Source organism: Balearica regulorum, chromosome 9, assembly GCF_011004875.1.
Source record: "Balearica regulorum gibbericeps isolate bBalReg1 chromosome 9, bBalReg1.pri, whole genome shotgun sequence".
Classification (NCBI taxonomy): domain Eukaryota; kingdom Metazoa; phylum Chordata; class Aves; order Gruiformes; family Gruidae; genus Balearica; species Balearica regulorum.
The window spans coordinates 12,612,698-12,684,786 of NC_046192.1; the positions used below are offsets into that span (position 1 = coordinate 12,612,698).

General features: G+C 38.9%; 1 protein-coding gene across 1 annotated transcript; it reads left to right on the plus strand.

Moving 5' to 3' along the window:
* Positions 1 to 15,898: 15,898 nt before the first annotated feature.
* On the plus strand, positions 15,899 to 38,571 carry DIPK2A (divergent protein kinase domain 2A). Its single transcript, XM_075761152.1, has 3 exons — positions 15,899 to 16,801; positions 32,783 to 33,086; positions 35,750 to 38,571. Exons 1-3 carry the CDS (start codon positions 16,148 to 16,150, stop codon positions 36,079 to 36,081), a joined length of 1,290 nt encoding a protein of 429 aa, XP_075617267.1. The 5' UTR covers positions 15,899 to 16,147; the 3' UTR covers positions 36,082 to 38,571.
* The last annotated feature ends 33,518 nt before the right edge of the window (positions 38,572 to 72,089 follow it).

Sequence of the window (72,089 nt, forward strand, 5' to 3'; positions counted from 1 at the left end):
TTATTGCTGCTTTGTTCTCAGACTTGCTGTCAAGTGTTCTTTATTCACCTTGTTGTCCACTCTCTTCCCAGCCGTCTTCCATCTCCACTGGATGCAGGCCAGGAGAAACAGTTGTTCATTATAAGGCAGCTTTAGCAAAAAGAAAGAAAAAGGGTGTTGAACTTAGATTTGCATGTTGTTATTGCTTGACTTTTCTCCTCTGGAGCACAGCTTGAATTCTTCCATGAAGAATGATCTCTCCACCATGTCTGACAGTCTAAACCTGGCAACACTCTACCTGCTGAGTACAGCCCTCTATGTGTACAGAAGATAGCAGGATAGGTTCTCCCCTATCAGAACCAAGATTGTCCAAAATGAGAAGTGCCATAAATAAGGGATTATTGGATCAATATCTCACAACAGTCCTTTTTTTGTTGTTTGTTCTCGTAGCACCAAACCCCAGAACTTTTGTGCATCCACATATTCTGTCACTCCAAAGTAGAGTAAATTGAACTGATCTTGGAAAAAGAGGAAAACTTGGTAGCTTCCTGACGAGCCAGATATTACTGGATTTGAAGACATAACAGTCATAAAGATTCAGCACTCCTCTTGTTGCTTCCATCTTCTTCCCATCTTCTAAAAGTATAGACAAATAGCCTTTGAATGTAGTTCTTCATATATTCCGCAGTATTTGATGTGGAAAAGAACAAGGTCTTTTGGGGTGTTAAATGAGATATATTACATCATAAAACATGTTTGCCAGGTCGAGTTAATGTGCAGACTTAAAATTTCTCTTTGTGACTCTGGAAGACTCTGCCAGCAAAGCACAGGCTATTTTGTTCGAATATTTCTTAAGTCTCGTTTTGAACATGGCCTTTTGTTGAAAGACCACGTTATGGGTGAGCAAAAGGTCAGTTAGTGGCTCTGAAAGAAACTAGTATCTTGGGTTACATTTGCATCTTGCATACTAATTAATTTTTAGGAATTTTAAAAGAAGTAAACCTGAAAATACCATTATCTGGCTTCAAGTTGTTTCTTAACCCAGGAATTATGCATTTAAAAATATTTGGAATGTAGATATTGTAATGATTTACAATTGTACATATTTTTCATGTCTTAAGATGGTAGAAGAAAAGACATAGTATGTTGGTATTCTGGTAATAAAATGGCTTGGATTTTCCCAATGAAAATTCAGATTTCAAAGTCTCCTCCTAAATCCCCTACAGAAATCAGTTCCATGGAATTTAATGATTCACATCTCAAATAAGGGCTAGACTTTTTAGGAAAAAGAAGTCAGTAAAAAAATTTTAATATATTATTTAAAGTTACTGACTGGTATGTCATTCAGCATATCCCCAAAATGGAATGTCGTATATTGAGAAATACCTTTTACTGCACTGTTTTTTAAAAAAGTGAGTCACATAAGTTTTCATGTGATATTTCAAAACATATATAGCATTTAAAAAGTGATAAAAGCACATCTTAAACTGAATTGCGGTCATAGTAGGCAAATAGAGGAATATTTGCATACCAAATGGGAATGGGCAATTTTCTATGTCTTTCCTTAACATTTTTAGAATTTCTATTAAAATTATAATTTTGTAAAGGAAAATAGTATGATTTTCTTATATTGAAAAAACCCCTTTGAGACAACTCTTCTCAAATTTATCAGTCATTTGAAATGGATAGGAGGGACCATAAGAATAGCTTGCCAGATAAACAATGTATTTAAAACTGAACTTTTGGTCTGGAATCAAATCTAGGGTTAGCCCAATTAGTCATATGCCCAGCCATAAATTATTGTTATTCCACTTCAGTTTGGCTTTTTCTCTCTGTGCAATCTAAATCAAATGCAGACACATTTGTTTTGCAGTTCATAAAGGTGATATTGCCATGAAAACCAGCAATTCACTACTTGTTAGTTGTGTTCTGCCATTCCACCTGGATTCATTATAAAAATTAATACCATTTCAGATTTTTACAGATGAATTTAGACACTTCAGGCCTCTGTTTCTGAAAATACTAGCTAAAATGATTAGAGTTTACGCTTTGTCCTAAGGAAGCATTGAAATTACTTTAAATTGTCCAAACATCTTCATGTGAGAGAACACTTTCAAAAGTACTGCAAATAATGGATTATGTTTCCAAATTCATATCAGTAAGCGAAATTTGCTAGCAATACCATTCCTTGAGCTTCAGTTGCAAAGCAAATAGAAGCCAATACAGTGTTATTTAATGGGGAAAAAGAAATTTATTTCCTAAATAATACTAAAAAAGGTTGTTATTTGTAAACAGGATGTGCTATTGAAGAAAAGCTGCCAATAACTATACAGAAGAAACATTTTTTTTCTTTCAGCTCCACCCTCCATTTCAATCCCATTTGCAGAAAACTAATGTCTTTGTTCACTGTGCACTAAAGTATGGAGTGGAACTCATGGCCCTCTGTTTTTAAGTTACTTCCATATTGCACAGAGTTTTCCATGGGAGAATAGCATTTCTAAAACTGCAGAATCACAGCTAGCTGGGATCTTGCCAGTCATGCAGCTTAAACAGTAAAAAGTATTACAGTGACATACCAAAAAATATCTGCAAAAGTGACAAGTACCATATCTGAACAAAACTATGACATATGTTTGGAGTCTTCTGGGAAACTAGAAAATCCCATGCTACAATCGATGCTTTGGGTGATATTTTCATTTGTCCTGTAACTCTGCAGTAACAACTGCCTTTGCTTCAGTAAAAGACAGAGTAGGTAAACCAGAAACACATGAAATAGCTTTCTCTAATTTTTCAGTGGTGTTTTGTACTCCTACAGTTCAACTGTAGGAGTACAAAATTATGGTTGTTAAATGCAAGTATACACAATCTTTCCGTGTACCTCTCCAGTGTGAAATGTATATTGACTCCACTGAACAATATTATGTCATAAATAGGTTGAAGGAGAGAACCTTCTGTTAACTTGAATGCTGAATAGTGTACTGAGGAAGATGAAATCAACACCATTTAGTGCCATACATAAATAAGTGTGGAAGAAATATGATGGAATCTTTGCATTAGGAGGTGTTTTTCAGAACTGCAGACCTGGCTATTCAACATATCTGGATACATGGCGCTTTTACTATAAACTCTGCAGTCTCTTTTTCCTTGGAGCGCTAATGTCTAGGAAACAAGATTTTCATCATCAGTAACAGCAGCAATTAGTCTTTCAAAAATTTCATTGAAAGATAAAAACTGTCATGGTGAATTGGTTTACTGTCCTTTCCCTGCTGGAGACCTAAGGTTGAATTCTGAGTTTGGTCACAAATGAAAGAGTAATTTTATACCAGTCACCATCTGTCCAGCATTAGAACATTACCGCACATTTCTAGCATTATTCAGAATGCCCTGAAATCAAAGTTGCAAAGACACATATCCTTGCTTTAGAAGTGAGATGTACCGATAATGCTGCTTGGGAACACTTGAGCAGCGCTACTGCATGATGGTTCATTCTGTTACTGCTTCACTTATTAAAAGCAGATTTTCATCTCTCTTGCATCTGAGGAAATGAGATCACAATTTGGCCCCATAACAGTGAAATTTGCTATCTAATGTGTTACTCCATTAAGCACCAATATACCAACCAGTCACAGATATAATTCCCTGCTTCTTGTTTTAATCCTGCTACACTTTCAAATGTACTTCTAATGTTGGAGAATTTTTCTGCATGGAAATATAATTACATCTTTAAGTTGAGAGCATGAAACATTGCATCTGGCAACAGTGATTTTGATACCTACAGATAGATTGCATTAAGCTAACTTTGCTACTGAAAACTGACAGGGCTTACAATTATGCTGTCACTAGATCTGCAAAAGCAGAGCAGGGAAGCAGCATTTGTAAGACTGCTTTGTGCCAGATGGCGAACCATGTCAGAAAAATCTATTTGAGCCCTTGTGTTCTTGCATTATAACCACCAGATTGTCAGCTGGAGTAAAGTACAGAAAGTATGTAATTTAACTGACCTTGTCTTTGTAGGAATTGATTCAGAATCAGAGGATAAAACCATTGATGTTTTGACTTGGGAAGGCCATTTCCTTTTTTTCTCCCCTCTCTCATACAAGATGTATTGGTGATTGATAAGGACTGCTGCAAAGCTTGCTCTGAAATGTGAATGATTTGTGAACTTGGAAGACATGCCGTTTTACTAAAATAACACTCTATAATACTGCTTCTTGATTCTAAGACCTCAGATACCTACAAGTCAGTTTCTTTGTATTGCAAATTACAAAATACAGATCTATTCCTGTTCATGGTTGCATGCTAGAAACCATGTATTTTCAGATTGTGATCCTGAAGTCAAACTTCAGACACAAAATCAGGCTGCTCTGTAATTGATCTGCAGACTTGCAGTAAATAAACCACTTCAGTCTGAAGACCCAAAGCACGTTGTCTCCTAACACCATGTGGCCAGTAAGCACCAATGTTTCAGTCACCTTCGAGTTCTGTCATTAACTTTCAGTCAGTCACAAAACATCAGGTAGTGCACTCGCAGTGACGCTGTTTGAGAACCCTCACAAATGGATACATAGGGAATTAAAGCAGCTCGCTCTCTCCCCACCAACACAGCTTGCTTGGGCGCATGCTCTTTATCACTTTATCATGTAACAGGGAAACATGTTCAGGCTGTCCATTGCTATCATGGCTGCACCTCAGTAGAGTTCTGAGCGTGCCCTACCTTGGATTCAGCAAAAATTTGTTGAACCCAAGATATTTAAAATTAAATACTTTGGAATAAATGAACCAGTGTTTTCTAAATATGAAACTAGCAACATATGATGGTCTTTTGTGGAACCCAGTTAAAAAAATGTGAGGTCACCTCTCAAACCAGTCACTAATGTTTATTCCTGTGAACTACTCATTTTTTAACCAAAACCAGTGAAAATCAAATTTGAAATAAATGAAAATGAAATAAATAGCGCTACCTTAATTGTATCTCCTAATTTCTTCCAGTTCTTTAATTTTAAAAAATCAGGCAGACTGTTGCTTTCCAGGAAATATAGGGCACTTTTTTTTAAAATCTCACTGTTTGACTAGGACATTTTTAAGCTGCCTTTGAGCCTGGCAAATGTTCAAGACTAATGCAACTTATGAAAGCAAGCCAGAGGTATAGCCATTTCTTGAACAGGAGGCAGGTAAATAGAAAAAAAAATCCAGCCTTAAACATCTTTTTCAGTGTTCTACAGTACAACCAAGAAAAAGTATTTATTAGGATAGTCAGAAACTTCAAAATCCATATTATTGGCAATGCTGTCTTCATTGTTGTCCAAATGTTTCACCTTGTCAAGCAATTTGCATTTTTGTTTTAGTAAGCAGTTAAACAATAAGTGAGTAACAGCTTCTTAAAATATATTTGTTTGTCTTGGGCCGCTAGATCTTTTCCAGTTAAAGAAAGTCTACATCATGTAGTGAATTAATCAGTAGAAAAAAAGAAACCAACCTCCATCTCTGCACACTGTTATCCTGCAGGCAAAGCCGTACTGAAGGATATTCATTTCAACTAGCTTTGGGTCAAGTTTATACTCTCTAGTTGTAATATTTAAACTGTAGTAAGTAAAATTATTTTAATGGGAGTTCTGAACATGGTGCACTTGCATGCCAAACCTTTATTTGAACACAGGTAATCACATTTTGCTCACTACCATAGTGCTAAGGTGATTAATAAATACAATGCCAAAATTCTGTGTATCACTTTGCTTTGCCTTTCTTTACTATTGTATAATTTATGTTCCCAAACTCATATTTAAACAGTCGTTAACTCTTCTGTCTGTGACATCCCTAATACTTTAGTTCCCATTTACTATAAGTGAATTAAAATGAAATCTTTTTTTTCTTTTTCATTCTATCTGTGGGTATATTTTTATCTTTAGGTCTGTGATTAGTGAATCTAAGCTTACTCATTTCTCTTGTTCTTCCCACTGTGATAGATCTATAATTTGATCCATATGCTACTTTTTCCACTTTTAGACTACTATTTCTATTTCTAAAAGGGTACATCTTAACACTCTTGCTTATTTTGAATATGCTACTGTATCCATGTTATCCAGGAATAAACTATGCTTGTGTAGCACTTTTGAGGTCCACTTAAAAAATATTTCTAGCTATACAAGCAAAAACTGAGTATTGCGTCTGTAGACAAATGCATGTTGAAAGTCATAAAGGTACTGTGGGCCACCATACCACCACTTACAGAAGTAAAAGATTATTTCTAATGTCACTGAATTTCAAGCTTGGCTAAAATTGTGCATTGGGATTCTACACACCTTTTCAAGATGATAATCTTCCAAGTTTTTCCTGACCATTCCAGCTCTAACAACGGTTGTGAGTTTGCTCTCTATTTTTTAAAGATACGAATTCAATACTTTCCCCCTTTTTGGTATCTTTGCCTGTTAACTTTCTGTGATTAGAAAATTTTAATTAGCTGTCAGTTAACAGATGTATCAATGGACTTTTCTTTAATTACCAAGTAGTTAAACCCATTTCTCTCTTAATGAATTTTCTGATTATTTTTTATTATTTTTTTCTCTCATTTTTTTTTACTAGTCATTTTTCCCCCCCATTTTAATTCTCTGCTCCTTATTCATTAATTTTTACCTCACTTAGGTCTGTAGCCACCTTGCTAAGCACTGAAGCAATACTTTTTTTTACTTAGTTGTGTTTCTTATAATAAAGAAACATATTCTTCTGGATTACTTAAACTGAATTTGCTGTGGCTCCCATCTATATAAACTTCAGTTATGTGGACATAATGAACTTTGCTGAAAGTTTGGGGCATGATTAACCACGACGTTCCTTATTCTATTTGTCTTTATTATGAGGTCTGCAAACACGTAGGCCTTGTTACAGTGCTCATCTGCAAAGCAGGGTAAGCACTCTATGTTTGGTGGTATGGTGCTGTGGTACTTTACAGGTAGGTGGGAATGAGCTATGCTTCCTCCATGCTCAGAGCTGATGTCAGCTCTAAACGAACAGTCTTTAGCTACAGATAGTAGGAGCTGACTGTGACACAGTGTATTCCGCCTCTCGGCAAGATTTCTTCCAAACTTGTAAACCAGCAACGTTGAAAGAGAGTTCTGTTTCCAAGGTATTTTGGTCGTTTTATTGAATCTTTAGGAGTCCTCAGTGGTTGCTTGACCAAGAAAAAAGAAAAGAAAAAACTGCCTGCATAAGCAAAAGTAAAATTGTTCTGGAGAATTATTTCCTTGCTGGAGATGAGTAAGTTTCTCTTGTGTTAGAGAAATACTTTAGGAGAGATTTGTTCCTAGACTAAAATAATCACTGGACAACCTGGAACTTTTCATAGCTCCTATATGATCACAGTGCTGATTCTGGACTAAATAACACTTTTAACACTTATGAAAAAAACCCTACATTCTTTTTTTAATTGTGTTTTTTGGGGAAGAGGTGGGCTAAATTCTTATGTGGTCAGACTTGTCTTTGAAAACATGGTCCTTACAATTTTTTAAAAACCCATATCTCCTGGTGTGGTTTGTTATTCTCCAGGTTCTGTTTCTCTAAGTGTTCTCTTTCTTATAAGAGTAATGAAATTAGTTTTGGTTTTATCCACTGTTGTAAGCTGTAAAAGCCTCATTTCACCTTTTGGGGATTTCCTCCATTCCCTAAAAATCCAAGCTTTATGCAAAAGTGTTAAAGCAGAAGAAAATATCTCAACTCTCTTTAGTAGTCCTGTTCTCATTGAGTCAATGAACCTTCCACACCTTTATAAAAACCTCTACTGTTTGTTGCTTTAACATATACTTCCTTGATGCTCTCACTTATCAGATATAATTGTGTTTAAAATGAGTGGTTCATTTATCATTTACGCTTGAACCTGTAAGGAATTCATACTGGAGCATCTAGAACACTGTAGTAGTACTGACAAAACCGAGACATCTGTGACTTCAGTTCTGACCTAAGCAGGAGAAAACAAGGTGGGAAGAGTCCTTACAGGAAAAAAAAAGTATCCTTAGTTACGGAGGGGCATGTAGGCAATTAGTGGATCAGGGTAACACTTTCAGTATTTATTCCTTTACTTAGAAAGCCTAATCTTGACTGCAACATTTTTCTAATTAGAAGCCAATTTCATATCTTCACTTCCTTAGCAAAAATCTTAAAATGGTGCAGTCCCTTGATTATAATTATTAATTCAGTCCCTTGATTATAATTATTTACAATAGTTTGCAGTGTATTACAGAAACTCTGCTTAAAGACACAGTTATATTGGCAGCCCTATTAAAACCAGTTGAAGACAAGAAGGTATGTAAGTGGTACCTTTTTTAACCTTGTTCAAGACTTGCTTTTTTATTATTCTGATAAACTTCTTGAGATTTAAGAGATTCCTTTAGGTTAAATCTTCATTTAGGAAATGAAGAAAAACAAAAACAACCTGCTGGGCCAACTTCCCAGGCTTTTTAATTTGGCAGACACCGAAGAAAGAAGGTCTTTGGGTTGTTGTGGCTGTATTCACAAAGAGCACGCTACAGGGAATGCTGCATAACTGCTTTTCAGCTCTTGACCCTCAAAGTGTAATCCACTACGGCCTATACAATGCAAAGACAGGATGATAGGTAAGTAGCTTTGACTGATAGATGCAATACATCTGGTAGACATGTCCTTCATCCTATTGAATTAAGCCATTTAGGTGACACTGCCAAAGAAATAGAAAAAACTTCAACTGTTAAAAAAGTAGTGTCTTTTGTGGCAGCTACTTCTAATTCGAGATCTACACTTCATCACTGTGGTAAGTACTTTCCAAGTGAACAACTGTTTCTTTGTTTCTTCCAGTAGGACTTAATTTTAATGAACTTGGTGAATCCGTATTATGTTCCCTACTCTCGAAAGTTAGCAAAATGCAGTTAAGAGAACTTCTACATCCTTTAGAAGATTCATTCCAGTGGCACTAAACTTTCAGTTAGGTTTTAAAAAATGTCAATAAATGGACATGAAACCAAGTGTTCAAGCCTTTCAGCTTACACTGAAGATCAAATGTTTAAAAATGCAATGTTTTATAAACAGAATAATAATGGACCTACTGACAAACAGTTGATCTGCCAACAACTTTCAAATATTTGCATTTGTTTCATGTCTGAAAAACAAATATAGTGAGAGTAAATACCTTGTTGTTGTTGTTTCATATTTTGAAAGGCAACGCTGTTTACAGGGTATGGACATTTAAGGACAAGCCTACTGGGCCAAACCAAATATCCATGTAGACCAATCACCTGTCATTAACTGTATCCATGAAGTAGATACCTAGGAAGAAGTAGGAATAGGATGGACATATACTTTCACCTAATAATTCTGCAGACTTTTTTGCACCTGAGCAATCCTTTTCAGCTCAGGGACTTCCAAAGTCAGGTACAGTTTCTGTGTATTCAGTCTCAATCTGCTTCTCTGAACCTGCCCTGTCCTCCTCAGAACCAGCATTAGCTCTGAGTGTCTGCAATGCCCTATGGCAAGGAGTTCCAGAGCTCTATTACCCATTGCAGTACTTGTTTTATTGTTGTGAAATACAATCACACTAGCTTAATTTGTGAGGTTTTTAATTGGTGATGAACATCTGAGACATATCCAGCCTTTCCATTACACTCACCATCTTGTGCTTTTATCCTGTCTCTCCATGGTGTCTTTCTTAAACAGTCCTAGTTTACTTAATTGCTCCTAATAAGGACGTTCTATTTTTGATCACCCATCAGCTCTTCTCTGAACCCTTCTCAGTCCTAGTTTACATTTTTGATAATAGCAGATAACAGGACCAGCGTGGCGAACCATAACACAGGATTTTAATTCTTTTGACCCTTTTCTATGGCAAGTAATATTCTACAAGTAATACTAGAGATTTAAATCTGACTTATAAACTTTCTGTGTTATATGTTCCTCATCTTTAAAGCAGGGATAACATAAAATACTTCTCTTACAAGATTAAGAAGATTAATGGGATTATTTTACTCTTACTGACATAAGGAACACACTTCGTACTTCTGCTGCCTGCTGGACCAAGAGACACAGTTTCAGAAACATCTAAATGGGATAGTAGAAAGCATAGCTTAGATCTGAAGACATCTCTGAAAGTGTAAAATAGAGTACAGTGTAGAACTGGAGGATAACTGACGGGATTTTAGTTTTTGGAGTATGGGACAAAAAAAAAAGGGGGGGGCCTCCTGGAACAGAAGCCCCAATTATATATTCCTCCTGGAAAGGTTGGCAAGGGAGGAGATCTTCTTCATAACAATTGACTATAATTACTATAAAAATTGATAAGTATTGATAATAAAGACATTTACTATCTGAATAACTGGAAAATCTTCTCATCTTTTGAATTTGACAAAACAGTGTGGAAGGGACTTCGTTGTGTTACCTTTTGTGCAGTAATTTCTCATGGCACAGAATCACATTAAAGCTAAGGCTTTAGCTAATTGTCCTGGTTTCAGCTGGGAGAGTTAATTTTCTTCCTAGTAGCTGGTATAGTGCTGTGTTTTGGATTTAGTATGAGAAAATAATGTTGATAACACACTGGTGTTTTAGTTGTTGCTAAGTAGTGCTTATACTAAGTCAAGGACTTTTCAGCTTTTCCTGCCCTGCCAGTGAGAAAGCTGGAGGTGTACAAGAAGCTGGGAGGGGACACAGCCAGGACAGCTGACCAAACTGACATTCCATACCATATGACGTCATGCTCAGCATATAAACTGGGGGTAGTTGGCTGGGAGGGCAGTGATGGCTGCTCAGGGACTGGCTGGGCATCATTTGGCGGGTGGTGAGGAATTGTTTTTCATTTGCATCACTTGTTTTTCTTGGGTTTTGTTTCTTTCTCTTTTTGTTATTTTTCTTCCCATTACAATTTGTTATTATTATAATTATTATATTTCAACTCTTAAACTGCTCTTAACCCGCGAGTTTTCTCACTTTTACCCTTCTGATTCTCTCCCCCATCCCACTGGGGGAGGGAGGTGAGCGAGCAGCAGCATGGTGCTGAGTTGCCGGCTGGGGTTAAAACATGACACTAATTTTCGATAACTCTAAGACTGAAACTGAAAGACTAAATAAACCTAACTCATAGATTGGTTTCATTTGACATCAGAGTGTAGCTTTTGAAATGCTGATGTCTTTTTTTCAGGTTAAACACATTAAAATTGAAAGAAGAGACATTATTATCTTTAAGGTATATATGCAACAGCAATGAAAAGCAAGCAGCTGCTGTTGTGGATCATAGTTACCATAGCAATGCATTCCCACAGTTACTTAGAGATTCATTTATAGTAATAGGGGCTTTAGTAAAGAATAATGCAAAAGTTGCCAATAGCATTCATGAGGTTTCCTGTATTAAAGATTTTCACTATTCACAATAACATAACTTTATTAACAGGTGGACAATCACCACTGAAGGAACATGATGAAGCAAATTAGAGGGTTGGTCTTCAGTTCCTTTCTTCCAATCTGAGTAATTACTTGTAAATAATCCTTTGAACAGTAACATCAGACCCAGGACAACTCACTAAAAGTCCAAGCTAATGTCCAGTCAATAATTTTCTATTAAATTTGGTGCAGTCTTATCAGGCTCATACTTATATAAAATAATACAAAAAGAAGAATAACTTTCAGCAGCTCACAATTTCCATGCCATGAAAATTCTGATTACTATAAAATAAAACTTGCAGACTGATTATTGAGTGGTGTATATTGGAAGAAAAAACAAATACTTTTGCAAATTTTGATATTCAAGTTCAGGTGCTATAATCAGCAAATGTACATATCACAATGATAAAGCACGTTTGCTAGGATGTTGATTCAGCAAAATAACATAACATTATTCAGCTGTTCAAAGCATGTAATACTCAGCAATTAAAAGGCAGAAATTGAAGAAAACCGCCAAATTACTCAAGGCAAAAATTCCAGAGCCAGTATTTCTGTGTTATGCTGCTGCATGCACAGTATGTTACGTGCATGAAATTCAAGCCAATTGTACAAAGACAATTAAAACACCAATTTACTACAATTTTTTATTGGTTAAAGAAGGACACTCCCTCCTACTTCTCATATGACTGATTAACCTAAACCACATTTTAGGTGTTATTTTTCCAGAACCACAGTACGAATTTCATTTTGCCATAAAATAAGTTGTACAACATGGTAAAACAGATTTTGAATCTGCACAAGGTAGAACGTGGAACAGAGGTTGTCCTCAGGTAACTGCAATCAGTGTCCCTCCCTCTTGGTCTCTAAGACGACTAGGATAGATGGTTGGCTGGATAGATAGTTCACACAGCCCAGCCATATATCCAGATTTCTTGATAAGTTCTCTTTTCTGTCAAGAGATCGAATTTGAAAGAAGTCTGAGGATACTGAACATTTGTCCCAATCTGTGGATATCGCCCAACACAAAAAGGCAAAGTATTCCGAGACCTCGGGCGTGCCCACTGCAGCCATTCCTGCGACACATGCTTCTGAACTATGTGTGAGCAGTCATTCTGATGCAAGCGAACAGAAATATGTAAACTCTTGATTATAAAGGCACAGTACTTTGAATTGTTCTTCCTGGCACGTCTTTCAGACATGGCTGGCTAAAGCAACAATGATCCCTGTTTTGAAAGTGGCAAGGTGATTCTGTGATTGAATGTGGGAATGAGTCTCTAGACAACTAAAAAAAAAAAGATACTCCAGACTATTTTGCCGTATCTGCAAGAAGTTTGAGATAGCTGTCATTCTGGACAGCTGCTCATTCTGTAGTTTGAAATAGAAGAGCTCAGAGCAAACTGCCCTAGTAATCCAGAGTTTGTTATAAGACCTTTACATAGAGTTGCTGGATTATCTTTTCATTCTAAACTGTTTAAATTCTGGGTGGTTGGTTGCTTTCTCATTATGCAGAGAAAAGGCCTGGATCTATTCAAGTCTTCTTTCAAATCAATACACTAGATAATTTAATGTTGTGCAAGATATCTTTGTAGCCATACAGTATGTGATTTTCATGAAACCTCTTGATGTCTCTGAAAACAGCGGGGATATATTATGTCCACTTACATTAAAGGTCTTTGCATAACTCTCCATTGTTATGGGAGATGTAAAAAGCAGCCCTCTGTAACTAAACTAACCTGCTATACCTCAGAGAACTTCATGCACTCCACTGATGGTCTGCATTTTCATTCCAGTCACTGGAATCTTTGATGAATTACATTGTCATATGTAATGAAGTCTTCACAGGAAAACTACTAGAGTTTATTTTGAAGCTTAGTCAGAAGGCGGCAACTCTAGAAAAACAGGAAATGCATAGATTATAGTGCATTATCTAGTTTATTTCGCATTCCCCTGCACCTTGAAATGGATTCTCCTTTTCCCTTGAAATGGATCATTCACAAATCACGCTTTTTATGAGTTACATCTGTCATTCTTGCAGAATTAACCATTTTTTACTCAGTTGCTCTCCCTCCTTTGCTTTTACTACCAACTCTACTTCAGCTTTTTCACTTTTCAGTCTTACAAATGGAATCAGTTGCATCTTTCAGTCTCCTTCATTTCTTAAGCAAAATTTGTAAATCTGTGAAACCAAATTACAGCCACATTGTATAAAAAGGCAGCCTTCACCTTCCTTTATCCCTGAGACATAACGCCCAAAGTCTCCAATGAATACCAATGAAACCAGAAATAATAGCAACTTTTACGTAACTCTGAACAAGTTTTCTGATCTGTTTAGAAACAGCAGATTTATTTATTTGTTTATGGACTTGCAATGTCAAATGCTTTAAGAACACTACGTTGTTGTTGGAAAAGTGTATTAGTTAAACTATTTAAAAGATTCTTTGTACTTTAAAATGATGTTTTCATCTAGTAAAGATCAAAATATTCTGTTCATATTCAGAAAGATCAAGCTGTTTCCCTGTAACTGGGCAAATGAGAAAGCTTGAGAAAGAAGCAACGTAGAAAATAAACATTAATTCAATATATTTGTTTATATTTGGATTTGTTAGTGACTTAGTAAGTTACAGACTAAATAGTGTTAGATGAAAAAACACTACACAAAGACAACCAAACATGTTTGGCTAGTGAGTTTGGAGTTACATCCAGCAAAAAAAATCAGCTCAGCTTTCAGGATCTATTATTATTTGAAATGTGGCATCAAATGGTGCATCCACAAATTGAAGACTTGAGTTAAGGAAGACTATATATATATTTATTTGTTATGTATATGTATTTATTTTCTAATAAAGCCAGTGGTTTGTAGACTAGAACTTGTGAATTGGATGATTTGACGCTGCAAACAGCATTTAACAAGGCATGTTCAATGAGATACAGTCATGCCTGATATACACCAAGAGGTGCAAGGTCACCATTCAACAGTGACAAAATCCCAGTATGATGGATTCTTTAAGCTGGTTTTGTACATATAAATGTCAAAACATAGTACAGACACATTAGCTCATGCTAATGTAAAAAGGCAAACGTATTTCCAATATTCTGGATCTTAAGCACTTAAATTTATATATCATGGAAGTGAAGTAACTGGAGATTATCCAGTCTGCTACACTTCTTCCCCCAACGATCACATCCCTACTGCACTTTCGAGACTGAACAAGCAACACGAAGGCTGTCTTTAACTTGGGGGGGTATAAGCTCACTTTAAGAAAAGCAGTACTGAGAGAGATCAATACTTTCACTTTTTTCTTCTTCTTAATCTTCTTCTCTTTTCTGTGTTACTTTTACAGAATGGTTCTTAACCCGTGGCCCGCAACATCGACACCATCCACAGGCAGAGACGGTGAAGGCCGTCTGCCCCGCACACCACCTGCTTCATTCAGCTGACTACACGGCTACAACCTGCAGGTTCTCCCCTCGAGGCGGGATGGCATGAATGCATTTCAAAGGACCAGGGTGTAGCGGTCCCGTGATAAATCGAGACATTCGATAATGTCGCAGATGAACTGCCCATGCCAGCACTGGGATTTGAAACTGGAAAACCCGTCCTGTGGCCTCAGCAAACCAAACTGGTTTCTGCAGCTGGGTTCACTGTATCAGTTGTTTGTAAACCAGCGAGTTGTATGAGCTGTTTTGCACGAACCTCAGTTCTGTGCTTCTTTCCTGATGAAAAGCACCGTTCGCCGGGCACGGAGGGCAGGGCTCCAGCCCCAGCAGGCTGCCGGGCACCAGCCAGCCCGGCGTGCCGGCACCGCACGGGCCGCGCCTTCCCCCGGGAGAGAGGCCGGGTCCCGCCGCGCCTCGGTGTCCCGGGCCCTGGCCGGGTGCGCGGGAGCCCGGCACGGCGGTGCGTGTCGGCGAGCAGCCGCTTAGCGGCAGGTCTGAGCCGCGCTGGCGCCGCTATCGACCCGTGAGGGCGGGCGGCGCGCGCCCGCAGCGCTGCGAGGCGCGGGGTTCGGCGGGCCGTGAGAGGCGGGCAGAGCCGCGCGGGGTGATGGAAACCGCACGGGCAGCGACAAGGTCGGGTCCCGCCGGTCGCGTAGCACCGCTGCCGCGGGCCCGTCTCGGGCAGGGCGCCTCCCGCCATGCGGCTAGCGAGCGCCTCTGCCCGAAGCTGCGGGGCGAGCGGGAGACAACATGGCGGCGGCGGCCACTAACCCCCCTCCCCCGCCCCACCCGGGCGGCACGAGAGTCCCACGGGGGCCGGGGGCGAGGAGGCGGGAAGGGCGCCGCGCCCCGCCACGCCCTTTCCCCAGCGCGCGCGCACGGACCGCCCCGAGCCCCGCCCTCCCCGCTTCCACGCCGCGCGCGTGGCGGCCCCTCCCTCCGGCTGCGAGGGGGGTGGGCCGCACGCGACCGCGCCGCGTCACGTGCCGCCAACGGCCGGCGCTCGCGTGAGGCCCCTCCCCGGGTGGGCGGGGGCAGCGGCGGGAGGAGGAGATTCCTCCGGAGCGGGGCGGGCGGCTGGCGCCCACCTCCGCGGCGGCGCGAGCCGCGGGAGCCGCGGCGGCGGAGCCCCTCCCCCGGGGGCGGGGCCGCCCGGGCCGGCGGGCTGCTGGCGCCTCCCCCCCTTCCTCCCTTCCCCCTCCCCGCCGTCCCCTCAGTAACTTGGCTGCCTTTTATCGGGCGAGCGGCGAGGCGGAGAGTTTATTGGTGCCGGAGCCGCGGCGCGGCCGGGGCGGGGAGCGAGCGCGGCGGCAGGGCGGGGGGCCCGGGCCGGGCCGGGACGATGCTGCGGCTGGTGTCGCTGAAGTTGGGGCGGCTGTACCGCTACGTGAAGCTGGCGGTGCTGGGCAGCCTGGCGGCGGCGCTGGTGCTGAACACGCACTCGCTGCTGGCCTCGCTGCAGCGCAACGAGCTGTCGGAGCGGCGGTTCCTGCAGCTCAATAAATGCCCGGCCTGCTGGGGCACCAGCTGGTGCCGCAAGTTCCTCAACGGGCAGCTGCGGCTGGAGAGCTGGGGCCGCCTGCGCCTCTTCGACTTCTTCAACGTCAAGAACGTCTACTTCGCGCGCTACGGGGAGCCCCGCGAGGGCAGCCGCCGCGTCGTCCTCAAGCGCCTGGGCTCCGCGCAGGAGCTCGCCGACATCGACACCAAGATCTGCCGCCGCGCCACCGGCAGGGGCCGCTGCGACCTCCTCCAGGCCCTGCACGCCACCGAGTTCGCCAGCCTCAACGGCGACGTGCGGCTCCTCACCCCCGACGCCGTGGAGGGCTGGTCGGACCTGGTGCACTGCCCCTCGCAGCGCCTGCTCGACCGCCTGGTCCGCCGCTACGCCGAGACCAAGGACTCGGGCAGCTTCCTGCTGCGCAACCTGAAGGACTCGGAGCGCATGCAGCTCCTCATCACCCTCGCCTTCAACCCCGAGCCGTTGGTGCTGCAGGTAAGCGCGCCCGTCGGCGACCGGCCGGCCGGGAGCGCCCGGGTGGGCGGCCCGCCCCCGCCTTGCTCTCCTTGGTGCTGCACGGCCGGGCAGGGGCCGGCGGGCCCCCTGAGGGAAGCCCCGTCCCGGCCGAGCGCCCTCCGTGGCCCTGCCTGCCCCCCTCCCCCGCCGTGGCCGGGGTCGGCTTGGCTGCTGCGCCGGGCGCACCCAGCTGTGCGGGGCTCCTGGGGAGCTGGCCGCAGAAAGGGCGCCGAAACGCTGGGGACCCCCTCTAGGTCTGACGGTGACTCCGGTGTCAAGGTATCAGCTGGCCGGGCTGAGGAGAGGGGTCTCTGATTCCCACGCTGGGCAGGAGGCGTTTCTTTATCTCACTCATAGTTTTTCTTTCTTCCTCAAAGACTTTGCGCACTTTCCCGATTTGTCTTCCTCCTCGGTGCTACCGTGCCTGAAAGCTTTAACTCGCTCTCCATCCTTCTTGCATGTCTCATCTCGGCAGGGAGCTTGCTTTTCTGTTCAGTAGCCAACAGTGAAAGCGAGCAGCTATTCTGCAAGAAGCAGGCGGGGTGGCACGCTGTAAGGCAGATGCTTTCTGCTGGATTTATCCCTTTCTTACAGTTAAGTGTTAGGCTTTAATCCTATGGCATCTCCCATAATACATATATTCCTAGGCAGCTATGGGACTTGGTGATTAGTTTCTTAGGGTCTAGTTTAATAGATAGCGAGTAGAGACTTTACTGTAATGCTGTTGTGCTTTCCTTGTCAAAAACTGACTCCTGTGCTATGTCATGTTCTTATGCGAACTAAATACTATTTTTCTTCTGTTGGTGAAAATTAGAAATGGGTATTTTGTAGCCTGATGAACTGAAATGAACAGTACTCTCTTTTCAGTGGTTACATATTTTATATTCTTTATTTGGAGGACTGGTTATGTGCGCAGACCACAAATTGGTGCTTGAACATGCTATGTAAATTTTTAGCTGAAAAATTGTAGGAAATTGTTTTATTATGTGGCACCACTCAGTTGCTTCTGTTGCATATCTATCTAGATTGAGAATTTTGCATTTCGGCTCTTAACACTGTTGAGGGAACTCCAAGTATGCCTTTAGTGTGTAAGTTTGGACTCTGAATTGTTTTGTCTAACTACTGAACTGTCCTTGCCTTTATCTGATGTATGCTAAAATTGATATTTGCAAATACATTTGAAAGCATCACTGCATGATTACTGTTATAAACATCTGCTGTTTCTCTAGTGAGAGGCCAAGGAATATCTAATGCTCAAAAAAGCAGTGCTGCAGGCTTTACCCTCCAGCAAATTCACCTACTCATTAATTTCTAGAGAATGCATTTATGAACTCTACTTAATTAAAAATATGGTTTGGGGTAGTGAGCCTTCTGCCCTTCAGTCTGTCCACGTACAGCCCTTGGGTTTTGTTTTCAAAGTTTCCAGTTTGCTTCTCAGTGGACTTAAGGTACAGTATGTCTCTTCCATCTTGCTGTCAAGTTGCTCCTGAGCACAGTGAGAAAGGAAACCCCACTTAAGTAAGAAAATCAAAACTGCTTTGCTTTGCTGAGTATATTTGGAAGTTCTTTGAGAATCAATTTGTTTTGGCTGCATTTCGTACAACTTAGAGTTTTGGTTTTGAACACTGGTTCCAACATACCGAGCATACCTAGATGGCCAGAAAACAGCTCTGTATGTTTTTTCATAATTTGAAGGGGGGGTCATGTATTCTTTACAGACAAAGGGTACGGCACAGTTGCAGTGTCTCCTGTTGTGGGGTGGATCAAAGGCAGTGGGCAGCACTGGTTGATTTAAGAGCCTTAATTCCTGTCAGCTTCTTGATAAGCTGTGGATGAGCCCTGCGGCTGTCAGGCAAATCTGTTGAAGAGATGAAAATCTTTGGACGTGAACTTAAATGGCGAGCAAAGTGCTTGTTATCTTAGCAAAGGTGCTGCTGAGAGCACAGCAGGTGGGAAGTGAGGCAGCTTTTGCCAGTCCAGAGTGCGGTAAAGTTGTCTGTCACTTCTTATCAGATCAAAAGTGCTTTGCAGAGTCTTGTAAATTCTGATGAATAGGCATATCCTGGAAAATATTTCTGGGTAACTTTCGTCCAGCTTTGTGTGTTGAAACACTCTTAAAAGTTAATGTATTCTCCAGAAGAGTATTCATTAATTTTGGTGATGGGTACTGACGGTTTGAATGCCTTCCCTCATTTAGGAATGAAATATTTTAAATATATGAATCAGAATGAACTCTTCTCATTTGCATAACATGTCACACACCACTCCATTCTCAGCCTATACCCAAGAAACACGTAGGGAATGGATAATTCTGCGTTATGCAGCTATTGCAACAGCAAGATGTGGGGTAATCTTCATGAGAGATGAAGATACTTTCCAGAAGTGATAACTGGCTACTGAGAAGTTTGCTTGTATTTATACGAGATACATAAAACATCTTATGGTTTAGTTTCTGCAGTATTGACAAGGGCAGATATTGGAACGAGAATGAGACTTGTAGGCTTGTTCTAAAAATCAGCTGCTTCCAAGAAAGGAAACCTGCAGATGTCATGTGAAGAATCAGCTTTTAATTTAAAATCAATCAATAAATAAATAAATATTTGATACATTTAACTGATGCGGTGTGTTTGTCACCAGAAGGCAGAAGGGAAAGTATTGCTAGTTTTTGCTTTGAGCTTTTCATGAAACACTACTGTGACTGTTTATAACACTGTCATGAGTAACAGTTTTGGTTTAGAAGCAGAGATAACTTCTACATTCTTGGTGTTCAGTGCATTAAAGTTCTGTGTTATTTAATTAAGTTGTAGGAACAGCCAAATGTAACTAGGCACCAAATTTAAAGCTTAATCTTTGATTTATAATAGAAAATTAGCTTTAATCGTCTACTAGAGCTAGCAATTTGTGGATTATAAGACTTTTTATCAGAGATTGGGATTTTAGCTTGAAGCCTGTTTGGAGTGTGGATTATTCCTAAAGTGGCGTTGCCTACACACTGCATGTTGTCACAACTGACTTACAGCTTTTGCTGTAGGAAGTTTTCAGGTGGGGCTTTAACCCATACTATGATACCCTTTTGGTACAAGTCTAAACAGTAGTAAACCGGCATAATTTTGTATAGATTACTTATTGTAATCCTAACTCAATATTTGTATTTTTATAGCTTTCTTGTTAACCTTCTTTATCCATATTTGTAAACAGTTGCACAGGTGTACTCAGTGAAGTGTTCAACCCCTTTTGCCATTTTTCTTCATGAAGCAAATGGAAGGACAGTGGCATTATTATTCATTACAGTTTACATCGTTTCTGGGTATTAAAATATTATTTTTACTTTCATATAATCTCGCTTAACTAGTCAGTAATTAAATCCTCTCACATTTTTTTATGTGAATTCACATTTGAATGAAACAACCTATATGCAAAGGTTGAGGAAAGAATTTTTTAATTTGAAGTGTAAATATTTAAGATTTAACTTCTGATAGGTTTGGGTTTTTTCCCTTCCTCTTTCTAGTAGTCCTTTCCTGCAATAAAGGCAAATATATTTTAGTAAAATAAGTTCAGATCTGTAATCAAAATTGCTATATCTAAACCGATATTTTATACCAACATGAACAGCTTATTCAGACAAAAGCAACAACAAAACTTGCTGCTGTTTCCTTCAAACTCATTTAATGGAAAGCAGAGTATTTTAAATAGGAATCACCTGGAGGATAGGATCTGTACATGGCATCTGATTCATAATTGAATATGATGACTATGTGCGTCAAACACTTGCAAAGAGAGGTCGGCCAAAGTTGCCTTGTGAAGAAATAGCAGAAGTTTAAAAATAAATCGGATTACAGACTGAGTGCAGTGTGAATATTCACTTCTTGCAGAATTCATAGAACCAGCATGGATATAAGTAGATTTATTCTCACCCTATGACTTTTTATAAACCGCCCACCTTGTTTGTCTTTTGAAAATAACTGTAGTGGAGAAAGTTTCTTCATTTTTTTGACCATGATGTGCGCTCAAATAATGGATGTTACTCAACTTTATGAAGTAACGTGATTAAGTTTTATCTTCACTGGCAAATAGAAACATAAACTTACTGTTACAGACCCAAAAATGTTTGCTGCCTATTGATAATTTTCATAGAGGCTGATTGTTGGTCAGTCTTTGATTCTTACACAAATTCTTTTTTTTTTTTTTCTTTTCCCCCTCTCCCCCTCCCAATTCCTAACAAGATTTGTTCCAGAACCAAATCAGTTCAACAGAAAGATTTGGGGAAATAGTTAAGCTTTCTCTAGATTTTCCATCTCTATCAGCCTCCAGATTTCCTATTTAGAGCCCCTGTGGCAGTCTCTTAACAGGTTTGAGCTGCTTTCATTGTGCCACCATAGCTGCCATGCTGTGAGCCATAGTATGAAACCATGCGCTGTCCAACACATGAAGGCCTGTGGCAAAGTTTTAAGTTTTGTACTTAAATACGCACACACACAAAACCCGCGCAAACCAACAACGCCCCAAAACCAGGGCAAAGTGGAGAATTCCTTGTTCTGGGAGTTGGGGGAACTACAGTATAACTCACTACTGCTGAAAAAAGAAATTGTTTCTAGGTAGAAAAATTGTGGTTTTCAGTAAAGTGGTTGTATTTCTCCTAAGATCTTAAGGTTAGCTGAAAAGACAGTTTATATCTGTCCAAGCAAAACTGAAGCATAGGTTTTATTAATTGTTGTGGCAGAAATGCATCTAGAGCTGGTCTTGCAATACTCAGTCTTGCCTTTGTGTTGACCCTTGTATCGGTGTACGGTACTGCCAGATGCACTGTTAAAATAGTGCATTTTCTTTGTTTTCAAAGCAAACTGGAAGTTTGCACACAACCTTTGCTATTAAAATAAAAGTAAATAAAATGCTTGCAAGTAATATGTTTTTTTTTTTCCCCAAACTATAGAAGGTATATGTGAATTATGTCCAGAGGGCATTAATGCAACTTTGTCTTGAGTTGTAGCTTTTAACAACCTGTTTAAAATGGAGATTCTTTAAAGAATGATGGTGAATGTTTATATCTTGTGTGTAAATTACAAGTCTTAAAGAATTTTCTTTTTCTGACTCAAAGAAAAATTCCAATTTTTGGAATTAGGGAAAATAGCAGTATTTCTGCATTTTTTAATAATTGTGTAAATCATTGCCCTTCCCTCAGATATGTATTTAGCTTTCTAAATACTTAGCTTAATGACTTTATTCTTCTTGCAACTTCTAATCATTGTTATTCCTTGTGGGGAAAAAAACCCAACCCAAACCAAAACCCAAACCAAGCAACAGCTGTATCTCTGTTCCTAGTATAATTACTCTGCATGAACAGTCTGTTACCACACAACCTAAAGTTCTTCTGGTTTCTCTTCATGTCATCTTTAGGGCTTCTGTTTGGTTTTGTTACAGGAAGGACAATAATAGACATCTGGTAAACATATATTAAAACATTAACTGTGATCTCTTTGAAACAATTTCTTGTGCTGAATTCAGTCAAAGTAGCAATTTGGCTAAATGTTTTACAGAATTATTTTGCTCATCCATACATAACTCAGTAAAAAGTAAATGGGCAACTTCTCTTGCCTGGGATTTCTTTTTTTTATCATACACACTGTTTTGGGTTATTTTCTGTAGTTCTAATCTAAAAAGATTAGTAGAATGCTACCTAGTTTTAATACCTGATGCCTTTTAAACTGTCTTCATTACTCAATACATGCTGATACGTAATTGCTATGCTCAATACCAAGTAGTGGACTTAAGGCAGTTATCCACACTACCTGATGTGTCCTCTAGTGGACTTGTATTATTTAAGTCCTGGCTCATACAGATACTGGCCTTTTGACATACTAAATACTATTTAGTGTGTAGTTTTAAAAAATGTTAAATATTTTCCTCTGATCTTTATCAAAAAGTTAAAACATAGCTGTCTGAGATCAGTTGTTCATAGTCATGTTACATCCAGTTGATTTGAGGCTTTTTAATCAAAAATTGTTTACCTGCAATTTAATCTATTATTCCATTTTAAAGATTCACTGTAGTCTGCTGCAACTGATTATAAATCATCACTTGCCCCCTCATCCCCAAATTACTCCCATGCAGTTGGACTATTTTTTTGTTTGTTTGAAAGCTATTTTGTCTTTTTACAGTAAACATAAACTAGCCTTAAGGAATGTCTAGTGCTACTTTATGGGTAAATGGATTTTTTTTTTCTTTTCGGGTCTTTTCTTAAAATTCTTTTTTGTACAAATCAGTTGACTGACCTTTAGAAAAGATAATTCAGAAAGCAAGAGATTTAAATTTCAGATGTTAAAATGAGACTTTAGTCTTTGTTGATTTCTGTTTTATGTACTTCTAAGTATTGTGGAGAAAAGAGATGAATTTGTTGTCCATCCCTGAATTTCCATTGTGCTAATTTTAAATAAGAAATTAAAAATTATTGTTTCATTGAATTAAAATTGAGTAGCCTCATGTTATGAGAATATTCCACTGACTTAATTGTACTGAAAATTGAAGAGTTATTTTTTGCAGTGACATACAGTATACATGAGGCCAGAACTCGCTTGTACTTGTCACGACCATATTTAATTATGTTCCTTAAATGATCAAAACTATTTTCATCCTTCTGTGACATAGAAGTAAAGTAAAAGGAATGCTTTAGAATAGTGTGGGAATTCTTTGAGTTATTGTGGGGTATGTATTAAAGACAAATATCTGTCATAACCTAGAGGCTGCTGAGAAATCACTATACAGACTTAAACAGAAATCCTCCTGATAAAGTGTAACTATGAGCAGTTTTCAGTAACACACAAAAAAATATTACTCCACATTCCAAACCTTGAAATGCAAATGCTGTCCATTTGCTTCTGGTATGTCTAATGTAGAGGGCGAGCTGTATTTTACTTCCCTGAATTAAGTAATTGAGGCTTTAGTAATTGAGGTTTTAGTCTCTTTGATTTTGCAAATTAACTTTCAGAAATAAGTGTAGGCCATCTCTGCTAGGACTTCTTTATAGTGATGCATTCCAGACTCATAACTAGTGAGAAGTAGATAGTGATCATTTCCATCTGTTGCAGATTTAATCTGAACAAACTTGTATAAACTGCAAACTAATTTGAACAGGTAACAACCAATGCAACTTTAAATTTTCTATAGTATGATTCTTGCATTTAATCATTATTCATTAATTTATTTGGAGCTATGATCCACCTCTGCTAAAATTGTGAAATATAACTTTTAGAGTTCAAATGCTCAATTTAGTCATTGAGCAACTCTTCATTCTGAGTGAGTTTATATTTAGAGTTGTCTGTGTATTTTTGTCCTATGGTGTGTCAATTTAGCCTGATACGTACCTCTTGTTGGCATGAATTGTATGTAGTAACTGGTTGAAATGTAATAAAACTAAACAAAACTCAAATAAATGAAAGAAACAGTTTCAATGGGAATACTAATATTTGGAATATTCAATGAAATCCACTCTTCACTGTGTGTGTAGGGTATGTATATGCTTAACTTCTGTGGGAGTTTTAGTTGATTGTCAAATAGTTTGGCATATAGTTGAGAATGTAATTGTTTTCATTATACTCAGTAGCAGTCACAAATGCTTTTGAATACGTATCTTCTAGAATGCAGATCAATTCCTGACAAAAGAAGGCATCTGCGTATAGAGTGCGCTTTTTAACCTCCTTTGATCTGAAAAGTTTCATTGTAAAATCTGATCTCCCAGTCTGCGTGGTTCCAGAGCTTTACTTATTTGCCTTGGTGACTAATACTAGTGCTACTTCTGTTTACACTGCAGAATCAACAGTACTCTGTGAGAGCGAACTAATTTTTTTCCTTTTGAGGAAGAGTGTATTATTGAAATTCTACTTGCCATGCCAGTTTCTGGCTGGGCAAGCACAGTTTAGTAGGATGATTTTAGCAAAGACATCACAAAGAGTGTAATTTTGCCATGAAGGTCTTCAGGATCATAAGGAGTAGGAAGAGAAGTCCCCACTCTGTTTTGCATATATTTTTTAAATTCCATTGTAGTTAAGGTGTAGCTGTTTGTTTGTTTCTTTTGTTTTTGGGCTTTTTTTAGATGGAACTCACTTTATACAAAAACTGGTAGTGACATGTAGCATCTTCTAGAGTAGTTTTGAAAATGAAAATCATATTTTTTTAATGGTACAGTGGAACAATAGCTTAAAGATGTCAGTTGTTAGTTAAACTGTTTTGGCTTTTTTTGGACTTATTAGGATGAATTATATGCTTGATTATGATAAACTAATACTCTTTTAAATGTTTAATTCAAAGGGGATTTGTGTTATTGCAGACTACAATAGGCCTTATCAGCTTCAAGCTGGTGAGTCTTTACTGCACGATGTAATTCACAGCTCTGAACATTCAAAACCAGTGGCAGATTTGTGTATCTTCTCGTGTTTAGACACATGGAAGTGAGGAAGACAAATGCACTGATAGTGTGTTTTATGCTTCACTGAAATGATAAAATCACCTTATTAATTCTCAATATTTATTCTGAGAATACAGTGTATTTTTTAAAAGACATAAATGCATTATTAGTCTTTCAGGAAGAAAGTGTCCTTTGTCCTTTTGACAGGGTTGGCTTAGAGAGATCTTGTAGCTACGTTAATTAGGGCAACTAAAATGTTTTTTTGATGCATGTGTCACTGGGAATGGAGGTGGTAGAAGTTTTTGTCATATTTACTATTTTCCATCTTTCCATTAGAAGATTATACATGTTTCTTTGTGAACAGAGAAAGATAACAATGCTAATGAGGGAAAACTTACTAAGTTGCTTGTTTGTAATTTTTCACATGCATTGCTATATTTTAAAACACTTTTAAAAGCTTAATTGTCTGTGGTTTCCATGGCATTTGTATGTATATTCACAGATAAAATGTGAGTGGGTGCGTCAGAATTGCAGATTCTTTTGTCAGATCACTGTTTCTGGTTTTGAACAAGAACTTAGTTTTTATCTTAATTGTCAAATGCACATTTTAAATCTTCAAATATTCATATTCAAGTACAAAATTATTTAATTAAATGTACTACTAATAATTCTACAATTAAAGTAAAAAATGTTATGCATTACTCTGCCGAAATCTGAGATTTGTGACAGCTATTTACTAAGCTTTTTGTTTCTAAATGCAAGTTGTTCACGGAAAACATGTTTAATAACTTACTGGCTTTCAAAGTTTTAATACACAAAGAAAAAAAATCCTCATGTTAGTTGCAATTGCGTCTAGAAAAATGCTTTCGAAATAGAGTAGTACAGAAAGTTACAAATCTGTGCTTGCAAAGACAACAGATATGCACTTCAGTTAATATTCTTGTCAAATTCACTGAGTGAATATAAAAACGCTGAATGAGGCACTTGTACATATTTTTTATCCCCTTCTTCAGCTACTGACTTGGGTAATGAAGTGTAGGTGTGGCTGTTACATGCCAGTTGGAAGGGAGCCAAAACAGAGATGTTGTTTGTACATGTGCAGATGTTGGCAGGATTCCCTGCACTCCTGTTGTCAAAAGATCTTTTTATTGCCACAGATTTATAAATATAACTGTGTTTTAGTATGGCATGAGATATTTTGCTGGTAATGTTTGGGATGTTCACTTCTTAATAAACCAAACTGCTTCTAGAATTTCTTGTGTGAAATGAAATTCAGTGTACGCAATGCAGGAAGCATAATAGATGTGTTTTGAAGATCGGTGTACCCATTGTGACTAACGCTGTACTTTCAAAATCGGTTTAATCCATTACATAAATCCCTGCTGCTGCTGGAAAGGAAAGGAAAGGTCCTCTTAGCTCCTTTCCTCTCTTCTGCGCTTGGCTACTCTGGCCTTCTCCTTTCCTTTTGTCAGTACTACTGTGATGTGGTGATGTGATGAGCTGGATCAGGCTACTGATCCAACTGAACACCCACCCAGCAAGTGCCAGCTGCATTGCTTTCTTAATGACATGGAGGAAGGGACTGAAATGAGTGTGCTTGATGGGTTGGGAGGGATGGACACCTTTGTTTCCAATGGTAGCATGGCCTTTGCTGGGTTCAACTGTTTGTGGTTAAATTTGTATTTCGAAAGGGAGGCAAAGGCATAAGCAGAACAGGACTGCAATATAGGAAAGGAATGGGGTAGAAATGAAAAGGAGCGGGTTGGTCCAAAGTCATACTTAAAAGTATTTAGGCATCATTGGTGTAGCAATTGACTATATTGCATTGAGTTTTCATATTGCTGATAAAATGCAGCAATATGAAAATGTTATGCACAGTTGGTGAAATCAGTTAAACCTGTGTTTATCAGAAAATGTAATCAGGTAAATTTTCTCCAATTTAAGATATAAATTTCGGTTTATGAGATAGGATGAGGTAGACTTGCATGGGTACAGGACTGATAGGTACACACAATCAGACTTCCCCAGTTCTAAACTGTATGGCTTTTTCCTGATAGATACTGGTAGGCAGTATTTTGAATTTTCCTGTGTGCTCCTTGATCCTTCTCGCTGGAATGAAAAATTTTTGCTTGCCCAGAGTTCTCTGGAGGTTATGCCTTAGCACCAATTCCTGCTTGCTTCTTTTTGAGTGAGATGACATGTTCCTTTGTAAATAACTAATTTCATTTGATGGACAGCAGCCATTTACTTATTGGTTTGTTTTGATCTGAGACTGAATACAGTAATGATAAATGTGCATGAAATCTCATTTTGGTGGCATTATTGATGCCATAGGCATGAGTTTTCATTATATTGGTTGGTTTGTAGAATAAGTAAGGAACACTGAATTAGCACAAACTTCATTTGTTGGAAGGTTATTTAGCTAACCACAAAACAAGCAAAAAAACCCCAGCCACCTTCTTAACTGTGGAATGTATCACTTGACTTGCCCTGAACTAGTGGGTATTTGCCCGTACTTACCACCTTCATAAGTAACCCTGAAGCCTACAGATAAAAAACCCTGAAGACTGGATCATGTCATCCTTATTGCATAGTAGATTCAGTTAGTGAGAGAGGTTTAGTTCTGCTCAGTTATATGGTATCACAGCTCGAAAATATCATACTGGTCTCAGAACCATCAAATTAGTTCTGTGTCATCCTCAGGATATTTCATGACCAGATTCACCTATGTGAGTAGATCAGGTGATCAAAATAGAGTAGAAGTCCAGATTCTTAGGCACCCCAAAAACTTTGAACCTATTCTGTTATTAATATGGGTCTGATACCCTTTTGACCAACCAAGAAAGGTTCTTAGCAATGGTAAACACAGTTACTTCCCCTAAAATTGTCTTCTACACTTGCCATGGTAGAGGTTAGCTTAATGGCTTTTGCCATACAGGTGGCAAACTATGTCAACAACATATATTAATTATGATTTTAATTTCTTCACATGTACTATATAGACAAGATTTGTTATGTATAAACTTTGAAGAGTCCCTGAAAATTCCGTAGAGGACATCTTGAGCCAGAATCCGTCTGGGACGGATGCTCAGCTTCCAGTTAGATCCAATTAACACATAAACAAATGAATATTTTTACTGCCTCAAAATTATATTCAAAATATTAAATAATTTTAAAACTCTAAATGAACAAATTGCAATGTTCTTAAATGTTCCAAGCAAGGACTGCTGGAAGCTAGGTACAAGTTAACCTGGTACTCAGGCTTCATTTTAGATACTGGCGCAATTAGGGCCTCCATAACATTTTATTAAATGCTTTAATTATATCAAACAAAAAGTGTTTTAATGACTGTTAAATCATGCCCTTTTAACAAATGTGAAAGTGGGCATTTTTTCATTTGTGCAAACTAGAAAGCTCATCTTGATGAGAGTAGCTAGATAAAATGAAACAACATGTCCTACCATCATTAGGCTTGTATTCAGAATGGAAATCTTAAAATGGTAATCCTGTGTGCTCTGATGCTACCTTCTGTTAAGTATTTTATGGTTTTGGTAATAATACTTGCCTTAAGCTTTTCTGTTCGTAACATTATGAAAATAAAAATTTAGTAAAGGCTGCCCTTATGCTGGAGGATTAAGCACTTTAGGTTCTCTCCTGCCATGTGATCAGAAGTACATCGATTCCTTCTTATTTGACAGGTATATGTTTGGAATAAGATATATAAGCAATCCTTACTTGACATGAGAACAAGGATGGGCTGTGAGTCACTTAGCATAGAAGTTGGCAAGGAGCATGCTTCCAGAGGAGAAACTTCGCTCCTGCATCTTCTCTACTGCATCTTCTCTCTCTGTCTGACAGGCCTGTAGAAGGATGGAAATGAGCATGCTGTAGATAGGTGAACTGGTTTGCTGGGCTGGAGACTCTACAGTTCTGTGCTGGAGATGTAAAGTGAGAGCCAAATGGAGTGACATTTTCCAGTATCAGTGGCATAAAAATGGAAAGGAATGCTCAAACCTCTTCTTTACTTCTTTACACTTTTTTTTTTTAACCTTGTTTTGTTTTGTTTTGTTTTTTGACGGGGGATGTGGAAGAAGTATGGTCTCGACTCTCAATAATAACTGTTCCTTCTTCCTAGTCACCTCTGTATAGTTTTGTGCTTCTTCAGATAATGATTCAGAATGGGTGAGAGGAATTGTAGCTGCCTATGCATTGCTGGGAGAAGTTGCACCATGGAAGCCCTTGTGTTACCCATCTATAAGAGAGGCTTTGATGTACTTCAGTAAACCTTTTCATTAGTACCATTTGTACTTAAAAATTCTGTAACTAAGATTCCAGTTTTGTGGTGAAATAACTTAGTAGATGGAGACAATGTCTCCACAGGGTTTTGTTTTTTGACTCCCAAAATGTATAGCTGTTGTGAAATCCTGAAAACTCGATATAACCAAGAGAAACTATTGTTGCACTGCTGAGCAAGTGTTCCTGTTTTGCTTTTTCTTCCTCTGTATTTACTAGCAGTCTCTTTTAAAAGGTAGAGAAGACAAATATAAGAATTTTCCTCTCGGATATTGCTAGATTCATTGATCCAATGACCTTTTGGGTCAGAGGCCAGTTAGCAGTCTTTCTAATGAAACTTAGTTCCTGCCGTGGGAGCATGCTTACACAGAAAACTAGTGAAATATGCAAGTTTTGTGAGTAAAGGTTAGAGTGTGTATTGGTGATTTATATTATTGTATTAACTATTGTGATCTAAGCAAATCTATTTTGGTTTTTAAGGGCTTTTTTAATACTAAATTTGAAGTCTTAGTGAGTGTATTGAATAAGCTTTAACTTTGCTGTTTGCATTTCATGAATAAGTATTAGTTCTTGGGGGTACATGTCGCTTGCAGCTCCTTGTGTATTACAGAGCTTCTACTTTTTCTAACCAGCATCAGTATTCTAACTTGGCTTAGCATCAGCCAATGCCTAGTGCTTAAGATAAAATGATAAAAACTTTGTTATCGAAGGAAGCACAGACACGGGTAAAATTAAGGATTGTTGTAGGGGAGGTATGGGTTCTAAGGCTATGACGTTTTGGTATGTAAGCTCTCTAACTTTTCTAAATTGTTTTTTCAAGTGGGTTACATACACAGATTGAGTGAATGCTGGGCACCTCTTCCCTGACTGCTCTTGCAGTTCAGATCTGTTCCACATGATGTGTTTCCTTCCAGTGTCTCTTTTCTCAGTTTACTGTAAATGTTTTCTGCCATCATGGATTCCAGGAGGTGTAAAGCTTCCATTCAGACTGAAACCCACCATGCCGTTCAACCCAAGCATGGTAAAACCTTTGCTACATCATCATTGCAGAATTAATGATGAGTTGCTTCTGGTGACGTGATAGCAAGGTAGTGCACAAGGAAGGAGCATGTACACATAGTGGTATCTCCTAATTGCTAAAATTAGTTTGCATTATAGAGAGTGCTAACTTCTGTGCATTTGGCACTTCTTAATTTAATATTGTTATGGTTTCTTCCTGATGCATAGTATGGAGGATACCTTTTCAATGCTTGTCTGTTCATATTGAAGTCTTAGGGCACATTCAGCACAACTGAAGTAGGAAAAAATATGCTGGTGTGGTTTTGGTTTGTGGGTTGGGTTTTTTTGTGTGTGTTTTTTTTTAGTTTTTTTTTTAATTGTTTATAATATGTTATTACTATTCAGTATCTTATGTTAACTTCCAAGAAAACTACTATTGGAGACAAATTTTACTTTGATAAAAATGTTATGTGGCTGTGTGTAATAAACACACAGAGTATGTATGTAGCATTTAATCAAGAGGTAGATTTTTAAGGAGTACTAGAGACATAAGAAACCCTCAGCTTTCTTTTATACCTTAATCTGTTCTGTAATCCTTTCTGTGAGAGATCTTCAAGTGAGAGGATCCTCAAAGGAATCCAATCAACTGGGGAAAATGGAAAGGAGGGAGTGGTGGGGAGAAGGAGGTGTCACTTTTTCACGTTTTTTCTTATAGGTTATTAAAATATGCTTTTAATTAAAATTATCAGATGCACAATTATCTTGGTGGGAAGTACACTTGCATTAGTACAACAGATGTGTATAAAACACCAATAGAAAAAGATAGTGGAATTGTGCACGTGTATGTGAAAATGTATGTGTGTGTTTATATATAGTGTATGAAAAGCTAGATATGGATTGTATATTATCTCAGGTACTCTGACTCTTTCCCTTTAGTATTCCATCAAGGCCTCTTGTTCACATAAATATATTTTCTGTTGTTTTTTCTTTCCTTTCAAAACTGTTGTGGGTTGACCCTGGCTGGGGGCCAGGTGCCCACCAGACCCACTCTGTCACTCCCCTCATTCACCAGACAGGGGAGAAAAGGTATAACAAAAAAACTTGTGGGTCGAGATAAGGACAGGGAGAGATCACTCACTAATTATCGTCACGAGCAAAACAGACCGAACTTAGAGACGAAATTCATCTAATTTATTACTGAGCAAAACAGAGTAGAGGAATGAGAAATAAAATCAAATCTTAGAACACCTCCCCCCACCCCTCCCATCTTCCCAGGCTCAACTTCACTCCCGGCTTCAACCTCCGCCCCCCCAAGCGGCACAGGGGGACGGGGAATGGGGGTTACGGTCAGTTCATCACGCGGTGTTTCTGCTGCTGCTTCATCCTCAGGGGGAGGACTCCTCTCATCGTTCCCCTGCTCCAGCATGGAGTCCCTCTCACAGGAGACAGTCCTTCACGAACTGCTCCAACATGAGTCTCTCCCACGGGCTACAGTCCTTCACGAACTGCTCCAGCGTGGGTCTCTCCCATGGGGTGCAGACCTTCAGGAGCAGACTGCTCCAGCATGGGTCCCCCACGGGGTCACAAGTCCTGCCAGCAAACCTGCTCTGGCATGGGCTCCTCTCTCCACGGGTCCACAGGTCCTGCCAGGAGCTTGCTGCAGTGTGGGCTTCTCACAAGCCACAGTCTCCTTCAGGTGTCTCCACCTGCTCCGGCGTGGGGTCCTCCACAGGCTGCAGGTGGAACCTCTACACACCCTCATCCTCCCTCCATGGGCTGCAGGGGGACAGCCTGCTTCACCATGGTCTTCACCACGGGCTGCAGGGGGATCTCTGCTCTGGTGCCTGGAGCACCTCCTGCCCCTCCTTCTGCGCTGACCTTGGTGTCTGCAGATGTTCTTACATCTTCTCCCTCCTCTCTCTGGCTGCAAAAGCTCTCTCTAACTGTTTTTCTCTTTCTTAAATGTGTTATCACAGAGGCGCTGATTGGCTTGGCCTTGGCCAGCGGCGCGTCTGTCTTGGAGCCGGCTGGCATTGGCTCTATCAGACACAGGGGAAGCTTCTAGCAGCTTCTCACAGAAGCCACCCCTGTAGCCCCCCCCCCGCTACCAAAACCTTGCCACGCAAACCCAACACAAAAACTTAGAAGTATATGGAGGTGTAGTGTTGGTGGGTATTTACAGGTGTCTTTCCTACATTTTATTGAACAACCTGTTAAGATCTAAGCTGTTTTGTATTAATGAAAATTTTTAAAAATCTTTTTATATACAGAGTTTTCCATCTGATGAGGGTTGGCCGTTCGCAAAGTACTTAGGAGCATGCGGAAGAATGGTGGCTGTCAATTACGTGGGAGAAGAGCTGTGGAGTTACTTTAATGCACCATGGGAGAAACGAGTGGATCTGGCCTGGCAATTGATGGAAATAGCTGAGCAGCTGACAAATAATGACTTTGAATTTGCACTCTACCTCCTTGATGTCAGCTTTGACAACTTTGCAGTTGGACCGAGAGATGGGAAAGTTATCATTGTAGATGCAGAAAACGTTCTGGTAGCAGACAAAAGGTTAATCAGACAGAGTAAGTGTTGTCTTTCTCTCCCCTCACCCCATGTCTCTTCTTCCTCTGCAAGCATGATGTTTAAACTACGTGTAGTTGCTAAATACCCATTTTGTTAGCTTTATAACTAGACTACTAATTAACAAACTAATTAGCTTTCTTCTGCAATTAGACTACTAATTAACTTGGCCAATTTGTCAATTTTATGAAGGGTTGAGCTTACCTGAACTTGATTTACATATACTTTTAATCTCTGTAATTCTGCTTTAAATGGAGAGGTTGGGGTGGGAGGAGAGGGTCTGGATGTTGGTTGGGTTTGTACAGACGGACGGACAGATAGATGGGCTGGCTGACTGACTTGTCTACCTCAGCTAGAAGAGAGAGGTTCCTTTTGTCTTTTCCAGACATCTGTAAGGACAGAAGTCTTGCCATTCTGTTTTCTGTGAATGACAGGACAGTCTTACCCGCACTTTGCCTTAGTTACATAGCCTGCCTCTGGCTCGGTTGTTCAGGTAGGTGCTCTGTAATAATGGAACTGCAGGAATGGGTAATTTTAGTGCTGTTTCCAGATGGGAACAGTGAAAGTTCATTCGTCTTTCTGTCAACTGTAAAAGCTCAAAGCAGTGGCAGCAGGAGAGATGTTTGACAAAGTGGTGTTACATGGGTTTATATTCCTTTTGAGCTTATAAGGAAAACCTACAGACCTGAGGGCTAGAGACACTGAACATGAAACCCTAGATTCTGCAGGAGTTCATGGCAGTAGGCCAAGTGATTCCAGTTTGCTTTGGGTGAATGGATTTTTTTTTAAGCTTTGCAAATAGACTTCATATGCTGTACTGCTGGATGAACTTCGAGACTGTATTTCCTATCCACATGCTTTTCTACAAGGAAATATGTTTTGGGGGGGCTTTTTGTGTGGTGTGGGGTTTTGGGTTTTGGGTGGGTTTTTTTGTTTTATTTTTTTGTATTAGATTTATTATACATTCTCAAGGACCTTAGATTAAAATTATCTGAGCCTACCAAGAAAACCTTTTAATGCATTGGATATGCAGTACGTTTACTCTAGTACTTATGGGCCACACAAACTTTTTTTTAATTCTTTTTCCATCCTCTTAAAATAATATTAATTAAGACTTTGACTTTTGGACCGTGTCTGAATTGCTCGGTCACAAAGGTAACCAAATGAACTCTGAAAAAGCTGATGTGTACATGGAACAGCAGCAAGTAGCATCTTGCAGAAGCTGAGTGCTGAAAGTGTCATGCTTACATCTGTTCTCTATAGTTCTCAGATTAATTTGGATCTAACTAGGATTTTGCTGCATGATTTGTAATCTAACAATTAATCAAGAACACAAAACAAATGAGGACACGAGAAAGTTCTCAGTCTTTGTATAAACTTGACATTTAATACTGATTTCATTAATCTTCTGGCAAGTTTCATTAAACAGTCTCTATCTAGAGTGATTAATATGCCTGTTTAGATATTTGAGTATGTACCTTCTGTCCAAATGCACTGTACAGTAATATCTAATTGTACTCTGTGGGGGATATCATATTTGAGTTTGCTGAAAAACTTTTTTCCCATTCTCCTTTGCTGTCTTTTTTCCATTTTGAGTTTGTTGTTCATTGTACAAAATTTACATTATATTTTTATAGTTTTAGCTATTTAGTCATCCTTCAGTATGCTTTTTTTTCTAGACTGGCTCGCAGTGCACCATAAAGGAGTAGACCAATACCTCAGAGACTACCAAACACAGATACATTTTTCTTTGTACATCGCAGTTCTAAAAGAGATCTGCAAAACTATGAGATTCCATGATAAGGACCTCTTCTCAAAGCTGGCAGTAATCTAGAGACTTAAGATGAAAGTTTTCTAAGAAAAGGTGGTAAGAACGCAGGAGATCTCACACTTAGTAACCTTTTACATATTATTATTGTATAAGGTATTTTCTGTAAATCGGGTTTTAAGTTAAAGAAAGCTTTGTGACAAGACCACTAGTTACACCTTCGAATTTCGATAACTTTTTGAGTGTATATAAGGAAGGGTTTATACATGTATGTAAACATCATTTGTTTTGTTGATTTTTTTTTTTTCTTTCTTCAAAGATATGTAATGCATCTGCTTTTTTATATGCACTTTTTATTTACTCTATGTCTAAAGAAAGAAGTTGGAAGATAATATTTCATAAGTTTATGGCAATTACTTTCCAATGTTTGTTTTTTCTTCTTTGGTAGACCACTTGCCAGTGTTAGATCGCAGGGCAACTGGAGAACCCAAATCTATGTTGCTAAAATAAATCAGGTTGCTTGTTTGTTTTTTCTCTCAACTTTAGCTGTGGATCATTCCCTTGTACTTGTGTGCGCTACATTTTTTCCTCTGGGTATGTGTGTGAATGTAGATTTCATGTATTTTGGTGTGCTGTTTTTTTCTTCCCTCTCTTTGCTATCTATTTTACCCTTTTTCTTTCTTTCCCTTATTTTTTGTATTGCCAGGACCATTTCAGCAGAAGGATATACGAAACTGTCAGATGCAATCTGACTAGAACATTTAAGAGTTCATCTAAACAAAGTTGGTGTGTAGTTTAAATGTTACCAGTTTGCTGTGTATTGAGTTCTGATTGTATACACACGTATGCTCTTTTCTCCTCTCACTTTTTTTTTTACTGTCTCCTTATATTTCACAGATAAACCTGAAAACTGGGATGTATGGTATGAAAGCAAATTTGATGACTGTGATAAAGAAGCTTGTCTGTCCTTCTCAAAAGAGATTCTTTGTGCTCGTGTCACTGTGGACCACAATTACTATGCTATTTGTCAGAACCTTTTATCAAGACATGCCACGTGGCGTGGCACTTCTGGAGGACTACTTCATGACCCCCCAGCTGAAATTGCCAAAGATGGCCGACTTGAGGCCTTGCTGGATGAGTGTGCCAACCCAAAGAAGCGATATGGTAGATTCCAAGCTGCAAAAGAACTGCGTGAATACCTTGCACAATTGAGTAACAATGTGAGGTAGTCCACAGTGAACATTTTTGGCAACACTGGCTAAAACACTATTGCAAAGACACATAGAAAATGAAGTTTTGAACTTATGTATTAAAAAGAGAAAATAAAAAAAAAAATAAACCTAGTTTATCAGTTCTCTAAATACCATAAAAATATAATTTTATGGTGTTGTAATGTTCCTTTGCAAACAGACAAGGTACTTACAGAATTAAAACTTGAGCTACTATTGACTGTCCTCCCTAACTATTTAAAAGGGAGTAGGTCAAAAAGACTGTGATAGCTTAGTTGACAGCTTGTGTGTCAAAGGGTACTTTACATAAAACTGCATTAGTGTCACAGTTTTGTGAAGCTGATGTTCTTACTTGGAAAGTCAAGTTAGACTGATGGCCTGTTTTAAAGGCCTTTTTCCTGACATCATTGTCTCATTTTTGTGTTTGTTTAAACACCTTGACGTGGCATTTACATCCAGGTAAACCTAGCTGTCTGCATTGTTTCAAACTTAACGGGCTTTCATGTTGATGATGTGCAGTACATTCCTACTGTGAGTGCAGGATTCCCATGTTTACTGTCTAATTTTAGGGGGTTTTACACTGTATTTTACTATACTTACACATTGTGTATTTTTTTAAGATCATCATAAAATCAAATGTCATTTGAACTAACATTCATTTGATGTCTTTTGTAGTTCTGCCATTGGAAATATCACTTAATATAATTATTGTACAAAACTTTTACCCTTCATGCCAGTATATACACATGACTGTTTAGCAGGAAATCATGGTATAAGCAAACTCTTATTTTTAACAGAGATAATTTGAGAATTGGAGAGAGACTACAATAAAAAGATCTGTATTAATTTAAATTGGGGATAGAAGCTTGTCTAAAAACAAGAATTCACTAGTCCAGTGTAGTTAAGCATAAACCAAAGAAAATGGTTTTGTTTATTAGTTTCTAAACAAATAGTAAAGAAAAAATGCTATACTGTAGTGAAGCTAATAATTCTCAAAATTCAAATTTGACTGGTCCTTGGTTACTCTTTGAAGAACTTCTAAAACTATGTGCTTATGCTAGAAGAAAACCCTAATTTGAATAATAACGTCTAGAAAGTTAGCAGATTGTTTTACATCATTCCCAGTTCTGTTGAATTCAAGTGTAATGGAGTTTACTGACTATTCATGTTTTGGTTTACCAGCTAAATTGATTAAGCTGTATTCACTCTAGACACCTTTCTTGAACTAAGTTTTAACTCTTCCCAGTGCAGTTAAAATTGACTTGTTGAGGTTTGTGTAAATCTGGAGTTGTTCTTATAAATTACAGTTTTTACAACTACTATAATGCTTCATTTTCCTGAAGTCTAATTCATAAAGATACTCTTAGGAAATGTATGCATATTGCTTCCTGTAACACTAATGAAGGAAACTAATATTTCTTAAATGCGTGTATGAAACAATATTTTGTACAAGCTAAAAAGAATTCTGAGCAAGGCAGTGTGTGCTACTTTGAAGAGCAGAGTTAGTACGCCTCTCATACTGCATCAGAAGACTGATGGAAACTGTCGCTTTACCAAATTGCTGCAAGTGCAAGGTGAGGAAAATGGCAAACTCACTGACTGGCTCTTCTTTCTCAAAGCTGAAAAAAAGTGGAGTCATATAAAGATGCAGAGTGTTTTTTGATTTCTTAGATGACTATATTAAGGATATTTTGGAATTTGAAATTCTCACTTTAAGTCTTCTTTGCCTATGTAGTCCTAATTTGCTCCCAATCTGTTGTCTCATTTTCTGAAGTTAGAATGCCCAATGCAGCTTTTCATTTTCATTTCTCCCTTCCCCTCATTTGACAAATGGTTTTACATGTTTGCTCTGGCACAAGCTGTCAGAGAAGGTTCATGTCATTTTCCATCAGAAAATCCACTTATTTGAAGAAAACAGACTAACCCTCAGATTAGGTAATATTACCCTACCATAAAAGCCTTGACTTAACACTAAAGTTGATATTTAAACATCTACCACATTTCCCAATGAGCGAGTGGAGTATGATTGTTAAAGATGTAAAAGAAACAAACACTACCCATTCTGGTTTGCTACTTGAGGCAGTTCTGTAACTGTCAGAATGTCCTATCAGATTTGGGTTGGGGTTTAGTTCCCTCAGAAATACGTTACTAAAGCCGATTATAGAAGGAATTTGAAACTTTAAAAAAAACCCCCACACTACAGGGAAAACATTGTGGAGAGCAATAAATCTTGTTCTGTTTGCACCTATCAGATATTTATTGTACAATAACAATTTATATTTTTAGTCATTGCCCATTATTATTGATGAACACGGTGAAATATTTTTGAATGAGATGTTTGGGGTTTGTATGTGCATTACAATTGTCCTTTTGTACTGTAAGTTACTGTTTGATTGGAATATTTTATCAAAACTGTCTCCCTGTGCCTTTATATTACAAGAAAGTTGTTTCTGCAACTTCTAATGATATTAATAAAGAATACTTTATGAACCTCATCTCAGATATTAATTTTCAGATCAGTCAATCTTTTAATATAGACTCTACTTAGTCTAGGATGCATTAAAATGTACGTAGAACTAGTTTTTGTAGTGTTGCAGAATGCATCATTGTCAAAAGTGACAAATAGGAACTTTTTTCCCCCTCCTCCTTTCTAGTAGACTGATCCAAAGTATGAATGATCTGTCAGGAATCTTTTTATTTTGGAGATTATCATAAGTAGGACTCATTTTCTTAAAACCAACTTGATCGAGCCATATCTTGCTGTTCTGTTAGCTCAAAGAAAATAATTTCAGATTAAACAAGGTGAGATTTCTCTCTTTATTGTTTAAGAAACTTATTTTTCCTTGTATTTAGAGTGACTTACATTGCTTGTACGACTGTCTCTTCAGTACAATATCCTTGAAGTTAATATAATATAAATACATAATGACTTTTGATGTTTCTCCTGTACTCTGGATTTTGCAGTGAGCATTTGCATTTGGAATTAAGTCCTGCAGTTATACTGGAGCCATATTGTCCCTTCTGACATTCTGACCTGTGTAAATAATAGGTACAGCTTGTCTCAAAAAACACTTGGGTTTTTTTATTAGTTAGACCCCTGCTGCCTCAACTTAGATCTCCAGGAACTGCAGACATGCAGATTGAAACTTGTAAAGTTTCTGGTGTGCCTCAGAAGTCAAATGATCTCATTATGATCTTAAGAATAAACTAGCATGAGTAACTGCTGCATCTTTTCTTTCAGCCATTTGCAGAGTATGGCATAGTATGATCCTGGTTGCCTTGAACTTCAAGACATGGTGTATCTGGTACTTTCTTACCAGGTACTTTTTTGTTTTGAGATATTCTCTTATGAGACACTTCAAATATGTTAAACTTTGTATGCTGCTCTCATTTACCACAAAGACTAGGTTAAATGCAATTTTCTTTACATTTATTGGGGTGGAGACCTTGGCTACCTTTCATGGATTCCTGTGCTTCCATGTGCCATGTCTAAATTCAATACTAACTTCTAAGCTCTTTTGTTAGTGATCTTTGTTGTTTGAAACCTGTGATTTGGAGATGAGGATAGATTGGACTGTGAAATCTCTAAAATGCACGTGGCTAGTGAGTATCAGAGGCATGTTCCATTAGGGAACTCTATTTCCCATTTTGAAGATTTGGTGTGCAGCCTACTTAAACTGCTTTTAAAGTTCCTCATGGTTTCTTTCTCTCTCACAGTGTTCCCAAGCCTTTAAAAATCCAGTCCATCAAATGGAGACTTCATCAGTGTTGGTTTCACTTTTTTCTGTTGAAGCTGCAGTATACAGACCTGTTAATTTATTTGATAGCCTTCGTCTGACTACTTGACTCATTATTAGCATCACTGTTATTTCTACTTCAAATGTCTGCCAGTTTTTTGTTTTCTGTTTCCTTACTTGCAGATCATGTCCAAAGATGTACAATTAGTTTCAATAGATCTTTATCTCCTTCTAGTTTCATTTTACAGTGTTTCAAAGAAATTTTTCCTGTGCTGATATGTCATTTTTTAAATGTGACTCTCCAGATTTGACAAGCGTGGGTTTGCCTGGGGTACTTCTAAGCATCAAATTCTTTTTATATTTCATACTGAGTTTTAGGAACACAGTTCTCTATTCTTCCAGGCAAAAGACTTTGGAAGTCTGACTTGTACTGTACACTACACTAATGAGCTTTTGCTAGATGCAGAAAGGCCCTGTGGCTGCTAGATGTCTTTGTAGAGTGTCTGTTGTTTTGGCAGCAGATGAGTCTGTTGTTGCCACGCTGGAAGTATGAGAATATACCTGTTTTGTGTGGTTCAAAAGCTAGGCAAATTTAAGGAGCGTTAGTAATGAACATTTGCCATGAATGCTGGCTTGCGTGTTCAGGTCAGAGCAGGAAAGGTCTGATTTTAAAAGAAAAAATATCTAAGTCTGTTTTTTTATATTTGGTGGGTTAACTCCAGTCTTCTGAGAACAGAAATGTGAAAGCAGAATATACTTCAAAGCAAAATAGACTGTTTAATATACAGCTTGTGTTCAGATAGAAAAAGACCTTTTTTTTTTTTTTTTTTAGGTCAGAGTTTCAAACAGCTTGTCTGTTAGTCAAAGAATTTTAATACACTTCTTTCTATTCTGAATGTGATGCTTTTGTATATGCTTAACTTTTACTATGGTTTCTAGCTTTCGATATTATTAATGGAGGTTTAGTGCATCCATTTAATGTGCCCTTGGTATAACTACGGATTCCCGAATAGATGCCCTGTATCTTTTTAAAGGAGTGGGTTTTTTAAAATTTAGTCCATTTTTAGTTTGTGCTTTTTTTCCCTCCAAAAATAGTTCTGGAACTCCTCAAAATAGTTGAGCAGCTGATTTCATTGCTGCCAACCATTAATGCAGTTTACTTTTGACTTCAAAGCTCTCATCTTCTTTGATTGCTCAGACTAGGGTAGGAATGTCTGTAAAATCTAGCAGTTCTCAGTATGCAGCTATGTCACCTGCACCTTTAATAGATATTTTTTCCTTACAAGAAAACTTCGGGATTTTTTATTTTGTTGGGATTTATGGCAGTTTTATATATTAAAAATTTTTCTTACTATTGCAAATTAAGTTGCAGTCTCACTGTGGGAAGAAGGGCCTACAGCCATCTGGAGAGAGCATGAAGAAATAATGATCAGAATTCAGAGGAAATAAAAAATCATGAAAATTTTGAACTTACTGACTTCAGTGCCTCATCGTAGAAAATTAGAATACTAATAATGAGCCTAATTATTTCACTTCTTGTAGAATATCAAGAGCAGTTCTAGTTGTTTATTTAGATACTCCTTTTAGAAACTATATGTTGAGATGGTTGAGCTTAACATGCTCGTGCTTGCTTTCCTAAGGATAAATGTAGAGCTCTGTCAGAAAGCAGATGTAGTTGTCAACAACTTCTAAGACCTGCTCTCTTTAAGGGAGCTCGCTCCCTATCAGCCGCCAGCACACTCAGGGATGAGCAGAGAGTATTTGTGCAGTGAATGCACAAAGTTACGCCGGTATGGCGGAGCATGCTTTGGGTTTTGGTTTCTTGAAACTCATCTCCCATTTGTTATCTAGTTCTAATATGGAGCATTAATCCATATACTTTTAAAAAAAATATGTAGATTTCTCTTTTAATTTGCTTATTGTTTTATGAAAGCTGTACCGGTGAACACCTGACTTTTAAAAAAAGTCAGGCAGCTGTCCCATTGTTTGTTTTGGAGGAAGATCGGACTTGACCAAGGGTGAAAAACCACGTTGCTTTCTCAGACTACAGCCCTACATTCTTTGACTTACATGCTGTTGGTTGTGTTTGGTTTTGTTGTTGCTGATGTTTTGTTTAAAAACTTCCTAGTTTACAAAGGAGGAGAACTTGACAAGATAAAAACAGTTTAATAGCTATCCGTTCAGCTGTTCACCTTCCAGTCCTTCTCAGCTGTACATACGGTTCTCCCCAGTCTCTTTTGCAGATACTATCAGCTATTGCATTACAATATTTTTCTAGTTATTTTTCTAATTATTTGGAATGCTATAGGTTTTTTTCCAAAAGTGTAAAAAGTTTATAAAAAACTTCATATCAGAGTTTTTGTTAACATCTTTGTTAGAAGAGGTGGTATTTTGTCGCTGCCAAATAGTAAAATTATGTATACATGTGATATTAAATGACGTTTCTCTTTCTTCTTTTTATATTGTTTATTTTCAGCATAATCATTAAGTACAATAAGTATAAATAGATTTGCTTTGCTTTCTACTAACATTATATTTTTTCCTTAATAATTAATTGGCAATTGAAACAAAGGCTCGGGGTCATTTCATTTCCCTTTCCTTTCGGGAATGTGGGATTGGGTAAAAAGCTGGCTAGTGGAAGAATGGTGGTGTTCACTGTTTAAACTACATGAAAAATTGTGCTCTACTACAAAACCAGCGACGGATACCTAGTTTTATACGGTGTATACTTGCTATGATGTACACCTGCCCCATCACCAAATACGTACATTGTCAGAAACCTTTTTTAATCAGTTGCATAGAAATTCTTTGCTTCTGGACACAGCTGTCTGTATTTATAAATGTTTATCGTGATACGACTGCATTATCCAGATACTTGAGCAGCACATACAATAGGAAGAAGACAGAAGACTTGGAAGTCCTTGTGTCCCGCGTGCAGCGTAGCCGCTCTTCCCCTGGCACTGCCTGCTGCCGGGTCTGCCAGCACCGGCTTACGTCTCTGCTGCCGAGAAGGGCGGCGCAGGAGGAGCCGCTCGGCAGGCTGTGGCGTTGGTGCCAAAGCCGCTACAGGGTTGCTGTGTATGTGCCTGAGATTCTGCTTCAGCCTGAATCCAGGCTTGCCTCCTCACCAGAACACCTTCAGTACCTTCATGCTCAGTTAGCAGTTTGAACTCGTCTGTATCTGTTAGGGCTTGGAAGACAACTGGAGTGCACGTAGATAGGTGATTCTGGCTCGGTTTTCTCTGCAAGGAACCTGGTTCATGCTCATCAGTGCTGCTCTGCAGCCAAACCAACACTTGGAACTGGGAAGGTGATTGAGAGGTTCACTTCAAATCTGCCTTACTTCTCCGAAACAAAATGTTAATGTAAACCCAGACCCTAACAGCTAAGTGTGTTTTTCACTAGGCAGTGTGAGGATCCTGCATGGACCAAACTTCCTCTGAGTTCTTAAGTTTACGCATCATTTCACTATTAATTTTACAGATGTCATATTCAAATTTTAACTATACATACAAATGTATAAATATATATACACAAATTTGACATACATAAACATGAAATTTATATATAGCTACACACATGTATACATACGCACACGTGTATATATATTTAGTGTAAGCTGCTATTGCAAAATTCTAACTGGACTGCAAGTTCTCAGCTAAGAATGATGTTTTACTTAATGGAAGTATTTTACTTGTGAAAAGGCTGATAACCTCAGTTCCCTGCTGTGTTGTCTTTAAGTCCCTTTGGTCAGCAGATCTGATGTCCTGGGTACCTAAAAACTGATCTTACACAGGGTACCTAAAAACTGATCTATAACCAGCTATTTTTTTTTTGGAACAGACTAATGATCTTCCTACTCTTAAGTAATTCTTAAGTTTTTTGATTTCTGATGTGATAACAGATTTTATGCCACTGTTGTATTTATATGGTAAGGAACTGTGATTATTGATTGTTTTGATAATTACAAAGGTGTTTATGTTGTCTCCACTTGAAATACTAGTCTTACAGACTTCTAGATGTTTTGTCAGTAACGCAAGAGAAGGATTACGACTCTGAGTTGTAGATATCCAGTGGTCCTCAACAGAGCTGATCATAGGAAATCTGAAATGCCCCCCAACGGCCCCATCTCTTGTCATTCACTACATGCAGAATTGAGGCAGACTGTTTCTTTCAATGCCTGGATTTTGGAGGCATGAGAATATTCCTGTGTGTTGGAGCAACTGTAACCCCCCTTAAGGCTAAAACATTGTGAAAGGGAGAAAATAAATTCTTAGAGATGAATTTTTGTTATTTTTTAAATCTTTTTTTTTTTGTTATATCTTTTTTGTTCCGCATTATTCCACACTTGTCTGGACTTTGTGATTACCCTTCATGAGATGTGTCTATGCTGCCTTGATAACGTTAAAAACTTGCAAAAGTAACTTTTTAGAAATTTGTAATTGTTACTTTTTTTTTAAGTAGAATTTTATAATTTTAATGTCATGTATGTCCATAAATGAGCAGTAATTGTAAACACTTTAGCCAGTGTAACTATATTTTCATATTATGATTATTCCTAGTCACCTTTTTCCGTATTTGGGCTAGCAGTCTGTTTTGTACACTGAACTTTGGCTGCCCGCCAAACACATCACTGGTATCAGACTTGGATTTACCCAGGAGCGCCTCTCGCTTTCCTGCCTGTTATCCCTGAGATTCCTGTATGGTAAGGATTCCATTGCAGTTGCACTTGTTCTCTCCTGGTTGGGGTAATACCTGTCCTTGGTCTCTAGCACTGCTCTTTATTAGTAAATTATTGGAGCTTCTCTACTATGCAAACAAACAAAAAGTGTTCTATAGCTTAGATACCATTACATTAGCCAGAATATGAAGTATACTTCTGTGAATTAAAAGTACCTGGGACTGCAAGCAATAGCTGCATTAGAAGCTTCCATTGATGCATTGCCAGCAATCTCATTTTTAACAAATAATAAAATATCATGAAGTTATATTCACGTGCTAGGTGATTTGGAGAGGTATCCCTTCACCAGGGATAGACTACAACCTAGCAGAAGTCCAGAAATTAGAAATAGTGGTTTGAGGAGTGAAACAAAGAATGGTATCACTGCATGGAAGAAGCAAGAACAACTTGGGTAAGTAAAGCATCATGAATTATGTTGGGATTTACCCAGTACACGGTTTTTTTCTTAGTGAAAAAGAGAAATGCTGTGATTGGGATTTCTGTGTCTCGGCAGGAAAGCAGCATTGCAGGAGCTGAGGGCGCTGAACGGCAGTGCTGTAACGTGGCCTTGGCTCAGCGGCAGAGAAGCCTTTACCACCAGTGCTTCCTCGCTAGTCTGGATTTACTACTGTTCTGTGAGATGCCAAAGCCCCAACCATACTAGAGTTTGTATCTAAGCAATGAGCCATTCTGTTGATTGATCTGCTGTTGCTGTACAGCAAATTGCTTGGGCGTGTTTTAGCTGTGACAGGTGGGTTTCTCTCAGTATTCGTATAGCTCACAGCACAGATCCCGTAAGGTACCGGGTCACGTCAGGCTTGTGATCGTGAGAAGGCTGAGCATCAGAGAAAGAAAAGACAAGACATGCATTGTACACAAGGAAAATATTTTTTTTTTTATTGATGATTAAGAAAAGATAGTGCAGATCTTTTATAGATGTGGGATGAAATAATTTAAAAAAAGATAACTGTTATCTACCTTTTCATCCTAGAGATTTTTACAGAATACCTAAAAATTAATCACAAATTGTTCAAACTTGCTTTCTCTGTTTCTAATTAAACCTTTGTTAGATATCGAGTAATGTTTAGTGGATTGCAAAATTTTTGTAGCTCAGAGGCGTTGTTCCAGATACACTTTTTTAGTACTGCTTGAATAAGTGTATGTTGTGTTGTGTACTGCTGTACACTGCAAGCAATGTACTGCCTGAATAATTTTTCTACAGTGTTTGTATAAAAAAAAAAAAAAGCTGTTAGTTGGAATCCCACTGAGCCTGGGACTGAGTACCTGAGCAATAACATATATGTATGTATATAAATATGTACAGTAACCCAAGAAAGTCACCAACATAAAGCACAGCAATTCCTTAGTGATTCCACACTTCCACGTGTATCTGTTGTGAGATTGTAGGACTCTTTTTCCAGTCATCCTGTTGTGGAATCCTGCTTCAGGAGACCTGTATGACCTATGTCATCTTGTATGACAATGTCTTTTTTCTTTTTTTTTTTCCCTCAGTCCTCTTTGAAAACATGATATATAGACTGAGGTGTCAGTCTACATAAAAATGATACCTGAATTCTAACTTGTATCTCCAACTATATAAGCTACTATGCTGTAAAAGTGCTCCTCAGATTCAGTGATCTCTAACCTGAACTAAAGAGGTGAGTTAAGAGAGGAAAAGTGCTTAGTAATTGTGGAGCAATGGTATATTTGAATTACCTGGCACTTCCCAGTGAAGTCAATGGTCCAGGGCCAGGCACTGAACACTGGGATGGCTAATGAACTGCAGATGTGGTTTAAATGGATACTGGCAGTACTCCACTGAAGTGATGTTAACAGTGGACGTCTAAGTCAAGGAAGATAACTTTCAAATTAAAGATGTACAAGATTTCAGATTTGTAGTAATTAAGGACTTATTGCAGCAAGAGGCAGACCTTGCTATTCTTTGGCTTACAATTAATCTTTCTTAATTTCTAAGTCTACATTTTGAAAAATAAAGTACCTGTAAGTGGAGAGTTCAGGTGATGGAAATGTAGCCTTATATGGTCATTTATGCCATTAGTTTTTAAAGCAGCTTTTACAGCTTTTTTTTAAAGCTAGCTCAGATTGCTATATTATTTTTCTTTGGAGCCATGTTGTGGACAATTGAATTTAGATTACAAGATGCACTAGTTCATAGCATTTCACAATAATTTTAAACGCCGATTTAGGATTTAAAATCTGCTTTTGGTCTCACTTGTACATCAGGTGATTTGATTTACCTTTTTATGATTTTAGAAATAAGCAAAATGTATTTAAACAGGTCTAAATGTGTATGCTTTTAATGGACAGAAATGAAGTGTCAGGAGAGGACGTTTGGTTTTGAAGAGAAATGAAAGTCTGTCTCTCCCTCCTACTTAATTTTCTTAAGAAAAGCCTCTGATGAAAGTACATAAAGGACACAGGATCTCATTAACAATATTTTCCTTTTTTTTTTTTTTTTTTTAAAGAATATATCAAAATCCTTCCTAATACTTGGAGATGTAGGAGATAAGGGTTTAAAGGGGAATTGCAGATGACATGAATACTGGTACAGGTGCAGTGGAGACACAAAGAGCAGCTCTGATCAGGATTGTGACAGGTACAGTCTTGAGTGCCTAAAGTCTAAGGCCTCATATATTTTTAAAAGTTGCAGGGTGAATTAAATCAGACATCCACAAGTTGCTCACAGGATAGAGGTGCCTTCTGCAGAAGCACTTTGCCTTGCTAATGACGTCCCTCTCCGAGGGCAGGAGCCTCCAAAGCATCTGCTTACGTTTGGTCGTCTTAGACATTTAAAGTTTTTGTTTACTGTCATCACTTCCTATCTTCCCTTCCAGAGAAGGTGAAACCTTCAAAATACGTGTACAATTAATTCAAGGCTATTTCTTCATCTTACATGGGGTTTGGAAAGGTAAAGGAGGGAACCCCTGTTACTTTTTCAGGTACCAGATCAGTCATGGAGAGGGCAGGAGAACTTGGGCTGCATCAAAAATGCAATTAAATGAATTACCTACAACAATGTCTTCATCATCTTACTGATAATTCAGAAATATTCATAATTCATAGTCTTCCAAGTAGAGAGGTTATTCCTATTATGTACTATTATTAAAAATCAATATTAAAATTTAATATTCTCTGGCCAGTTCTAACTTGTAGGATGAAATGTCAAGGCACATGGGAAACTGCGCTGTGGGAATAGGCAAGTAACTGGAAGATTTGTGAAAAACCGGGACGTGACTGTCTGCTAAAGACATGTAGGAGATTTACATATCTACAAAAGACCTTTTGGTAACTTATAATCACCAGGTAATGGTGAGATTGAGTCTTTTAGTGTAACACAGGAGTGTGTTACAGCAAGTATCTATTAAAAAACTCATTCCTGTTGTAGTTTTAAATTAACATTGGAATCATGTCTCAAGTCATTTCTCCTTTTACAGCTTTGTGGTGGATTCCCTGCAGACAGTGTGCATGGGGAAGAAGGTGCTGCACAGTCCAAATCTGGTACCTTCTTAAATCTTCCCATTTCTGTAATGCATTCTGTCTCTATAAAAATGCTGGGGATGAGATGAAAATGGTATTAGTAGTATGGCATCTGAGTGATAAATGGCTTCTAAGCGCATGCGGTGACTGAGGAAGTATTGCAATAGGCTGAACGTAGTTGCTTGTTAGAGAAAGTGGGCTAATTGAAAATATACCGTAGCAGTGGGGTTGTAAGTCAAACTCCATGCATTGTAGGGAGAGCGAACCACGTCTAAAAAAGCTCCCACACTGGAAAGTCATCCAGAGAGAAAAGACTATGTTTAGAATGGCTTTTGTTCCCAGTGAGCTACACATTGTAATGTGCATCTGGTGTACAATGGTATCAGCACAGTGAATCACAGGAAGAGCAGGTATTGGGGGGGAGGGTCAGGATCTGTTTTTAAGATTTATTTGTGCTCAATATTTAACGAGAAGAAAATATAATTAGAAGACCATGAACCAGGGTAAGAGTTGTTTCTTCCAAAGAAAAAACAATGAGGGGAGGATGTCTGCTGAAATGGCCTCTCAGTCCAGGCAGCTGAGAGATGTCCACAGAAGGAAGTCTGTTCAGCAGCCCATAATCGCCCTGAGTTCCAGGTAGATGTTGATCTTTTGTTCTACCAGTTTCCTTTTGGTAACTGTTTTCTGCTTTGCACACAAGAGACAGAATAAATCTGACTTGCGCTTTTCCTTATCTAGTGACAAAGGAGTCTAAGGCCAAGTGTTGGTGGACACTGGTTGCTCTTCAGGGAACAAAAAAATGTTCCCTGAGCAGCGGCATGTGGGTAGAGGCAGAATGCTTCACCTCCACAATGTTTCAAAGGGCTCGGGATATTTGATTTCCTAGATCAGTTTGATGCAAAGTGGTAGCTTGCAAAAGGAAGCCTGCAGTGGCAGGTGTTAGCCAGCGCGCCTTTGCCAGGTTCCACTTGACGAGAAAACAACATTTAACTCTGGGAAGAGCCATACATCTTATCCAGTTTCTAGGCAACTTTTCTTTCACCAATATCTGACTGTATCAGTGGCTGCAATAAAAAGGGATACTGAGCAGCAATTCACAATGGCTGAAATGTATGGTCAGAGGATTCCCCTACGAGAAAAGTACGCAACAGAGCATTCGGACCAAATGTTTGCAATTTAAAGTTCTATGTTATTTGATGATATATTTAACTGAGGCCCATTTTTCTCTAGCCTTTTGATAAGGCCTCTAGGTTCTTGCTAGTTGTCTTATTCACAGGTAACTGTAAGCAGCCCTTGATGCCTGTGGCACTTTGACAAACCATGGAGGGAAATGAAACAGCAGCCTGCTAATGTCTGATGGCTTTTCTAATTTTGAATAGATGTCCAAGGTGTTAGAAATACTTTGAAGTAATTTGGTCTCTTAAGAAAAAATGTTGCATGCATTCAAGGGCATCAAAACCAGGCAGTGTTTCTAAATTTTATCTGTTTTCTATATTGAGTACAATTTCGGAGTCAGGATGTTCATAGGTACCCTTTTTATTCATCCTGCTTTGTACATCTACAGGGTGTTTTTTTTTCCCCAGTATGTCTGGGAATATTTTAATACTTACAGAGCACATTTTCAAAGCTGAGTGTGGAAAGTGGTAGTATTTATCTTACTTGCTGAATATGGTAAAACACAGTAATATTTAACTACTTTGCTAGTGTAAATTCTAGATTATATCCTCTTAACTGCCAACTTGTTTTCCTAGTGAAAAAAGATAGAATAAAATAATAGGTGGGTTAATTGCAGTTAAAATAGTACAGCAGGCTGTGATAAACCTTTCACTTCCTCCTGTTTGCTGTGCATAAGATCTCTATTTTAATAATACCGTATGACAGAGGATCTTTTCATTACAGTTAACCAATGTACAACAGCAAGATTTCTCTAAAAAATGAGATTTTGATACCGCCTTGGTTTTCAGTGGAACAAAACAATGCCTGGAGAAATTAAAAAGGAAAAAAGAAAAAGAAATAAAAGCATCTGAGACCATCTCACCTACCCACCCTCATGGACAGTTAGTAAGGTGTAGAGTGTTTAAGGTTTTTGCCCCGTTATAGGAACCTCGGGGACGTTCTCGTTCCGAATCAAGTCAAGCATTGACGTGTCCATAGAGCCTTGAAAATCCCTGGGGAGATCTCTCAGAATAAGTATTGAATTCACTGGCTTGCTGACCTGCTATTCCACCCTGTACCAGAGAAGTCCTTCCTCCAAACGTCCTTGGAAGACAATGCTGTTTTGAAGACAGATAGTCCAGAAAAGCAGGGGAAGGGTTCTGTCAACTCTTCTACCAAAAATACAGCAAACATACCTCGTTCCTGTCTCCCTTCCCCGAGGCAGCAGTTTCCTTTTGCTGCTAACGTGTAGCGTGTTGAAGGGCAGCGCAGGTCACTGTGGCTTAGCCGGAGACAGACATGTCTCTCACACATTTATCCCTGCTGAAAAGACATCTGGGTTTTCCATCAAGTAATATTTGAGTACTAAACCAACAGAGTTGCAAGATTTGTGCAAAATTTTATAATCAAATGGTTGAATTTCCCTTACTGTTGTGCTACCAGTAGATGCAGTATGTTACCAGAGACTTCACTGGTTTTTGAAGACTGGTATTTGTAGAGAGCTGTTTCAGAAAGGGGAATATTGATTGCTACTGCACTGAGAGCATAAATAGGGGATGCCTATAATGTTTAAGTGTTAAGGTTGTATGTTAGTATCGTTATTCAAGAACAGACTCACATACATCAAAGCAAAGCCTGGACTTGTTTATGGTGCTGTTAGAAATCTTTCTCTGTATGACATACGTAGTAACATTAATAATGATATCATTATTAGTAGAAATAATTTATGTTATGGTAATGTCTAGGCACTGCAAGGACCGAGCGTCTTCATGAAAGATCTCCATGAAACAGAGAAGCGAGGAGACAATAGCAATGTAGGCATTAGTCTACACGTGGATGGATCAGCAGAAGGTGCGGGAGGAGGTAACAGTAAAACCAACCTGCTCAGCACTGGAAGCTGCTGTCGTAGCTCACCAACCGAACTGTTAGCCATTTTGTACTGTCCATAGGCATCGTGGCCGCAGGGAACTAGGGCATCTTATATCACTTCACATTGCAGCGAGGAAAGGGTGAGGTTCCAGCAGTGAAGGACAGAGAAGAAATCATTGCAGTTGGTGTACAACATATAGATTTTAAGTAGACTGTTCTAGGCCAAGTCTTTCTCTGAAGGGAACTCTTGAGAGTTGCTGAAACTGTTTAAGCCTGCTAAGCAGTCCTTTTGGGTAAGTGAAATGCTGTATTTGGGGCTTTAACGTGTGGCTGAATTGTGAAAATCTCTCTCACAGAGGAGTGAATGTTCAAGGTTTGTACTACAACATCTATATACTTATTTACTGGTGAAGCAGGAAGCATTTCCAAGCCTGGTAAGAAAGGCATAAGACTGGTCCAGCCCGTTTCCTTTGCACATACCGGGTTTCACAGAAGGAAAATTGAGGAGCGTGGGCTCAGAGGAGACTAGGAGTCCTCTGAGGAGCGGGCTTGGAAATACCTTGCAGTCCATTGTAGCAAGTAAGTTGAAGTGCAGAAGAGAGGCTGAGAGGTAGCAAAGAATTGGTTCATCCTGAAATGTAAAACACGTGAAAAATCAGGGGTACAGTTCTGATTTTCAGGAAATATGTATTGTTGGGTCAGATTCTCTAGGATTTTATACATGGGAAAGTTTTACTCCTTCCCTAACTTTCTCCCAGGTTATGCATATAAATATTTCTTCTTAGTTTTTCTTCAGCTTTTAGATCTAGATTTACAATACTGAAACTGAATACTACATTTACATGCCATACCATAATATGAAAATACTTGCCTGTACAGAGTTTCCTAATGCAAACTTCTGTAGAAAAAGGTAACTCGAGTTCCAGGAGTAACATTTCCCTGTTCTGTCTTGGAGAGAAGAGAAAGATTTCTTTGTGCTCTTGATTCGGTTTACTCTGGTGCTTTTTTGCCAGCTTGAAAGGATCAGAACAAGTCTGTCCTGATAGAACTGGGTTTGGAAGATTAATGTTTAAGCACTGTAATCTTCCCCATGCCACACTGCTGAATGGACTCAGCAAAGCACTTAAACACACACTGTCAAGTGAAGTTTAAATGAAGTTGCACAGAATCAAGTTTATATTTGTGTTATTTTTAAAATGCGTTTGAGATGACCATTAAGTGCATGCATCCTTTCAGGAAACCCTTATTAGACACCAAAGGAAATTAATTGTGTCTAGATTTGATATAACCTTAGCATGCGCTGGGATTGCTGTCCATTCATTTTTGGATTTTATGACCAGAATAGAAAATTAAAACCAAATGAAATATTTAGGAAACTTTTAGTATGACTACATCGAGCTGGTCAGGCAACTAAAAGGCTTCAATAATAGTGACAAGAATATGTTCTGTAAATTTTAGAGATAAAAGTCTGTGTATGTTTCATTGCCAGCTGTTGGATAACAAGTGTGGAAGCTGATGGTTCCATTTAATTTTGCTTCTCTGCTAACTTCAGTCTGTAATCAGACAAACTCTTAAAAAAGGTTGATCTCTTCAACTTCCTCTTACAATTGGAATATTATTTGACTGAAAGAGGGCAGTAAATTGAGTAGTCTAATTCAATAAAATACATTATCCTTTTCACATATCTCTAGTCATTTTTCAGTTAGGAAAGAGCTAAATATACTTACAAAGGAGGAGAGCGGCTTAGTACAAGGTGTAATGCTGGTTTCTCTTGGTTTACAACAGGGACACAAAGGCAATTTTGTTGCTTCAAAGTTTTGAAACTGTCTTTTGAGTAGTTATTTTGAAATTTTAACCTTAGTGCAACTAAAACTTCTTTTAATTTGGCATGATAACAGAGAAATTCTTTTCAAAATATTGGCTTTATTGAGAGGGAGCCTGAATATCACCTCTTATGGGCCTAAATTCTTATACTCTGGTCCTTCGATAATTCATGGAGAGGGTCTTTCAGACAGTGATTTAAAACCTACTTCTGAATTTTACAATATTACCTAAAAAATAAAAAAAGGAAAATATAATATTCAGTAAATTCTGATAAAGAAACAGACAAAGCAAAATGCTGGTGTACAGATATCAAATTTATTGGCATAGATTTTCTGACACAGGAGGCATATATGAATGGGGACTCTCATTTAATATTTCCCAAATGAGATTAAAAAGGTAAAAAATAAAAGTGATTGTTCTAGTAGCGTGCACATAGGAGAGCTGGTTAAAATTGAAAAAGGTTCTTCTTCAGTATTTTGAACTTCAAAGATGAATGTTTCCTGAAATGTCACACTTCCATTACATATGGCTCATAACCTTTAAATGTGGTTACAGTAAAACAAAACGTATTTCACATTCAACACATTAATCCTCGATGAGAGATGTGCAGAGCTGTCATTTCTGCCAAGCATTCATATATGGTCACTGGGGTTCCGCTGGGTCTGTTCCACAGAGACACTTGGCCTTTTAGCGGGTAAACACAGATTTTTTCCTAGCAAAACTGAGAAAAATCTGTCCTCAAAGAAAAGCAGCTCTATACAATCTGTAGTGCTTCCCTCTTGTTTCTGTAAAACCTTCAAGAGCTACGAAACCCGTTTCCCAATGCTGCCATCACACTGTACTTTTATTTGCAATTTTTTAAATAACATCCCTTGTTAATGAAGCTGGATATTATCACCCGACTGCCATCTGGAACAATCAGGCTTTAAACCTAACTATTTAAAAATGAAGTGATTTAGCCAATAATGCTGGATAATATATAGTTCCTGTATTTTCTATTTTGGTTTGCAAACTCATTCATACTATGTGCTAGCCCAAGTTACCCCAACTGTATTTAGTATTTTGGAAGAGTGGCTTCTCTGATTAGTTTATTATTTATTTGCCAAACATTATATGTGCAATGGGTCATTAAGTAACACGACACTGAAGCTGTATTGTTTTGGGGGATAGAAACATTTCCAGAAATATTTTTAAAAGAACAAAGGGAAATTGTTCAGAGGCCAAAAGGCAGTGGCAGTTGGATCCCTCTGCCCCTATGACTTTTGTTCCATAAACGATGACAGAGAGTAAATTCTGAGGGAGGAAGGAAGTTGAATGCAGAAACATCTGTGCTAAATGTCTGGTAACTTTGGCACCTGAGCAGTGAAGTCTGTTAACATCCATAGGTCCGGGCTAGTGGCTGGTGGGATGGGGGAGGGAGTAGAAAGATCAAAAGCGAGAAAATTAAACAACAGTTTGATAAGCAAAGGGACTAAACCTCAGTGATGCAAAGGCAGCCCCTCCCCAGCAGCAGAGCAGTGCCCAGCCAGTCTCTCAGCATCAGCCACCTTGGCAAGCCACCCCCCCCCCCCCCCCTTCTTCCTCTTCCTCTGGTTTAAGCGCTGAGCTGAGCGTGGTGGCGTGGGGTGTCCCCGGGTGGTCCTGACACTGTCCCCTCCCAGCCTCCTGCCCCCCCAGCCTGCTCCGGGGGCACAGGGTGGAAACGGAGGGGACCTTGACAGGGTGCTCATTCTGCTAGAGCCAGAACATCGGCGTGCTGTCAAGCCTGGTTTAGCCACAAATCCAAACCTCAGCGCTATCCGGGCTGCGAAGAAACGTTAACCCAGTCCCGGCCAGAGCCAGCACAAACCCGATCCAGGCGAAACTGCGAAAGAGGGACTCGCAAAGGCTGCCGTTACAAGGAAAAATACCTAAGGACAGTATTTCAATTCAACTGCCTATTTCAGCGATTTATATTTCGTTTAAATCTCTTGGATTTTGGGGCTAATATTGTCTTGTTAGGAGAGATGATAAACTGATCTCAAATGACTAGTGGTTTATTGAACATGACCTAATTATAATGAGGTGAATGGGAAATATTTTCTGACAGGCTGAGAAAAGCTCAGTGGGAAAGAGCTTTGCGAGGTTGTCTTAACCGTGGCAGGAGGGGATGAATGGAAGTTAACTCTTGAGAGACTGCTCCAGGCACTTAGATAATTGGATGATAGGAGCTACACTGGAACCCAGGTAGAGTCATTCAGACTTGTTTGAAGTCATTAAAAGGACTAAATCCACTTCAGAGCAGCAGTGTGATTTTGAGTAGTTTCTTTGGAGAGCCCTGCAGTGAGTGAGCTTATGTCTCTTACAGACAGACAGATAAATTAGTGCCCACAGTACTTTTCTCATATGGATTTGAGTTTGTAGCAGTTAAAATTCTCCCCATAGAAATTAATGATTACCCGTCACCTCAGCAACCCCACAGGACTGTGCTGTTTTTTTGAACATGAGGTTCTGTGGGCTGCCCAGTTTAGTATTTATTTCCAATTGCCTGAAATATGCCAATAAACAGTGGTGGAGAATGTAACCTTGTACTTCGAGTCCCACAGATGACATATGTCTCCTACTAGCTGCATGGTAATAAAAATGATGGCAGATGGCCCCAAAGACCTGGAGGCTGGACCAAGAGAACAGCGAAGGGCGGCGGCGGTGCTGGGCTGTGTTTGCTGCCAAGCCCGTGTGGTGTTTCAGGATATATCGCAGCAGAGCAGCGGTAGGAACGGGGCATAAGTGAGTTTCAGTAAAAGTGTTGCTTGATTTTTTTTTTTTTTCTGGCCTTAATTGTTTATCAGCTAAAGCTGAAAAACCTATAATCGCCCAAAGGAATTACAGTCTTACTCTTAAGCTCTCGAGATCTCCCATCTTAGAAGCTTTTCAATTGATTTCAAGAATGTGGCCTGAGAGAAATAATATAATACATAAGAGGCAGCATCATTTTGGAGTCATTTGGGGGAGAGAATATAAAGAAATTGGTTGTAACCCCTTCCCCCATTTTTTAAATAAAGAATACAGAGTTCATAATACCTAGACTGTTAAGTTGCTAGTACCATAAATGTCACTAACATGGCAAACCAATTATTTTTTTCTCTCTTTGTTCTGATTTTATAATAATGGTATAGATACAAAGATAGAAGCCAATTGCACAGAAAACTGCAAATTCTGGAAAGAATTTTGATCATTGTTAATATTTTGAAAAGCAAAAGCTGGAGTTGCTGGAAAAAATGAATGTGCACTGTAAAGTCTCACACAAAAAATGTGTTTAATTTATCAATTATGGACAATTTGAAGGACCTGTATATCTATATTGGAATGCACTTTTAGAACCTATTGTATTACCATTATCATTATTACAATGTTATTGTGATGGTTTGATTTCAGTGTCACAAACCTTTGGTTTCAATTATTACACATGTAAGGTCATATTAAATTAAATGGTAATTTAAAAATTTATTCTGATAATTTCAAATATGGATACAGAAAACATAAGGCTGGAAGAAGTGCTAAATATAGAATTTTGAAAGCATTCTTATTGTGACATTTTCTCTTTTTTCAATTTTTTTTTTGACATTTTGACCGGAAAATACATTTTGTTTAGCTAAGAGAAACAGGTTGTTTCTTAATGTATTAAGTGAATTAAACTTGTCCACTATGGCCTTTGATGTACCGCAAGCCCCCAGAAGCAGCTGGTTTCCCCGGCTTTCCACCCCACGGCAGGAAAAGCCCAGCGGTGCCATGGTTAGGAGAGAAGAGCGCTGACCAGTCAAATGGCTGCTGGCAAGCAAACAGCTTTAGTGTTGAATTCTGCTAATCTTCCCTCTTGGGATGTACTAATTTAAGTCTCTCGTCTCTGCAAACACAAGCTGACAAGAAACCTTGAGGAGTACAATTAAGCTTGAAGCCACAGCTCCTTTTTCAGAATTGCCTGAAATCAGCCAAAGGATTAAAACCTGTATTGACAGGCAGCGTTGCCTTTGTAGGAAAACAGGCTAACCCCAACCCCTCTGCCGGTCTCCTTCCTGAACCACCCACTGCCAATCAAAACCTGGTTCCCTCTGGCATTTATTACTTTGTTTTTTAATTATCTCTTCCCCGCCCCCTGCAAGTCTTTAGGTTTCTGCCAGGTCTGAAGCCAGGTGCAACAGCTCGCTCTTTTACTAAATCAAAACCCCCCACTGTTCCCCCACAAAGTCCTGACTGAAGATACGACGGCTCAGGACTATATTTGGTTGGTAGTTTGCGTTTTGCTTGAGTTTTAGATGTATTATGGCATCTAGGGAAAGAAATGTGAACCTATGTTATTTTAGTGAACTGACTTAAAATGCATCTTTTTAGCCTCATGAAGAGATATAAAGCTCAGTGTGTTTTGTAAACTGGCCATTATTTCTGTTCAAAGACAATGAAAGCTCTAATATTTTAGTTAGCATTCAGAACAATATTTTTGTCTTTTCTTGCTTTACTTTGATTTTTTTTCTTTCCAAAGATCTGTAAATGTTTTTGGTTTTTTTTCCTCTGAGCAGGAAAGTTGGTTCTGGTAATGTGTTAGAATATATTCGTCTCCCCTAGTGTCTAAAATTAGTTCTTCCTTATCCTGTATTAGAAGTATTACAACCTCTCCTCTGCAAAAAGCACATTCTGTAAGAAGTTAATAACAGTAGGAAATTAAGCTAAGAAGCAGGTGCGAAATAACCTAACTGTACTTTTCACAGTTATGAGTAATCTGCACTTCTCTTTCCTAATGCCTTGACTAAAAAGGCTTATTTAGTGTGTGTGCTTCAAACTGTAATATAGTGCTTCATTTCCCTCATAATTTCTGAAGCTGGGAGCTTAAATAATGTTTTTCTGGGCCTTAGCACATTGCTTGATCTTGCAAAGTCTATTTCATGGTCTGCTAGATCCTAATGGAGATTGTTGGTAATGAGATAACATTTATTTATATAAAAGTAAATTTACTGCCAACTGCCTAAAACTTACAAGCAATTGAAGTAACAGGTTGTTTTAAGTTTTTAGTCCATTTTATCAGTATGTAAGAAAACATACAGAGGTCACAATTTCAACTCCCTTTAAAAAAAAAAAAAACCCAAAATACTTTATGTTTATATGTCATGGTATCAAGACACATTGCCTCGTGAAACTTTGGAACGAGGCTGTGTATTTCTGTTTCTGTTGGAGATGTGTTTATGTTCGGAGCTTCTGCTTCCCAAGCCATTAAAATCATTTGGCAATAAATGTTACACCTCATTCAGTAAAATCAGATCTTATGTGCATCTGCTAATGTAATCAACCTTAAAGCTCAACCATATGCAAAAAGATGGGGAACTTCTATAGATGCTCTTGACAGGTTTTGAGAATGACCTTGATATTAGCTGTGCTAATAGCATTTCTAACAGAGAATCTGCAGTAGGCTTCTTGCCTAGAGCCACATTGTAAATTATTGCTGCATTGCAGATTACAGTTTAATTGTTCAAGGGAAGTGGGGGAAAAATTACCATTCTAAATTCCCAAGTGGGATCTACAGTACATCAGTGAAGGCCAAACTGAAAAGTCTAGTATGACAATATAGATGCTGGACAAACCAAAGAGAATCAAAAGATTGCTCTTCCCCCAAAGAGCTCATTATGCAGCGTACACCATCTATGCTTTAATGTATGGGATGTGTCCTTGTAGTATGCGCTTGGAGTTTTATTTTCAAATGGTGGTGATGTGGATCCCCCATTTCAGATGTTTCGAGGATGTTTTGTTTCCATATTGGCAGTGTTTGGGTGGTCAGTGGTTTCTAAAATCAGATTTCTGATTTGAGATGATCAAAATCACATTCCTTTTGCAAACATGAAACGTATTAGAAACAACTAGACATTCAAAAATCTGTATATCAGCCCATGTATGCATTTACTTTGGGGGGGGGGGGAAGAATATTGGGAGAGACCTATCTGTTGTTCATAAGGTTAGTAATTGGATTATATATTGATTTTAAGTTCAATTCTGTATCTATAGAACAGAGTGATAATGTAATGAGTTCAAAGGTTTCATGAGTTCAGGTTTGAAATAGTGAAGCCATGGCTTAATTTTGTAGGTCATATGAAATCGGTGCCAATAATTCTTTAGGTGATGGCACATTATGTGTGCACCAACTACTTTTAAAGGGGCAGAGACTCTTAAAAATGTCTATTAGCTGCATTATTAAAACCTTCATATACAGAGTGCTGGAGACACTGATGGTTAAGACTGTAATGGCCTCAGGCAAAAAGGCACGTTGTACCTAACTTTCAGAAACCTCCCCAAGTTATCTAAAATAATAACAACTTTTTCACTTATTTTCTTTTTTAAACATTCAGGATCACAGAGCTTGCCAAGACTATGAAGCTAGCAGTCTTTACTGCACAAGAAAGTTTACTGAGAGATTTAAGTTTTACAATCAAAGCATATTAGATGGTTTAAAATATGCACACTACCTGAAGTACTGCATCCAGCTCTGGGGGCCCCAGTACAGGAGAGACATGGAGCTGTTGGAGCGCGTCCAGAGGAGGCCACAAAGCTGATCAGAGGGCTGGAGCACCTCTCCTGTGAGGACAGGCTGAGAGAGTTGGGATTGTTCAGCCTGGAGAAAAGATGGCTCCGGGGAGATCTCATTGTGGCTTTCCAGTACCTGAAGGGGCCTACAGGAAAGCTGGTGAGGGACTGTTTATCAGGGAGTGTAGTGACAGGACAAGGGGGAATGGGTTTAAGCTGAAGGAGGGTTGATTTAGATTAGATGTTAGGAAGAAAGTCTTTACTGTGAGAGTGGAGAGGCACTGGAACAGGTTGCCCAGAGAGGTTGTGGAGGCCCCATCCCTGGAAGCGTTTAAGACCAGGTTGGATGAGGCTTTGGGCAATGTGGTCTAGTGGAGGGTGTCCCTGCCCACAGCAGGGGGGTTGGAACTAGATGATCTTTGAGATCCCTTCCAACCCAAATCATTCTGCGATTCTATGATTCCATGAAACCCGCAGCTGTTTGTTTAACCAGATCATGCAGCTGAACTGAAAACTCATGAGAAACACCCCTGCCCCATGCTTTGCAGCTCCTGGATTTCTGAATCAGCTCCACGAACCAGTTCACTTCGCAGTTGCATTTTAGTTCGCTCTCCATCACTGGGGAAAAAGATAGGAGGGGTTGGGGAGGACTAGGGTAGGGCACAGATCCTGCACTCCTGGGGCCAGCCTGAGTGAGCGCAGACGGTTAGCTAGGAGGTACAGTGAGGTCTCTTCTGGCCAGTTAGTTTAAAGGTATCTGTGACTGAGGGGATGCTAGTCATTCCTAAAATAAGCAGCAGTGTGTGCCTCTGTGCCCAGGGGCCGGCTGCCTGTCCCGGGATGGCAGGCTGGGTCCTGAAACCACACGTGTTGGCTCTCTGCCTTTTCCCCAGAATGGCTTCCGCCACTGAGGGTAGGATTTTACCCTGCATCAGGAAAAGCACAATTAAAGCTGCAAATCAGCTAAGTAGTTCACTTTTCTTGAATGTAGGTTAATGCCAGAGCAGATTTATTTTGTGTTATTTTGTGTTTTTCTTCTAAATTTATAAAAGGACCAGAACTATCTGTTCTCCAGGCACTTCAATCAACCAAATTAAAGCACAGAAAACTGGTGAATAAACACTATAATCAGTGTAGAAAGAAAACAACCAGTAATCACAAAACACCTAGTTCAGCAGGTATGCAGAGCCAACAATTAATAATAATACCACTGCATCTGTGGCGTGGCTGCCCTTCAGCACTTTTAAAACACAATACCAAAAGGCCTTGCAGCACATCCTAGGGGTCAGGCAACGGGCTATTTCAAGTCAATAAGGCAGGAGCATACATAGGAAAGGTGCTGAAGTAGCTTCTTCCTATTTTTTTCAGAGGGCTGGCCTTAGGGCATTAGCTGATTTCAGCTGCCACATTGCATTTGGGGGCCAGAGGCAGCCACTCAGCTAGGCAGGTAGCAGATCTGACAGGGCTTAGGTCAAAACTTGCACCCTGGAAAACAGCAGGTCACTCCTATGTGCTATGAAACACCCACTGAATGTGTTCATGGTCACTCACTCTACTTAGACTTTACATAAATTCCCTCTGAGTTGCTGTCTTGTCCTATTTCATCCTTAAGGTGAACATATGTCCTGTCTTGAGGCTTGTAGCAAGCTGACCAAACACTGACTGACGAAGATAATGTGGACAGAGTAATACGAAGAAGAGATGTCACTCTGCTTACCAAAAACATGCATGACAGACTAAGCATATGGGATCATCATCAGAGGAAATACCGTGTGTGCTGTCCAAGAGGTACAGCAGTACCACTGATGTCATGAAATCATTTAGGCTGTATCACTTCCTGACTTGAAACCCAGCCTAGGATCATAACAGCCAAAGCTCTCACCCACGGTTGTGCTTTTTGGAACAATAATTGACATTTCAGATTTTGAGTTTGTTTTCTGGTAGAGCCACTTCCCCATACTGGCCAGCTCCAAATAGCAGCACAAACCTCTCTACATCAGTAGAGACCGTACAGACACAATTTCGCATGCCTAAAGGCGAGCGCTTCCCAGAGCTTAGCTGTGAGGCGCTCTCCGTTCCAAGATCAGCCAATACCCCAGGGTGGATCTAGGGTACTACATGGACACGAAATTATTGAATTTCCAACTTCAGCTGGATAAATTCCTCTTTACTTTCTGTGGAAGGTTGCTGTCTATTATTAAATGATTCCTGTATGCAACATCTGAAGCACTGCTTTGCAGAAGAACTGCTTTACAGTAACAGGCAAACTAAGTCCTGTACAATCTGTAAAACTACTCTTAATTTTCCTGGATGAAAGGTATTATAAAAATGTAAATGATTAATCATTTCTCAAAATATACCTGGATTTTTTTTGTATTTTAAGCAAGTGGCTTAAATATTTAGCGTGTAAAATAAATAGGTCAGCACATACTGAAATGTTAGACTAAGTTCTAGAAACAAAGAAGTTGCTGCATTGTTTAAAATGTTAAGTATATATTTTGTATTTGAAATAGGTGCTTGTGAAGGTAACAGAAGTCCATATTTCAATTGAAATAGGAGAAAAAGAACTTTATCTGAAAAGAGTATGTGCTAGGAACTGCAATACTTTACTCTGGCCATTATACCTTTTTCTAAAATACTGCATAATTCAAGATTCTTTTTAAAAAATTATACATTTTTTAATAGTTTAATCAGTTTAGGTTGATTTTGAGCTCAGAAAAACACATTAGTGCTGAGAGGCAGATGGAATTACAGAGCTGTATTGCCATAGAGCTAGTGTGGTAAAATATTAATAAGAATGATTTTAATCTACTGTGCGTTGCCAAGAAACATTAGCTTGAGAGAAAGCTGTCACAAAGATGTGATGTAGTACAAGTAGTACCTGGAATTGAGAATGTTAAACAAAATTATATGCAAAGCAGAACTGAAATGACAATTCTACAATGGTATCTATGTGTGTGAAACCCAAACTGAAGGTTATGGGTGAAATTCAAAACAACAGATCTGGGACTGGTGTAATTATTGTGCTGAGCTATTATTGTAAACTATTCATTCAGCTGAACCTTCCAGGGTACCACATGTAATGAAGTTTAGATGCTCGTGCTTAATTTAAAGCTGCACGCTCATATAGGTCAATTCCTCTTGGCAACGCTGCCAAGTCTTGTTGAATCTTAAAAGGGAGCAGCAGGCTTTAGGAAGGTGAGGTGTGAGATGTGAGTAACTTCAGTGGATCCTGATGGATTCAGAGGTTTTTTGAAGTGTGGAAGTAAGGTAGAGCGACACCGTGTCTCATGATTCATGGGGATGTGAGCAGATGAGATATGCAAGACCCTCAGCTGTGGAGAGAAATTTGAATGTGTGTGCATCTGAGAGAGCCCCTGACTGAGATGCAGCTGGGCAAGATGTCCATCCATTGCTACTCGGATTCAGTGCTTTGTTTTAATTCCCTAAGGTACCTAGCGTGACTTTGAGGCATTTGATAAATTGGGAATATTTGGGCCTTTTATGATTCTTAAACTCTACTTCGTTGCATTCCACTGTCTCCACTACCACCATATACATTTGTTTTATGATAATTCCTAGATTTATCAACTGATTTTTAGGCCTTCCCACTCAAGAGACTGCACTTCTGTCCAGATTCTCTGGAGCTTGCAGGGTTGGGCTGTGTCTTAATGATACAATAAATTCCAATTTAGTACTCTTAGTACTAAAAAATTGCTATGGGCACATAGCAAAAATGCTGACACTGTGTAAAACCCTTTGCAGGTTCTGAGAAGATTTTAAATTATTGACTAGTTAACTTTGTATCAGTCCATTTATGCTGAACAGGTATCTACCTGGACTTGTGCAAAGCATTTGACACCGTCCCGCACAACATCCTTGTCTCTAAATTGCAGAGACATGGATTTGACTGATAGACTACTCGGTGGATAAGGAATTGGTTGGATGGTTGCACTCAAAGTGTTGCAGTCAACAGCTTAACATCAAAGTGGAGACCAGTGACGAGTGGCATTCCTCAGGGGCCAGTACTGGGACCAGCACTGTTTAACATCTTTGTCAGCGACACGGACAGTGGGATTGAGAGCACCCTCAGCAAGTTTGCTGGGAAATGACAGAACTAAATTTAAAGCTTTTTTGAAGCATAAACACCAAAATAGTGATGGAGGGGAAAAAAAGATGTTTAGGAATGGTTGTAAAAGCACTTTGCAAAGGTCACAGGTACATTTTGGTTTAAAAGTAACTTGCTCTTTTTAAGCATAAGGAGGAATGGAGTTTTAAGCATAAGGAGGAGTGTTTGAGATCTCAGTTTACCTTTGAAAACTGTATAGCTACAGCTGGCTGGGCATTGGCTCACTTTGTGTGCCCACGTATTTTTAAATGATAGATAGGAAAACAATTTGGACTGTTCATTTTTAGGCCACTGTGAAATACTGATGCTTATGGCAGACAGTAATTTCTAGAGGCATTTTATTTTCCTTCAGTGCTAATTGACTTATCCTATAAAATTTACATCTTGAAGAACTGGTCTTGATCTAGTTGCCCTTGTCACATTTTTCTTCCCTAGTATAATTTAGCTATGTAGCCTAGCTGCAGTAGTAGGGCTTCCATTTTTCTTCTATTTCAAGGAGAAGTGTGAATGTCCTCCAAAATGTGACTAAGTGGGACTGCCATGCAGAAAAGATAAGACGCCTGGTTACATCCATGTTGTTTGCAGGAAGAAGTATTCTTGGCAAATAAAAGAAGTCTTCCTAAAGTAAGACCTTTGAAAACAAGACACAGCGAGTTGTTAGACCTTGCGTTTGGCTACAGTAATGTAGGAGAACTCTACAGGGCAGAGGAAGTTCAGATATTGCTGCCTTTGGCTCTTCCTAATTGCTAAATTCCCTTATGTTCATCAGAATTCAGTAGTAGTGAGAGGTTGCCAGTTTTGATAGAAATAACCAGAAACCTGAAGTGAAGGGTGAGAAGACTGTAACGTGGAGTTGTTGTAATGACTAATGAAATCAGAATGAAGGCTGAATGACATTGATGCCTATGTGATAAACACTAGTGGGTCAAAATCTAAGCACTACTGTACCCCAGGAAATAGCAGATATATTTAGGAGAAAAAAAAAAAAAAAAAAGCCTGAAACTTGCCTGTCAAGTTGCATTTCTCTTACTTATGTTTACTCTTTCACTGTTGTCTCTTCAGCTTTTCCTTTTCTATGCGTTTCCTTCTGAGCCTTGGCAAGATAGGCAATATTGTTATGTTGATGCATTAGGATAGAATAAGAAATTTAGAAAAGTATTAGGTGAAAATGGTTGTCAGCACAACTTTTCTGGTGTTCTAGACTTTTAGTTAAAATATTAGGTACTGGAAGCTCCGTTTAGGTACTGGAAGCTCCGTTCTAGCTCTTTCCTCATAATTTAATCTACCAGTTTACCCTCTGGACCACAGCATCAGTATTCTGTAGCTGTTGCTTTTCTTGTTTCCTGACTTCTCTTTCACACTTGGACTCTTTCATGAAAGGAAAATCAGCAGAGCTCTTCTGCCCGTAAGCGGTTGTCCCAGGTTGTCCTGCATGTGTCTGTCTTTGGTGACACATGTCAGTCTTGGTTGTGGCGATCCCTATTGTTTCAGCAATCTGGTTCTAAATAAAATACTTGGTTAAAATTCTTGGAAATAAAAAGCAAAATGCTGATGCAACAGAGGATACAATATGGGGCTGCCAGATGAGTAAGTGGATTTGATAAATGTTACTTCATGCCACTGCCTGCTCATGTGCCCAGCTCAGTTTCAGACATCTATTCACGGTGGCATTCAATCCCCTATTTCAGTGCTTTACTGATTCAGAGATTCAGTGATTTGTTTTTTAAATGATACTAAATTATATAAATTACTCACACATGGCTTTGGAGCATAAGTCACCTTTTTGAGATGTTAGCCTTGTAAAACAAACAAGACTAAACCCCAGAGGGAAGAAAACCCACGTTCCTTTTCTACATTTTAGGCACAGGGTTCTACTGCAGCCAAGCCTTCCTCTTCCAATAAAAAACTCTGTGGTGAGTTCAAGTGTGATCTAGGTGATTTGGAGAACTGGGAATTCATGCTCCTCATCTTATTGGAAAACTTTTATAGATATTACCTACTTGTGGTGGAATGGCACAGGCCTGCATGCCAGGAAACCTGAACCTATCTCTCTCAGCTCTTGTAAGCAAGAGATGTATGTGCCTTCACATCAGACTTTTTCTCTAGGATGGAAATGGATTTGAAATCAAAATTACATTCCTGGAGATTTCTTTCCTTGAAGCAGGCTCTTGAGGCTATCTTTGTTTGTCTGAGTAATGAACCGTGAGTTGCACTGGAGCTGTAAGCACAACCCTGTGTTTCACTGCAGAGGTTTGGGATCAATCACAGGCTTACAGTTGAACAGGTGGTTACTTGCTTTGCAGTGTTGCCAGTCAAGGATCATCCCATCCCAATACTTGCCTTTGATGCTGAAAAATGACTACAAAACAGTTCTACTTCTCTGACTTTTCCCAGTTAGCCAAAACGAATACTTTAAAATCCTTATCAACATAATGAATCTCATTCTCATATAATGCAGGCTTTTATTAGAAAACTGCAGTCATATGTCTTTTCTTACTCAAGGCTGATGATTCTGCAAGTATAGACAAGATGAATGTGCGTCATTCTCTCTGGGATTCTGCGCATTCCTTATTTCTCACAGCTCCTTCACTTTTAGGATGGACATTCACTTAATCAGAGCAGTCCTGCTAGTCATACTTAGTCATTCTTGGAGGCATAACCTTGGCTGGTAATTAATTATGCTCTGAATTTGTTAATGAATTCAAGTTAATATATATTCCTCTCTCATATCATATACTGTACCTATAACCTAGTCAAACATAAAGGATTGTCTTTAGTAGGCTGATACCATGGTGTGCTTGAAAAGATGGCTGAATTCTTTGAAGCTGTGATCCTGTAAAGTTAGGATCCCTGTCAGCTCCTGGACTAATGGCAAATTATGTCTGTCAGAACTGCTCAGCAGCTTATAATATCGATGCTTTCTGTGCTTTTTATCATAAAATCCCTACATATTGCACAAGGTAAATATTCTCCTCCTCATTTTTCAGCAGAGCAAACTGAAGAACAGCAGCGATGTCACTTGCAAGAGAGCACAGGGACTGGAGTAGCACCTACAAGCCAGGAAGTCACACTGCAGTCCTTGTTCCCCCTTTATTTGGTGGAGGATTTCACTGCGCTAACTGGCGCGTTACTGGTGCAGAAGCAGCAGCACCAAAACTGTCCTTGTCCTCTGCCCACCGTCCAGTCAGGGAGCAAGCAGTCTGGCAGGAGCTGCTTTCCTTCTAACTGTGGGCAGACTGCAGCCTTCACAGGAGAGTTAATGCCTTTTTATTCTTCTGTGGGAGTTTATCTCAGTTTCCAACCCATGAATATAAACATTAGTTGGGAAAATGAAAGATTTTCTTATTGATAAGCCATGAAATTAAATTCTCCTTTGATCTTTGCTGGAAACGATCATATACATAGGTTTCTCTGCTCAGGGAAAATGGAGGATTAGTTGCATTAAATATCTAGGAAATAAAACAAAAGCCATGACCATTTTCCTAGGGAATAATGGTGTCATGTCATGCTTTATCAGTACAATTTATCTATGCATTGTGTAGAAAATATATCCTTTTAAAGACTATTGTGAGGAATAATTAAATAGATGAAAAATGCCACACTTAAAAGTAACCAACAGAGTTTTTTGTCAGTTGTGGCCAGATCCAAAATGTGTTGAGGTCAATGAAATGCCTTACACTGATTTAAGCTGGCTTTCATGTTGCTCCGTATAATCACGAGTATGCTGCACGAAGGCTGTTGTATTGTGTTTCTCTACCGTGTCATACAGCAGGTAAGTTATTCAGAAGTTACAGCAAGACTCTAAGAAGCCTATAAACCAAGTCTCACTATCAGTTATGACTTAAAGCCAGATTTTTAATCCATTTAGATGGATGTAAAGATCAGCTAAAGAACCTACTGGGCTTTTCAAAATCAGGCAAGTGCTTTCCTGCATGATCAAAAGGACTGCAGGCTGTGCATTGAAAGCTGGCTGTATCCGTCTCCTAGATAAGTGCCCATTTCATTTACAAAAGGATATTTAGTCATTAAGTCACTGAGGTGACTTCACAATTGCTACCCAGAGAAAGAAATCCTCATTCTAGAATATCAGTAACTGCAATATGCAAACTTCAGTCAAACTAGGACTCCTGTCTTCACTGTGAGTGGTCAGCAATGATTCTGGAATATAAAGTAATATGACTTATAAAACATCCAAACCAGAATTTGTTTGTTCTACTTTGTGAAATACAATTATTATGCCAAATGAATTATGTTTTAGGAAGAAGATAAACAAAATATTTTAAAAGGTCTTGGAAAAGGACTGCAAAAAACATATTAACAAGCAAGATGTTAGTGCCATGATATAATAGAAAACTTGCTAGCTGATACACTAAGCAGAATAAATTGTTTTTCTTCACAATAGTTTTGACTCATGATACTGATGGTAATGGAAACATATCTACAAAGTCAGTGCAACTGAGAAGTTATGTAAATCCAAATTTTAACTTGCTTTGGAAAATGTCCTGGGAAAAAACTATATCAACTTTAAGAAGCCAGCAAAAAGACAATGTTACTTGTGCATCTGGGGTAGCATTTGAAGATTTCTAGACGTGCTTCGCTTGCTGAGAGCTGAAAATTTGGAATCTGTGAAGCTAGAGCGTGTAAGACAATGCTGCCATTTGTGGAAACTCTGTGTGTTACCAGATATTCCCCAAAGGCTCCTGGGTATAAAGTTTAAAGTTAAATAGTTAGTCAATGTAAAAGCAATTTAGTGTTTAAAACTGTGGAATGAGGAACAAAAGCTGTCAAATGGCCAAGACAAATGCAGCTTCCTTTTGGTAGTTGTTTTCAGGCATATTCTAGGACTTTTGTATATTGTCTTCAACCCATAATTTATGAGATGCCGTTTAATTGTTTTTATCTCCCATTGTGGAGCTATGCAAGTAAAAGATCTTTGCTTCCAGGCAGTATGTGGAATTTACTACAGTCAAATTAATGACTCAGGCAACATTAAAGACTATCGCATTAAAATGCTTTGTGTATCAAGAACACTCTATTATTAGTCAGCACAGTTTGTATTTAAGCTTTCTGAAATTACTTTATTCTCAGGAGAAACTGTTTTACAATGGAAGGCTGACTTTTCAGTAACCAGGCATACCTGTGTGTACTCAGTAAAGCTAACATAATTCATGCAACATAGTTTACAAAGATAATGTGCGCATACAGTGTCGGGCATGTGGTGAAGGTATGAAATGCTATGTGCTCATTCTATTGTACTCAGACATTTCTGAAATCACAGTCATTCACTGCAAAACCTGATCAATGAAACAGAGGCTTTCTTGCCACCATCTGAAAGGTATAATCTTAAAAATAAGCAAGCACTAGGAACAGTACTGCAACCCCCAGCTACAAATGGCAGCTTGTCTACTCCAAAGGCTAGTTTAAAAGGGGTGAATTCTGTACAGAGCCTTGATGTTACCTGTTAGCATTCATGAGCAATAACTGTGGATAAACACAGCATAGTTACTTTGAAAGTGAACACAAATCGTCTCCGCTGGAGAAGACTAGTCATTAGACATCAGAGGTAAGGAACAGAACTACTTTTATGCCAATTTCTCTTTTATCTTTTTTCTTTCCTTTGAGGAAGGGAAAATGAGAGAAGACCACATTTAGTAAATGTGGAACTAAATATGGAGTGACTGTTAGCTGTAAAAAAGCAACCAGCTCTAGTCTCATGCTGCCAAATGTGTGTAGTATGCTTTGCTGTTTTCAGTATAAACTACCTAGTCTTAAAAGATCCTGCTGAAATCTTGATCATTTATTTCTTAGCAGCTGAACAGCTGTTGACTGCTGGTGGAAGCGTTGTGATGAACAGTAAATGGCTTGGATTGAGAACTGGCTACAAAATTACAAGGTATGAGGAAAAATAAACAGCCAAGTCTTTATTAATATCAAAGGAAACAGTGGAGAGGGCCCAGAGAGAGCTGTGGAGGGTGCCAGAGTCCCATGTAGCTACCAGTAACAACTGTGGGCTTTTCCACTTGAGGGATGGCAAAGTGGTGAAAGTTATCCATCACCTGAGAGCATTTTGGATGGGAAAATCTAGAGATTTTACTCCCACAGAATCTGAGCACCATATCTGTAATTTAAATTTGTAATTTAATCTGAGATGTATCTGATTTTCATCCATAATCAAGCAACAGAACTGCAAGTGCCTTTTGTCTTTTCTGTATCCATTATCCATAAGCAAACAGAGAAGGACCAGTCTTTGGGAAAATTACCTTGCAAACTATGGAGACGGACATATAATTAAAGCATGGTAATCTCCACGGTCTCCTATTAGGCCCAGGCCAGAGGATATAGCTCCTCTAATGCACCACTTTCCTACCTAGGGCACAAGAACAAACATAATATTTACATTTAGCAGTGACTGACAGTATTGCTGCTGGTGGCTGCACTGCAGTTATCTTTAGACTTTGTAGCAGAAACGACCTACCTAATATCCCAGACATCCTTTCCTTAAGGGTAGGGTAGACCTAGATGTCACTGAAATAAAATAATCACATGTATTATCTAATTCTGCAGGCAGCTGAAGGGAGTAAATTTGTACCTCCCAAAATGTTCTCCTCTATGTAGACTGCACTGTGTTGACAGGAACCACTAAAAGCTACAATGTGATGCAGTTACTGCTTAGCTGTGGGAAGTAACGTTGCAAAACACTTTAAAACAGCAAGTGAAATACCAAGTTAAAATTTTAGAGGAAATGCTTACTTCAAATATAACGTACTTAGAAGCCTTAGCTACACTTTGATTTTTCATTGTAAAAAGATGCTCTAAAATCTTTAATAACTTCAAAGGTTGAGGGTTTCAGTTTTACAGTAGCAAAATGCTGACTGAGCCTTTCCTCAGGACGAGTTCAAAAGCAAAAGCACAACTTGCTTTGATCAGAGACATCTTCTTAATGATATTACGGTTCTAGTGAAGTCTGCATTGCCTTGATAACTGCAATTGGCAAATTTTACCCTTCCATTTCTCCATCATACTATACAAAATAATCACTTTCCACATATAACTCACAAGTTAATAAATTATCTCCTATGTTGCATGGCCTTGCCTCTGATCTCTGATTAGAAGATCAAGTTTTTCAGTATACCAGTGGAAAGCCTTCCATTCCTACATATTCTGGCAGAAAACAGGAAAGGAAAACAGCTCTTCCTAGGTGTTGTGTAGCCGGGTCAACCCCTTCAAATGTCTGAAACCCATAAATTATAGAGCATATTTTTGTTTCATTTAATAACTGACAACTATGCTCATGTCTAGCAGGTCATGGCCATAATCACCAACAATTTATTACATCTACATGAGCAAGGAGAAACTGAAGCCTGCTGAGACCAAGACAGCAGAAGACTGCTATAATGCAATTTAATGCCCCTTACTGGGACTAAATATCTGCCAAGGGGCTGCCTGGTTTTATAATGCTTACAAAACCCACAAAATACTCCACCTTTTAGGACTGAGAATTAGGCAAAAGGAGATGCTGCTGAACTACTGATCTCTTCCTTACTACAGGTCTCCTGCAGGTGAGACTGAACACCATGAAAGGCTTTAGACAAATCAGACTGGCCCCAAATCCTGGCAACTGTGCCAGAGGACAAAGGACGCAAAGCATCACAGATCCTCACATAAATAACAAAGGTTCAATAATTTGCACGTATTAGCGCATGTGTGTGTCTTAGACATCATCTGTTCTGATCAGAGTTGCCTCAATTGCCCATGTGGAACCTCATCCCTACCTTCCCTGACCTCACCTCTTACTGTGTTTCTACCTACCCTGTCTCCAGCCCATTCCTCCCTTGTTTTCATTCCTTCTGCTCTAAATGCTATTCTATTTTTCTATTTTCTTCAGTTTTTTGTTACTATGCTTTTTTTCACTTCCCCCTGTCTCTGTCAAGTCTTTCTAACTTGCTGTCTTTCCTAATTCTTCCCAGCTCTTTTCTTCCAAATTACACAGCTGGCTCTTTTCTTCAGAGCCAAAGCTACAGAAAACATAGGAGTTTTTCTTTTCTTGTTTCTCAAGCATGGTGTTAAATTACTCATGGCAGTTGTGCAATAACAGAGAAAAAGTTTCTTTAGGCCAGGCTAGAAATTGCATAATCAAAGCCTTTTACTGTCAGGCTGTACCAAAAGCCTCAACTGTTCATGTGGGAACTGAAATTTTGGAGGCTTATGTCTTAACCAAATTTGGAAGGATTTTCGCACCATGACACTGCAGTGATACTTTTCCTCTGCCAAATTTCAATTTCTTACTCTCTAGCCTGAAGGTGTTAAAAATTTTACATGAAATTTTTTTTTTTTTTTTTTTGAATGGTAAATCATTATTCACTTGCATCTTTCTTGAAATTGGCTCATCTGTTTAAGCTGGTACTTTCCAAAATCTTTCAGCCTGAGGCAAGCACCCAGCAGCACAGGAAATTCCTACGAATGGTCAACACTGGCAAAGTTATAAACAACTAAAAATAGGTCTTATCGTGGACAGCTTTGAATATGCTAGCTG

Coding starts and splice junctions, on each gene's coding strand:
- DIPK2A (XM_075761152.1), top strand. CDS start 16,148: ATGCTGCGGCTGGTGTCGCTGAAGTTGGGGCGGCTGTACCGCTACGTG. Junction 16,802..32,782: donor CCGAGCCGTTGGTGCTGCAG/GTAAGCGCGCCC, acceptor TTTTATATACAG/AGTTTTCCATCTGATGAGGG. Junction 33,087..35,749: donor CAAAAGGTTAATCAGACAGA/GTAAGTGTTGTC, acceptor TATATTTCACAG/ATAAACCTGAAAACTGGGAT.